General features: G+C 47.5%; 21 protein-coding genes and 1 non-coding gene across 22 annotated transcripts in view; 10 read left to right on the top strand and 12 right to left on the bottom strand.

Annotated features, from left to right (window-relative positions):
* The first annotated feature begins 1,514 nt into the window (after positions 1–1,514).
* Positions 1,515–3,245, top strand: F4812DRAFT_283167 (uncharacterized protein). The gene is made up of 2 exons (XM_047931055.1): positions 1,515–1,864; positions 1,942–3,245. Exons 1-2 carry the CDS (start codon positions 1,729–1,731, stop codon positions 3,198–3,200), a joined length of 1,395 nt encoding a protein of 464 aa, XP_047793259.1. The 5' UTR covers positions 1,515–1,728; the 3' UTR covers positions 3,201–3,245.
* A 1,909-nt stretch (positions 3,246–5,154) lies between these two features.
* Positions 5,155–7,020, top strand: F4812DRAFT_419520 (histone-fold-containing protein). The gene is made up of 4 exons (XM_047933355.1): positions 5,155–5,739; positions 5,801–5,934; positions 6,002–6,120; positions 6,185–7,020. Exons 1-4 carry the CDS (start codon positions 5,473–5,475, stop codon positions 6,628–6,630), a joined length of 966 nt encoding a protein of 321 aa, XP_047793258.1. The 5' UTR covers positions 5,155–5,472; the 3' UTR covers positions 6,631–7,020.
* A 1,799-nt stretch (positions 7,021–8,819) lies between these two features.
* F4812DRAFT_283111 (MAP kinase) lies at positions 8,820–13,422 on the bottom strand. The gene is made up of 2 exons (XM_047931054.1): positions 9,644–13,422; positions 8,820–9,587 (listed from the first exon to the last, which is right to left on the bottom strand). Exons 1-2 carry the CDS (start codon positions 13,191–13,193, stop codon positions 9,037–9,039), a joined length of 4,101 nt encoding a protein of 1,366 aa, XP_047793257.1. The 5' UTR covers positions 13,194–13,422; the 3' UTR covers positions 8,820–9,036.
* Positions 13,423–14,729: 1,307 nt separating this feature from the next.
* Positions 14,730–18,503, top strand: F4812DRAFT_419517 (DNA replication regulator SLD3-domain-containing protein). The gene is made up of 5 exons (XM_047933354.1): positions 14,730–15,161; positions 15,223–15,942; positions 15,996–16,735; positions 16,791–17,338; positions 17,401–18,503. The coding sequence occupies exons 1-5, from the start codon at positions 14,979–14,981 to the stop codon at positions 18,036–18,038; spliced, it is 2,829 nt and encodes a 942-aa protein (XP_047793256.1). The 5' UTR covers positions 14,730–14,978; the 3' UTR covers positions 18,039–18,503.
* A 440-nt stretch (positions 18,504–18,943) lies between these two features.
* On the bottom strand, positions 18,944–21,734 carry F4812DRAFT_419516 (alpha/beta-hydrolase). The gene is made up of 4 exons (XM_047933353.1): positions 21,664–21,734; positions 20,560–21,567; positions 20,334–20,489; positions 18,944–20,272 (listed from the first exon to the last, which is right to left on the bottom strand). Exons 2-4 carry the CDS (start codon positions 21,068–21,070, stop codon positions 19,191–19,193), a joined length of 1,749 nt encoding a protein of 582 aa, XP_047793255.1. The 5' UTR covers positions 21,071–21,567; positions 21,664–21,734; the 3' UTR covers positions 18,944–19,190.
* An 898-nt stretch (positions 21,735–22,632) lies between these two features.
* On the top strand, positions 22,633–23,804 carry F4812DRAFT_450101 (uncharacterized protein; the record flags this gene model as incomplete). Its single annotated transcript, XM_047936054.1, has 2 exons — positions 22,633–23,187; positions 23,250–23,804. The coding sequence occupies 2 exons, from the start codon at positions 22,633–22,635 to the stop codon at positions 23,802–23,804; spliced, it is 1,110 nt and encodes a 369-aa protein (XP_047793254.1).
* A 2,320-nt stretch (positions 23,805–26,124) lies between these two features.
* On the top strand, positions 26,125–28,814 carry F4812DRAFT_419511 (putative MFS sugar transporter). Its single transcript, XM_047933352.1, has 7 exons — positions 26,125–26,538; positions 26,593–26,644; positions 26,720–26,975; positions 27,028–27,276; positions 27,338–27,587; positions 27,788–28,134; positions 28,218–28,814. The coding sequence occupies exons 1-7, from the start codon at positions 26,470–26,472 to the stop codon at positions 28,597–28,599; spliced, it is 1,605 nt and encodes a 534-aa protein (XP_047793253.1). The 5' UTR covers positions 26,125–26,469; the 3' UTR covers positions 28,600–28,814.
* Positions 28,815–29,152: 338 nt separating this feature from the next.
* On the top strand, positions 29,153–30,930 carry F4812DRAFT_456947 (uncharacterized protein; the record flags this gene model as incomplete). Its single annotated transcript, XM_047937078.1, has 2 exons — positions 29,153–29,568; positions 30,819–30,930. 2 exons carry the CDS (start codon positions 29,153–29,155, stop codon positions 30,928–30,930), a joined length of 528 nt encoding a protein of 175 aa, XP_047793252.1.
* Positions 30,931–32,157: 1,227 nt separating this feature from the next.
* On the bottom strand, positions 32,158–33,232 carry F4812DRAFT_469398 (uncharacterized protein; the record flags this gene model as incomplete). The annotated part of the gene is made up of 1 exon (XM_047938876.1): positions 32,158–33,232. The coding sequence occupies one exon, from the start codon at positions 33,230–33,232 to the stop codon at positions 32,249–32,251; it is 984 nt and encodes a 327-aa protein (XP_047793251.1). The 3' UTR covers positions 32,158–32,248.
* A 1,310-nt stretch (positions 33,233–34,542) lies between these two features.
* F4812DRAFT_469396 (uncharacterized protein) lies at positions 34,543–35,931 on the bottom strand (the record flags this gene model as incomplete). The annotated part of the gene is made up of 1 exon (XM_047938875.1): positions 34,543–35,931. One exon carries the CDS (start codon positions 35,929–35,931, stop codon positions 34,543–34,545), a length of 1,389 nt encoding a protein of 462 aa, XP_047793250.1.
* Positions 35,932–36,436: 505 nt separating this feature from the next.
* Positions 36,437–40,216, top strand: F4812DRAFT_283032 (uncharacterized protein). Its single transcript, XM_047931053.1, has 4 exons — positions 36,437–37,718; positions 37,776–37,853; positions 37,904–39,702; positions 39,883–40,216. The coding sequence occupies exons 1-4, from the start codon at positions 37,115–37,117 to the stop codon at positions 39,958–39,960; spliced, it is 2,559 nt and encodes an 852-aa protein (XP_047793249.1). The 5' UTR covers positions 36,437–37,114; the 3' UTR covers positions 39,961–40,216.
* F4812DRAFT_283029 (uncharacterized protein) lies at positions 40,130–41,925 on the bottom strand. Its single transcript, XM_047931052.1, has one exon. The coding sequence runs from the start codon at positions 41,777–41,779 to the stop codon at positions 40,472–40,474; it is 1,308 nt and encodes a 435-aa protein (XP_047793248.1). The 5' UTR covers positions 41,780–41,925; the 3' UTR covers positions 40,130–40,471.
* Positions 41,926–43,549: 1,624 nt separating this feature from the next.
* Positions 43,550–47,735, top strand: F4812DRAFT_419504 (uncharacterized protein). The gene is made up of 2 exons (XM_047933351.1): positions 43,550–44,528; positions 44,603–47,735. The coding sequence occupies exons 1-2, from the start codon at positions 44,225–44,227 to the stop codon at positions 47,263–47,265; spliced, it is 2,967 nt and encodes a 988-aa protein (XP_047793247.1). The 5' UTR covers positions 43,550–44,224; the 3' UTR covers positions 47,266–47,735.
* A 270-nt stretch (positions 47,736–48,005) lies between these two features.
* On the bottom strand, positions 48,006–49,518 carry F4812DRAFT_450096 (subtilisin-like protein; the record flags this gene model as incomplete). Its single annotated transcript, XM_047936053.1, has 4 exons — positions 48,006–48,451; positions 48,557–48,662; positions 48,739–49,104; positions 49,177–49,518. 4 exons carry the CDS (start codon positions 49,516–49,518, stop codon positions 48,006–48,008), a joined length of 1,260 nt encoding a protein of 419 aa, XP_047793246.1.
* A 1,460-nt stretch (positions 49,519–50,978) lies between these two features.
* On the bottom strand, positions 50,979–51,810 carry F4812DRAFT_419494 (D-isomer specific 2-hydroxyacid dehydrogenase). The gene has a single exon (XM_047933350.1). It carries the CDS (start codon positions 51,785–51,787, stop codon positions 51,206–51,208), a length of 582 nt encoding a protein of 193 aa, XP_047793245.1. The 5' UTR covers positions 51,788–51,810; the 3' UTR covers positions 50,979–51,205.
* A 1,283-nt stretch (positions 51,811–53,093) lies between these two features.
* F4812DRAFT_282943 (glutathione S-transferase) lies at positions 53,094–54,343 on the bottom strand. Its single transcript, XM_047931051.1, has 2 exons — positions 53,819–54,343; positions 53,094–53,749 (listed from the first exon to the last, which is right to left on the bottom strand). The coding sequence occupies exons 1-2, from the start codon at positions 53,870–53,872 to the stop codon at positions 53,141–53,143; spliced, it is 663 nt and encodes a 220-aa protein (XP_047793244.1). The 5' UTR covers positions 53,873–54,343; the 3' UTR covers positions 53,094–53,140.
* A 962-nt stretch (positions 54,344–55,305) lies between these two features.
* F4812DRAFT_456938 (uncharacterized protein) lies at positions 55,306–56,139 on the bottom strand (the record flags this gene model as incomplete). Its single annotated transcript, XM_047937077.1, has 1 exon — positions 55,306–56,139. The coding sequence occupies one exon, from the start codon at positions 56,137–56,139 to the stop codon at positions 55,306–55,308; it is 834 nt and encodes a 277-aa protein (XP_047793243.1).
* Positions 56,140–57,043: 904 nt separating this feature from the next.
* On the top strand, positions 57,044–58,362 carry F4812DRAFT_450092 (uncharacterized protein; the record flags this gene model as incomplete). The annotated part of the gene is made up of 3 exons (XM_047936052.1): positions 57,044–57,251; positions 57,320–57,682; positions 57,752–58,362. The coding sequence occupies 3 exons, from the start codon at positions 57,044–57,046 to the stop codon at positions 58,360–58,362; spliced, it is 1,182 nt and encodes a 393-aa protein (XP_047793242.1).
* A 223-nt stretch (positions 58,363–58,585) lies between these two features.
* F4812DRAFT_419481 (PLAC8-domain-containing protein) lies at positions 58,586–60,315 on the bottom strand. Its single transcript, XM_047933349.1, has 3 exons — positions 59,421–60,315; positions 59,226–59,340; positions 58,586–59,156 (listed from the first exon to the last, which is right to left on the bottom strand). Exons 1-3 carry the CDS (start codon positions 59,662–59,664, stop codon positions 58,937–58,939), a joined length of 579 nt encoding a protein of 192 aa, XP_047793241.1. The 5' UTR covers positions 59,665–60,315; the 3' UTR covers positions 58,586–58,936.
* A 1,071-nt stretch (positions 60,316–61,386) lies between these two features.
* On the bottom strand, positions 61,387–62,928 carry F4812DRAFT_419478 (uncharacterized protein). Its single transcript, XM_047933348.1, has one exon. It carries the CDS (start codon positions 62,460–62,462, stop codon positions 61,947–61,949), a length of 516 nt encoding a protein of 171 aa, XP_047793240.1. The 5' UTR covers positions 62,463–62,928; the 3' UTR covers positions 61,387–61,946.
* A 423-nt stretch (positions 62,929–63,351) lies between these two features.
* Positions 63,352–63,434, top strand: F4812DRAFT_t47. The gene has a single exon. It is a non-coding gene; the product is annotated as a tRNA-Gly (tRNA).
* A 501-nt stretch (positions 63,435–63,935) lies between these two features.
* Positions 63,936–64,785, bottom strand: part of F4812DRAFT_419477 (uncharacterized protein) — a 2,998-nt gene continuing 2,148 nt past the window's right edge. Inside the window, exon 1 of the mRNA XM_047933347.1 lies at positions 63,936–64,785. This exon is cut by the window's right edge and continues 2,148 nt beyond it. Coding sequence (XP_047793239.1) covers positions 64,222–64,785 — 564 coding nt within the window. The 3' untranslated portion in view covers positions 63,936–64,221.

Below are 64,785 nucleotides of genomic sequence, written 5' to 3'. Positions count from 1 at the left end.
TAGATCTCTCATTCGCCAGGACCTACCATTTATGCTTCGCGTACCTGAATCTTTCTTAGTACCTAGAAGAAAAGGCTGCAACCAAGGTCATGTCCCGAAAAGAAACTGAAAAGAAGGGCCGCGAACACCTGGCGCCTCGTGGGCCATGTTCCTGAATAACTCGACATCGACTGCGTTCACTGGCTTTACCGAGCTTAACCACACTTTGAACAGTGTGCACCCTGTACGTAATCCGTAATCCGTAAATCGTACCTAAATCGTGGGATGTGATGGGGCCAAAGTTGGGGCCAGTTGGGGGGAGGGGGGATGAGCGCCATACAAGCGCAAGCCCTCAAATTCCGTACTAGGAAATTCCTCATACCTAGTCTGGGCAAAAAAAGAAGAAAGCTATGTTCCTTTGGTAGATACTGTACGGATCTCAGACCTAGCTTTTAGGTACGGTCGTGGGTCTGACCATGAAAATGCAACCCTTGCTAGGTTCTCTATTATCCGAGGGGCGCCAACTCTAAGACTAGGTACCTAGGTAAGCTCTACTGTACACCCCCCCTTGTCTTATCTGGGATCAATGTTAAGAGAGGTATCATGAGGTGCAGCAACAAGCAGCTCTGCCGTGCGGCGGCGATCGTCTGCAAGCCCAAACCCAAGGTTCCCAACCGTCTTTAATAATGGTAAGGGCGAAGTTGCTGGCTGCAGCGAAGATCGGTTTGCGAAGGAATCTTCTGAACAAAGTCTAAGTCCTTCGGGAACCCCCATATCGAAGCGGGCAAATGGGTCTTTTTCTTCTTCTTTTCTCCTTCTTTTCTTTTTCTTTTGGCCCTTTACTTAGCCTCATCTCATCTCCAACTTATCTTGTAAGCTCTCTTGTCGATCGTCGTGAGAAGGGTCCAGTATTAGTCTTGAAATACATATTATACCCACACGCATTGTTCTCGAAACAGCCCGCGCGAAAATAATAAGTTCCCCTTGTTAAAAGCAGGCTCCCACCTACACTACCTATACCACGCCGCCACTCCCCTCTAAATTACAAGCGCACACCCTCTTCGGCGGGCGTTGTCCACATTTCCCTACGGCATGGTGTGTTACTAACCCCCTGTAAAGCCGGTCCAGGTGAATGTCTCCTCTCCTCCACGCAAAGTGGGAATATCAAGATCTCCTTGTCCCCCCCCCTCTCTCCCGTCATTTCTCCCTTAGCGTGGGTCTTCCTTTGCGCACGGCTCCGTTTCGTCCAGCAGTAGCAGCAGCAGCAGCAGCAGCAACATAAACCACCCCCCCGGGCATAGAAGGCTTTGCGCTCCATACCTATACATATGTATGGGTGGAATACCGTAATTTCGTATTTCGCCCAGTCCTTCGTTTCATGTTTTTGGTCTCTAGCGGGAATTGCCTTCCCCTTTCTGCGTGAAGAAGAGATCAGCTCTACTATCATAGACTGAATATCAAGCTTATTCTTCCCTGTTTCGCCGCCCCTCAGACTTCCACTGACCGTCGAGTGAGAGACCACTCACTAAATGTTAGTTAATTTTTTTCTTTCCTGTTTTTCCCTTCCTGACCATCTAGCTACCGTTTTCTTTGTCTTACTTCTTAATTTCGCAAAATTCATGCTATGAATAATTCATAACAGCCAGGCGGGCCAATGGCTGGAATTGACTGCTTGATTATTTACGTGGTGATGATCATTGATGGCTACTCGTCCAGCTGCGCTGAGACTGATGATTGGAGACGCTCGCCATGAAATTCGTTACGGTCTTTTTTCTACTGAGCTTACCTGGCGTAGCTCGAACTTCACTATTATATGCTCGACAAGATGGTCCAAGTGGAAACTTCTCGGTAGCTCTGCCATTGCCAAGCCCGAGCAGCCAGACGGGTTCGTTCAATGCACACAGCGTTGATTTTTCGTGATATGCAATCTTTTGTGAGCCAGTGTACTAACTTCTTCTCTAGAGCCCTCGGCACCTTCATTGGTAGCCACTTCGTTAAGCACCACCAAGAAGGAGCGCGGCCTACGAGGTCCTGACGGTATCGGTCCTCAGGGTCCACCACCTGAGCCCGCTCCTGGAAGTCCGACTTCCCCAGTGGAATTACCACCACTGGCAGAGGATACCGCTCAGCCAGCAGCGACATCGACTATTGTTGATGTGGAAACTGTGCGCAGTACGACGACACTTATTCTTGATTTACCAACTACTCCAACTACAGTAGCTTTGCCCGACACTTCATCGGCCCAGTTTACGACTATCGTTACGACAAATTCTCAGTCGGCAGAATTATCCTCGCCGACCACTTTCCTTACGTCTAAAAGCGCACCCAGTGTTACTAGCCCAACGCTGAGCGAAGATTCTAAAATAACAGCTATTGCGCCAAATTCTAACACAGTTTCCTCAACTACTGGAGCAGTCACGATGAGCAGTTCTACTCCAGCTCCTAGCGATGCCAGCTCGAATGATAGCGGGAGCGGAACTTCAACATCAACCATTGTACTTAGTACGGTCCTGAGCATCGCAGGTGTAGTTCTGATTGCAGTGGCGGCCTATTTATGCACCGGGGATCGACGGAGAAGGTTACCAATGTTTAACAGAGGCATCACACCGATCGGAGACGATGAGATAGCAACATGGAAGTCAAACCGGTCGGCGGAGAAGGCCAACAGATATACGACTCGGCCGACTCACTCGCAGAACGGATCGACATCGACATCTACGAGAGGAGCGCCAAGCCTAATCCAATATCAAAACGGTGCACGGCCGTCGCTCGAAGTTGTATCTCCCAGATCGTTCCTTGGCGACAAGAACAGTTTTGACCTACCGCAAATTCCCGGAGCTGTGTTGGCACGGGCACCTAACGCACGGTCTGGTCTTACGGACGAGACGGTTCCTGGCGACGACCCATTCCTGCCAAGCCCGAGACGACATCCGTCGAGATTGCATAAGCTCCCGTCAAACTCTTCATCCCCGAATATTCGGAAAGGATCGCGGAGTGACAGTCTGAGAAGTTTTTCTGAGCCTTCATGGCGGGATAGTGCGGTAGAGACATCGTCTCTTAGGGGTTCGAGTGATGGCTATGCGCGAAGCCATCGCATCTACTCGAATTCGCCACTTCCACCGCCGCCAAGGCTATCGTTCGGTGAAAACGAACAATTTACGGGCTTATCGCCGCCTCCGTCGCGGCGGGGCGAAAACACAATCGGATTGGCTGTAGGTTGAGAATTGTGATCTACCATGCATTTCGATATTCAAATTCCCACCCCGGCCGGTTTCACATCCAAATCTTGGAGATTTACCGGGGGGTGTATCTAAACGTTCTTCGTATGTTTCAGCCCTCCAGCCCTCGAGCATGCATGCCTCAAAGGATTAAGAATGGCCGGCTCGACTATCCTTGCGCACGTTGAAGAAACAATACCCTTCATGCACGTGGATCTTCGAAGAAATGAAACTAAACAAGGAGAACCGTGCGCTTTCATCGTTCCGGTTGCGTCGGTGTCAGCCTCGCCTTAGAAACTACATCTTAGCCAACCAATGGCAAAGTCTCACACTTCATCTGTCAACTTGATGCCCCTTTTCGATGCATCTGCATGATGCCATTTCTTTTAATCACACCGACTTAGTATCTTCATGGCGTAACGCCGACAGCAACAATACATTTTTTTATTATCGCAATTTTTGATTCCTTTATTAGGAGTTTTTGGAAATGTCAAGACGCGAGAAACGCGTGACACGGAGGATATACCCCAGAGTTTTTTCTTTTGGATTACCCTGAGAGCTTGTCAACGAAGCATTATGGCTTTTCCCCTTGAGGAAATTAAGATGACATTTTTGCATTGGTTTTGGGATAAGCATGGGGAAACATCTTGATGGTTTATCATTTTATCATTATGTCATTGAAGATATGACGACGTCGCATTATGAGAAGCTCAAGCGGAAGCAGGAGAGACAACGGTTGAGAACTTCTGTTGTTGCTTGGGCTCCTCAAACTCGTCATGGGAATTGAGATCTCGGGGTCATGAGCAGAGGGGGCCATAGGGGAGATAAACCCACCGAATCCTCAATTCCCCAGCGACTTATTTAATTCGGATTGTAGATAGAACTACACTCGTAGTTAGCTTGAAGCCTGCTACTATTCAATTACGCAGTTTAATTGAAATAAACTAAAGCATCGACCTGACTTTGTTTTACCTTCTAGTCCAGTATGGATTCTCGACTGCGTGACACTACAGATGGTAGTGATATAAAATATCTTAGCTTCTGTCGACGATGCTCTGCGGAGAAGCCTTAGGTCTTGGTTTAGGTAGCTTCCAAGTTTTCGTTGTTGTGAAATTACAGTTCATGCCAGACTCGGCTCAAATTTCCTTCCACCCGGAATCTGCGAAATGAAACGCAGGCCGAATCAGAAGGGAAGAACGGGGATGGGGGGGATGGGGGGGCCGTTACGGAGCGGCCACAACTAGGGGGGCTATCCCGGAAATCTCGTGGATCAGCGATCACATCACGATCATGGTTTCTCGTGCCTGCCACGTTTTATTGCCATGCTCATTAGTATTCGTGATTCATGCGTGTGATATTCGTCGTTGTCGCAATTCTGTCTGTGAATACCGTTAGCCCTGCAAGTCGATCAAACATTCTTCCCCGAGCGACGGGCTGCTTAATTGGGTATGTTTTATGCGGCATATTCCGTTGCCGGTCCCCCATCTATTGCGAGTCAATGATTTTTGTTTTACTTTACCATATGCCGGTGGTTGACAAGTAACGTGTATTAATACATCATGTCTTACTACGGGATATTGTCTTGCTCATTTCCAAATGGCACATATATTATCGGAATGGGTGTAAGCGTATTATGGTAGTTATTGGTTAGGTCGTTTGATTTGAAAAATTCAACTGCATTGAGCTTGTAAGAACTTCCTGGTATTATTAGGGCGTTACATATATATATATATATATTCAAAATGATACTCTGTCAAGCCTTGAATGTCCTTGAATTTCGATGCTTCTCGTGACAGACTAACTAATTGGTGGATTTTAACAAGTTCAATTGAAATTGAGGATTGCTTCTAGACATTTTATATGCTGACGCCCTTGTATGAATGCAGTGTAATAAGATTGAGGTGAAGAAAACGTTTAAGAATTTAGGTACCAAACACTGGTGAAAACAAGACTGATAGTGTATAACAAATTGGGTTACTAAGAATAAAAGCTCTTTACGCGTCTGCGGCGCGTCAAAAAAACGTGGGGCAAACGTCCACTAGTTAGAAGCTAGAATAATCCTACGGCAGGTGCTACGATGCAGCATAACCCAATTGCACCTTCTCCATGCCTCACCTCGACCGGCAACTTCAACCAGTAAATTAATTGGTTGTTTGACTTAAAAAAATAGTTCAAATTACAACAACTTGTTAAGGCCCTTTTACTTTTCTCTTTTCTTGATACGGCTTTTGCCTCCTAACAGAACAGCACGGTCTTGGTTCACTAAGGTTGCACAATGCCACCCCGTAAAACCGAAAATGCTCGACAGAGCAACTTATCCATGGCTCAATTCGTATACGACGGTTCCGACGCAGATGTCGATACTTCTTCAACTTCGCTCCGTCCTGTTATCTCTGTCCCTGCACGATCCAAGCCCGCGATACCCACACAGCCCACGCCCTCGATAGAGATGGATACCCAACGACCTACCGAAGCCGCATCTCCTGCAGAGAAAGATAAGGAGAGAAAGGATAGTGCTTCTAAGGATAATGTTACCATTGAGGTACGCCGAGAAATAGTCTGAACCGCATAAGTCGTGACTAAAATCTGGGTTTTTATTATAGGATGTCACTCTTCCGAAGTCAATAATAATGCGACTTGCGAAGGGTGTCCTGCCTCCTAATACCCAAATCCAAGCAAATGCAATCCTGGCTATGAGCAAGAGCGCTACTGTATTCATTAATCACCTTGCCAATGCGTATGTTCTTACATAAAAATCGAGGCTACGAAATAAATACTTGTACAGGATGTCTAACATATCACAGGGCGAACGAGCACACGCAGAACTCCAACAAGAAGACTATTATGCCTGCCGATGTTTTTGCCGCCCTTGATGACATAGAATTTCCATTCTTCCGGGAAAGACTTGAGGCTGAGTTCAAGAGTGCGCATTACTTCCTTTGCGATATGTGAATAGGTTAAGCACCAATTACTTACGCGAACTGCAGAGTTCAATGAGACCCAAACGACGAAACGAAATACCTATCGTAGAAAGGTGGCCGCTGCGAAGAAGGCGGAGAAGGCTGGACCAGACCCTAATTCCTCCATCATGTCCACCGCCTCTACCGCAGCCCCGAGCCAACCAGATTCGGCAGCGCCGCGCGCCATCAAGAAGCAGAAGCCCAACGCGCCTGACGACTCCGCTATGGACGTAGACGACGGCGAGGAAACGCGCGAACATAGTGATGCCGAGACGGAGCCGGAACAAGAACAGGAGGAAGAGGAAGAAGAAGAAGAAGAGGAGGAGGAGGAGGAGAATGATGGCGCTGAAGAGGAAGTAGAAGAAGAGGAGGAAGAGGAAGAGGAAGAGGAAGGGAACGACCCTGACCGCCTAGAGGACCGTGAATCCCGTGACGATCACGATGACGCTCTTGATGACGGAGACAGCGATTGAGGTAACGGCGTAAATTAAGGCTGCTATAGCATGCTTAATCACGCCAAGCCACGTTTTTTTGCCAACAGGATATGTCTAAATCTATCGTTGGATAGGGGAGAGAGCGCCTAGGGTAATAAATGGCCTGGGGATATAATTATCACCGCGCAGATAGTTGGGATATATCGACTCCCTGCATCTAGCACATTCCTAGTGCCGTGGTAGGATGCGTGAACGGAATTCTTGCTCTCCAGCCTTGGCACGCCGAACTTCAACACATCCGTCAAGTCACATTGCGCATGCCCCTATTCTGGGCGGTAGTAGTATATAGTTCGATGTTGATTGCTAGTCGGATGAGATAATTGATACGCCGGGTTTTTAATTCTTATTATCTAATGCCATCGCACTTGATTCATGTAGGGAAAAGTTTTGTTTACCCGTGATTGTACCTGCGCTTGTGTTTACATTCAAGGAGTTCTGCTTCACTTATCACCGTTACAACGGCGTGACTGTTACATACCTACCTAGGTACCTGGTACGGGTAACATATCTGCTTACATCGACGTAGGCTCCTAAGTCGCCGTTGCAGAATTTCTGCCAAGTGTTTGCATTGACCTTTAGCGTTTGGTATTATTATTCGTATTGCTCCTCCGAGGTAAGGCAGATTATCTGTGGTAATAATGGCTGTGACGAAGCAGTATGTTAGGTACCTATGTATGGTCCATCAATCTTCTTCAATCCTGCTTGAGCGAACGAAGGGGCAAAGGGGGTGGGGGGGTCACGTTGCGTTAGCATCTCTCGATATGCACTTCCACGTCTTGGGATCCAGCAATTAGGTTCCTGCTACTCACTCTCATGAAGGGATGATAGATTATGCTATTCCAATATCGTCATTTGTGCATGTCCTTGCCTTGCCTTGTCTTGCCTGAGAAGACGACTATTCACCGCTCGCCATATTCGTTCTTTCACCCTAGACAAGGCAAAAAACACATGATGGGTCGTCTATCGGCGTGCTACCATATGACCTGCTGATAGATAGCATTACTTCACCTGCAACCACACACGCACACACACACACACACACCCATCTACCTACCTATATACACGCATACATAAGCCGAGAGCCGAGACCCCGTTTCCGTAATATAGGTACCTCTCTTCCGGTAAGCTAGCAAGCAAGAAAAAAAGAAGCATCATCTGCCATCGGAAAGCCCCCCTAAAACATGATTTACTCGTCTCCGCACCGCTCAGAACAAGCATCATCCGTCTCACCGCGGAACGACCCCATCGCCGAAGGGGGAGGGGAGGGGAGGGGGTGACAGACATTTACTCCGTACTCCGTCTACGTTTCGGGGAGGTATCGATAATAGTATTGCGGATTGCTCTCCGGACCGGGCCGTCGTATAGGAAGGAGCGCGAAAGAAGAAATTACTTATTGCCTGCTTACCTTAGGGAAGTAGGTAGGTACCTGGTAAAGTATCTTGTAAGGTTATGAGGGTGCTCGTACTTTGGTTAGGCAAGGAGGTAGGTAGGTTAGGTACTACTTCTATCTCGTAAGAGTGTAACATGGTAAAACATCGAATATCAATGCGATGTAACGTCTTCACGTGGACGCCCTTTATAAGACATTTACAGGGTATTATGGTTGTTTGTTGTATAGGTACCTTAGAGGTAGGTTAACAACATATTATATACGCAAGTTTCCCCGATGCTGTCTTGTCCTGTCCTGACTTGTCCAACTGCATCTCTATCTCCCCCCGAGCAACTGGTCCACCTAGGATTTTTATAGTGACATCTTGACTAGTATAGCAGCATTCTACCAAGTGAATAGGTTATAAGCCCCGAGGCGTTCTTAGTCCACCCCATTTGTATATAGGTAGTCCGTAACGCCCAAGAAATGCCCCGAGAAAAAAACGAAAACAAAACCACTCTCGACTCCATCGCTCATGCAGCCGGACGTATGAATCACAAGTCGTATAGTGGATCTCAAACATTGCTCTGCCCCTCGTAGTCTTATTGTATATAACCCCATACAACAAGCTGCTGTTTATCTCCTTCGTGTTGCCATATAGTCCCACATCATCATAATAAAGTTTTCTCTCAAGGTCCGCTGTTGGATGAGCTGGGTCCAAATTCTCTTTCCAGAGTATTAGATAGGAAAGTACTAGGCAAAGCCGATTCAGATTCTGCCCGTGCACGACTGACAGATTCCCGGATGTGAGCTCTTCTAGCGGACTCTTGTGCCGCTAGCATAGTGGTAAGGTGAAGCGCTCGGTTACTTGCGTTGAAGTCCCTGTCTACGTACGCTGGAAACGGGACGGCAGCGTTATCACCAGGTATAGTTAGTATCGTTTCGCTGAACGGCGAGGTTCCATCCTTCTTCGTTTCTAAAATTTGAAATGAGGGCGAACCTTCAGGCTCATATTCCTAATAGAAGCCGTCTCCACCCCCACTTCCCCTACTCCCACCTGAAAAACCATGTGGTGTACTCTGAGCAGAGTTGCTGCTAGTGTCACTTGGAGTCGGTGGCTCGACGACTTGGTTGCGGATACACATGATCCATTCGTGTTGAAGTAATTCGACAGCGCTTGCTCTTCTTTTTGGGTCTCTAACAAAACATTTGCTCAAGAAGTCGATGCCCTGGGCGCTCAACTGATCCGCACTCGGGAGTTGCGGTGGGTTGCCTTGGGCTATATTATACATAATCGCCCACTCGTTGTCGAGATTTGACCACGGTCGACGACCCGTAACCATTTCGAGGATTACACATCCGAGCGACCACACATCTACAGCCCCAGCGTGCCCTGGGTTCTCGCCCTTAATGACTTCGGGCGACATATACATGGGCGTGCCTGTCATCGACTTATTAGGTTTTGTAGCAGCTAAGCCGTGTACCATAGTGCGCCCTTGTCGTGCAATAACCTTAGCGGCGCCAAAGTCAACGTATTTAATGACTCCGTTGTGGTCGAGTAGGATATCTAGATGTTAGTTAGCATGCAAATTAGTTATGGGTGATGGTAGAGAAGAAACCTACTTTCTGGCTTGATATCACGGTGAGCAATGCCACTTTCATGCAGGTAAGCTAGACCCTCAAGAAGTTGTAGTGCATATACCATGACAACTTGCTCATCCTCGATACGACCATGTTCTAATAGAGCAGCCAATGAACCACCCGAGCAAAACTCCATGAATATATAGACTCTATCACGATGAACTTCGATACCGTGATAAGAGACCACGTTGGGATGGTTAAGGACTTCCAAAACACCCATCTCGTCTTTGATTTGCGTTGCGATTTGTGGTATCAATTTGGGGTCCTGTAGTCGAATCTCCTTAACGGCCATCAAATGACCCGTATCTAAGTTCATAGCAGCGTAGACGTTACCAAACGTACCACCACCTACGAAATGTCCTTGCTGCCATCTCATCGTGACGTTCGTGGCAGAAGATGATAAGTATGCCAACGACCGATCGACTTCGTTGGAAACCTCAAGAACTCGTCCAAGTCCTTGTCTCTCTTCAATATTTCGTCGCTGGACTTCATCGATTTGGGCGAGTTGGGCCAGACGTTGCTCTTGAATATACTTGATGGCTTCCTCATCATCAAGCATGCGGTTCTTATCGAACCTCTTAAATTGCCCAACAAGAGCTTCGATACGCTCGCGCTCTAGTTGTGCGGCCTGATTCGACTTCGCGCCTAGAATATCAAAGTGCGAAATGAGGAGAGACATGCACCCCGATACTTTGGCACGTAGTTTTGCGTATTCGTCATCGCCAAGTCCTAAAATCTGTCGACCTCTCGTCATGCCCATTGCAAATTCCAGAGCGGGTACAGCCCAACGGAAAGACTTGCGATCGGTGACCTTACAATCATCGCAGATGAAGCTAACCCAGTCCAAACTAAGCTTGGTGAGCTTCATATTATTCATCTGCCGCCGGTTGCTATCCATATATAGAAGAGATCTTTGGCCGAATTCCGTAGCAAAGACGAAACATGTCTGGATCAGATCCTGGCAATCGAACCCTTTTGTTTGCTTCCGGATGATTTCAACGCTGTCCATGAACGTGTTAGACAACTTGAAGCCGACCTTCCGAATTTCGAATAGTCGAGTATTAACTTTGTGGAGATTTGAGCGTGCTTCTACAATAAGATCGAGGTGCATATCGATTGTCTCCAGGAAGAGTTTCCTCGCGTTCGCTAATCGATCTTGAGATCCATCTGCGATTAGACGCATTTGGCCGAGCTTGAGATCAGTCGATTCAATATTGAGGGCCTGAGGAAACCGGTTTCCAAACCAATGCAATGGAGCCTCTGGGCGGAGTATTAAAACGTAAGGGTCCGTAGGGTCTTCTGAGATCCGCTCATGAAAACAAGTTCGTAGTATTGATTGAACTTCATCATCACGACCTATGAGAGCTGGAGATGCAATGATTTGAACGCCGTCCACCTCGTCGACGAGGAAGTGCCCAGTAACTGATAAGCGTTCATAGAGTGCTCTCAAACCTTCGGCGCCAAGGGCGATACTCATATCTGATGCGTTTTCGTAATGCTCACTTAACATCCGTGAGAACCGTTGTAACATTCTCTGTCTAACCCGCACCGAATCCAACATTTGTGTGTATCTCTTGCTCATGTCGTCTGGGCTTTCCTTAGGCTTCTTCTGCAGCTCACGCTCGAACGTCTGGCTCAAGCGGTTTAGAGCTTTGTAGGTGAGATTACTGAACTGCTCGGCGACTTCTATATCACCTCCAACAAGGTGCTGACCGACCTCATTCGCAAAATCCCATTCTTGGAACAGAACCTCAGCCTCCTTGAAGGTGTTCTTATTTCGGCTAAGCTTCCAATTCAACATCTTGAAGTAGTATTTCAAGGCATCGAGTACAACTTGATCGAACGATTCATCGATACATGGAGGCAAGTTCCATCCGGGCTGGGGTTGAGACACCATAAGATTCTCCTGTTTGATTCGAATCGCAAGCTTCAGTAATATCTCAAATTGTGAGATCATTTGGTCTTGAAGAATGGGTGTTTGCTGAGTATTCTCTTTCATTTTCCGCGCATAAGCAACTCTAACCTTGATAATTTCTTCGATCAATCGCGATGGAAAGCTGATAAGAGTAAGTAGCTCCTCGATATAAGGAGGAAGGTGACGTTTATGGAAGGCCGCAGAGTTCATGATAAGGGTCTCTTTAGCTTTAGCAATCGTGGTCAATATCGGCGTCAGCATACTTCTTCGGATAAGCGACTTGGTTTTTAGGGCATGCTCCTGCGTTGCGGTTTCATCGTCTTCGTGCAACGATCTTAAGCCGTCCTCTTTCAAAAGACGGTCTAGGAATGACGCTTCGTCACTTAAACCATTGGTGCTTGGCGACCTCTGCTTCGTCCTCTGGAAATCCAGATCATCATTGCCCACCCATTTCTTAAGGATTGACAATTCGGTGTTGATCATTTCGTTAGTATTATACCAAGACATGACGACATCGTAAACTTCCTGGAACGACTGTGACGTGACCTGCTGGTGGGCGATCCCCATTGCTTGCCAAGAAGGATATAGACTCTCACACTTCTCAATTTTCTTAACGATGTCCCTCACCTGTTCGATGGCAGGTTTACCAGCAGCGGTCTCGCCTTGCACTTCAAACCGTGTGATCTCGTCAATAGTCCGGTCAAGGTTTCCTCGCGCCTCTTCGATTATTCTTCGTTGGACAGCAAGTGACCGGCCCGTCATTTTCGCTCTGATTCCGAGCCACAATTCGGCCTTATAAGTAGATTTTCCACCTGATAACTCAGATGTACCAATAAGTCGCTTCTTCTCTTGCTTCACAACGTCGCCGGTCAAAACTGCTGCTAGCATCCCATGCCACTCCAGTCGCTCACGGTTCGCTGGGTCCTTTATATCATCTTCGGTAGGTTGCGTGTCGTCGATCAAATTCTGAAACATTATCGTCTCGTCGTGGGGGAAGCGGTCGTCGAAGACGCCTTCCGAGGAAGGAGTCTCGCCCTCGGACTCTTCGTCAGAGTAATCAACGCTGGGTGTGTAGGGATCAAAATATCCACTGGGAGTGCGGTCTTGACGTATCATGCGCAGGTAGGCAGGCTCCTGGTCGCGGAATTTGTCGGCAGGATCTCGTCGGCGTGATCCAGACCGTGTTGAAGTAGTAATGAAGCTGGGCTGTTGTGGAGGACCTCTTTGAGGAGCATAAGTGCTAGAAGGCGTGCGCGTCACATGGGGTCTTTGTTGTTGTTGTTGCTGCTGCTGTTGTCGACCACCGACCCCATTCGCGACGTTATGGGCGTTCGCTTCGGCCGTAGAACCTCGTTGTCTCCCAGCATTGTTGGCCACCGAATTCGGGGCTAGCGATGCCATGGAGCTCGTAACACTGCCATCTCCATTCGGGGGAAGTGACCGCAATTCGTCCTGGCGCTCGAGCTCGTGAGGGTCGGGTGTATAATCTTCAGACGAGCCCGAGCCGTCGGAATCGGTAGAAATAGTAACGGGCCTTTGGGGTTTGGACTTGTCTTGTACCAACTCGACTTCGCTTTGGGAAAATCGAACGGCGCGTGGGGATGTTTCGGCCGACATATCGAGAATTAGTGAATGTCACTCGCTGGAATTAAATCCAGAAGCACAAAGGCTTTATTCGGTTTATCATCCGGAGATATTGGCACTGACGCCAAGTTAAAGTTAGAGGTATAGAAGGTGGGAATGTATGTATTAAAAAGCGACCTCAGGATAAAATTGTAATTTTTGAGAGTTGGGCGCAGTCAAAAACAAGAGGCCAAGCAAATCAGCTGGCAGCTATTCACGATAAACCAGGCCGGGGTCATCCATGAGGGAAAAAGCCGAAAAACCCTTGTGAAATTGCAAAGTGGACGAAAGTGGACAAGACTTGTCGACTCGAGTGCTGCAGGTTCCCACTCAGTCGGGCAGACCTCGACGGATTTGTTCGATGTGTACCAAATTAATCGAATCGATTCGACGGCGGAAATCAACTTTCACGAGACGGGGGGAGGGAGGGGACCTTTTTGAGAGTAACTGACTTAGGTTAGGTTAGGTACCTGGAAAATTGAAAATAGAAGATCGAAGTAAAAGATCGAAGTGAAGATTAGGTAGAGATGAAATATTATTTCCGAGCCCTGGAAAGTAAATTGGGGTCTGGTCTGGGGGGGGGGGGGCTTTAGCTGCAAGATGGCGATAATAGCGACAATAGCATCTCTAACCATGTAATGTGGATGGGTTTAGGAGGTTTAGCAGGTTAGAAGTAGTTAGAAGAAGCAGGGAAATGCAGATTTAGGTAAGATACCTGATAAGGTAGTGTTCAATGTCAGAAGAATCAGGATAATTCGGTAATAACAAGCTATCATAACTTCTTTGCAATTCAGAAACCTGCATAAGCGACTTTTCCATATTCGAAACTAAGAGAGAAAAAAAAAGGATGTAAAAAAAGGATGTAGTACGGAAAGTTGGCGTTGATTGGTGATTGGTCGGTCGGCGAGGGGATAGGAAGGCAAACTATAGGTAACACACAGGCTTTGTCATTAGCTTTGGAGCTGGAGCTGGAGCTCCGCTATTGTGTTACAGGTCAACCTTGATTATCACATATTATTTTATTCTTGATAGAGCAATGCACGTGTCTAATGGCCTTTTGAAAGTGTGACTTAAAGTCGGACCATAACCCATTGAAGGATTCAACTTGCTAAGGCGCATCATCGTGATCTTTGTTCAAAATCGGGATGCCAAGCCTGTAATAATCCAAGCTCTGCGATAGTTTCAATGTTCTAGGTAGAAAACATATGCCATAGACTGATAGATAAGAATTCAATTTTAATAGGTTAGGTAGATCTATGGAACATTGAAGTTAGGTACAGGTACATACACATCATACATGCACCTGTAAATTGTGTTTGTGGCTTACGTGCATGTGGGACCAAGTCAACCTTTACCGGTTGGAGATACCCGCTCTGCCGCTGTACATGTAGGTTAGGTTAGGTTAGGTACCTACTTCGGTACCTACGTTCAATAGGTGGGTATTGTACAATACCTGGAACCTGGCAGCCTGGCATGCTTATTCAAATTTGTACCCCTCATCGCGGATAACGTGTAGGCCAAAACGCGTGAAATCATTAAAAGATTTGAGCAATTTGGTCCGTGCACCTGTTCTCCTTTCGGCACGTTAATTATACAATACTTATGTAGATTCTTAGGTACTCGGGAATTAGTACTCAAAGCTAGCTACCCATCATCTAAGATTGGTAACCAGGCATTGTACAACTTCATTCTGCCAGAATATAGGTTTTTATAGTGACTTCATTTATATCTTTTTTTTCCCTCTTCATACCGTATATACCGGTAAATGGAACAACCTATATGCCTTCAGGAGCTCTAGGTTCAGACGCGTCGCGTCTACCGTCCAGCGGCACTCACATGCCTTCGGTCGAGGCCCATCTTGACCTTAATCATGGAGATCCCGCGGATGGCTCCCCGAGCCCGAAGCGCAGAAAGGATGTTGAAGCTATGGAAGAACTCCTACGGCCTTCAATCGTAGTCAAGGTAGGCCAATTCTTCTTAACATGTCCGTGCTATCTCGTCGCATTGCTAAACCAATTTACAGCCATACCCTCCAAACATTTCGATCAAACCTCGCAGCCTTCAACCTCTAATGATTCTCCCTCGAGAACATCTGCAGCTCTCATTCCTCGACCTCTCTTCACCTTATGGAAGCTTCGAATTCTCCCGATATTTCGAGTCGAAGATTAAAGTTCTGGAGCTCGAGAGTCGCATAGGATCCCGTCCAGTTGTTCTCATTGCCCGACTAGAATCCGACAAGACTCTTTACGTATTAGAACGTCAGACGGATGGATTATATACACTTTGCCAATTCGGTTCATGGGTGGACCTCAGAGAACTCCGTCGGCTTGCTACGGTATCATGCAATCAGTTTATCGAAAAGCGGCCCAGTAGTTTCATAAACCCCAATACATCCGTGCCATTGACTACTCCTCACCTGCACCATGAAACTAAAAAGAGGAGACTTGCGATAGAAGCTATACAATCCCTAGTCAAGAAGCCTTCGAGATCTCGTTCTGTTTCAACAACGTCACAACTTGTTCCACCCGCACGGCCACTTACACCCGCCCAAGATAATGACCAGTCACAGTCCGAAACCGCTCAAATCTCTCTAGAAAGTCTCTTTACCGAGAGGTCGGAATCTCAAACCCAGAGCCAGGCAGCGAATACCCATGCAGTAGGCCAATTGGTGACGACGCCAACTGCCGAGGGCATATTTGAAAATATTCGTAATCAGTATTTTGAATCCCTTTATCATTCAATGGTAAGCTCCTCAAGTATATCTTCGCCTAGCTCGTTTTCTGACGCTTCCACAAGGGTTCCCTGGCATATTTTGCGAAAGGTCCTTTATCTCGCGCACGTGCCGCTTTCCATCTAGATTGCGATTCCAATCTAGACATGAATGATCTCGTAGACTTTTTGAGAAGTCTTGTGATGACAACTACTCAGATCGACAAGAAGTATCGAGAAACAATTCCGGACTTGATTTCAAAAATGAAACCTATTTTTCAAGACTCTGATGTCGAACAAGCTAACGTGAAGACCAAAAAGCGGAAGGCCAGGAAGATGAAGCTGGGTAAAAATGGGTTGTATCCAATGGAGCATGAACATATTCAAAAGTGGTGGGGCGCTCGCAAACCGGATTTCAAGGACGATGAGGCCATGACTACGGTAGAACCGCAGGAGACTAAACTTCAAGTAGCCTGGTTACGGTCGAGAGAAACGCAATTACAGATGATCATTATTCTCGAAATTATGGCATTGGAACCACTGGTTCCGCCCCAGAATAATCAGGATTCACAACTGCCAGGCCTACCGCTCGAAGAGACTCTTGCCGAGGCACTCAAGGACAGTTCTACTAAGAAACGCAACAAACATAACTTACCTTCCCTCGTTGATGTTCACGCGGATCGACTATGCATCTGGCAATCTACTGCGTTAGACGAGGTTAAGTTGCCAAATGATACCCAGGCGAGCACAGAGTTAGAAACGCAGAACTCATTAAGGGCTACATCAGACCCGTTAAAAGATTTCTGTGTCGATATTATTATGCCATTGTAAGAATGTTCTTTGATTTATGAGAAGAAATTAACTGCTAACATCTACCGAAAGCTTCTCCGCCAGGTTGCCGGAGAAGTGTGACTCGATCACCCGTAAGTTAGGCGGGCCAGTCATGATACCGCCATCCAAACCGAAGGCGAAGAATCCCGAAAAATCGGAGTTAGTTGTAAAATTAAAATCAAAATCTAGCTCTGCGACAAAACGCCCAGCATCCAGATTATCTCGAACACTTGAGAGTGTTCTTTCCAAGGAGTCCGAGAAGCATCGCCGAAGCATGTCGCGTGGCCCAAGCGGGGTGATAGCATTGATGAGATCCGCTTCTACTTCCATGTTGAAGCGAGAGGCCAGTGAACCATTATCTATGACGAACATCCCCAAGGCAGATTCCGTCACATCGAAAAATAGCACATCACGTGCGTCCGTATCAACACCCATTAAGCGGAGATCAGAAGGGGACAAGGCAAAGAAGGATGCTTTGGTCAAGGCAGAATTGCACGACGCGATATCTGCCCTTAGACGCCCTAACAGAGATGTCGTCAGTAAAGCCATGGCCGAAGCAGATGAGAGACGTGCTATCACCAGTCTCTCTCAACTGAAGAGTAAGTGAATACCGATTTTCCACTTTGTTTCTACCTCTGTATAATGTTAACATTTCCCGTAGAATCAAGAAAGCCGACTCAACACCGCCCCAATGATGTGGTTAAGGCAACTCCTATTAAAAGTCAATTTAGAGATGTACTAGGCACAAGCACGGGCTATCAGCCGAATCGTCTCCGAGCTCTGGGCCCTGCTGAACCAAGCAGCACACCCTCATCTTCCATGATTCCTTCTTCCGCCCCAAGAAAACGTACCCACGAAGCAGCATTTAGTCTAGATCGACTCCAAACCTCTCCCCGACCGAAGACCTCAACAGGTCAAATTCAGGCAACCCCTGCTAAGCTCTCAGGCCTACGAAAGACTTCAATGCCTTTCCCCGAGATTGACGAAACAGATATTCTTGCATCATCACCTATCGTGGCTCGAAAGGTATCGATGATGTCCTTCCGCGACAGTGGAATTGAAATGCCTAGTTCTCCGCCTGGCGCGCTCGCGGAAACTCCAGTCAAGCCCCGTACTGCACCCATCCCAATAAAGGGGCTTGTGGCAACCACGCCAAACAAACGAAGGATTCTCGACAAAGATGTTGCAAATATCGCTGATGCTAGGAATTCTAAAACCGAAATAACGAAGGAACCAGAGAGGAAAGTCTCCATTTTTGAACGGTTAGGTTGGGACGACGATTTTGACGAACTTGGTTAAGGAAAAGTTCTCGTACCAGATAATTCAACGCCACTTGTTGACGACAGAGCTGGAGGAAGTCGAATTTGAAGGATATATAAGCAAGCAGTGGCATGACTAATGACAAAAGACGAAAGAAATGATACGACCGCATTAGAGGCAATTTAGATAAAGCAGCATTTCGAAGCATTGTATACTACAAGCGGAAGCGGAAATGGGCAGGACTAAAGGTTAGGTACCTAGGCACCTGCCTAATGATATACTTAATAAGATCCTGAATTATTTTATACCCCTAAATCTGAGAACCAGGTGCCAGTAGAGCAGTTTTGTGAAGCAGTGTTACTACAATTGGTTCATAGGTACCTAGGTACCTAAGTAACGTATTAGGCGACTTTAATATTAAATTTCATCTCCATCGTTTTGTTTTTTGGTTTGTTCCGTATATTCCTGCCAGAACAATCCAGGCTTCGCATGTGATTATCGGAGAGGTTACAATCGGATTTCTCAATCAGATATGGTGGCCTAGGGTCTAGGGACGAGAAGAAAACTCACCTACCTTGCTTTGAGGCGATGATGATAACACATTTGGGCGATTGTTCCTGTGGAGGTGTTTCCCTTAGGTAGGTAGGTAGGTACTGTATGATATGAAAATAAACACCCTTTTTGAGCCTCTTTTTCCGCAGGGGGAAACACCCCGAGAGAGGAGGATAAGAACAGCAAGCTACCTATACTAAAGGTAGGTAGGTACTTAATTGAGTGGAAGGCACTGTTAAGGTTAATTGAAAGGATGAGTAACCTCCTTGTTCTCTGTTCTGACTATGCGGAGGTGGGAGGCTCGATATTACTGCAGGGCGGTGATATTGGGGATTGTCAAAATTGCTCAGGCATTTTGCGATTAGCCATATTGCTACGTTAGACGATGCTCACAGACGCCTGAATTCAACTCAGGAGTAGTAACCAACCGAGCACTCACACGCCATGACAGGTAAGGATGTTTTGTACTACAGTGTACCTGTCGAGTGAATTGTATCTCAAGTCAAAGCCTGTTTTATATGCCCAACAATTGACAACTACCGTATTACTATGGGATACATTTGTTTACACAATTAGGTAGGTATCTATCATAACATAAGCTTCGGCTAGGTCCAAAGTGATCCAATACCTATAGGTAGATCAAAAGCGAAGGTTCTTAATGATCTTGTCCGAGTTAATAAAAGCGCATCGCTCCTTCAGCTTCTGCGCAGCTATCTCAGGCTTGGAGTTAGGACCATCAGTAGCGGAGAGGCCTTCGCTTGGCCCTCCCGCAACAAATACCGAGAATGTTCCATCAGCATTGCCTTGGCTTCCTACAGAGAAAGAAGGTGTGAATCCTTGGAACGTGTCGTGACCCTCGAGGCCTGGGACTCCACGGCTCGTGAATGTCGACCACGACCGCGAGCCACGGCTCACGAGGCTATAATCCTCAGGCGTAGGATCGAACGGGAAGTCTCCATATTTGTAGTGCGAGATGTTTCCAAAGATGTAGGCAAATTCGGACGTATGTATCGGGCCGAGCCCCGGCACGCCTTCGAATTCTAAGATAGGATCTAAAATAGTCTGATTCCAGTCATATAGATAGACGCTATTGCCCTTGGCAGAAAGTGCAGCGCCGTAGTAGACCGGCTCGCACACCATCAGGACGTCCCGAAATATGCGCGCGGCGCGGTAGAACTCGCTCGATAGGTTGGCCGCCGGGTTAGGGGGAAAATCGGAGGATGGATACAGAGAAAGTAGCTCATTGATGTCAGAGTCGCTCACGAAAGACATGTACGACTTGACGAAGCTGCGAGTGTCCTGTGGCGTAGAAATATCGGTATCCGTAAAAACAGTCAAGTCATTATCGCACCAGCCCATCATGACCGTTACATTAGCGAATCTCCCTTCGGCTATAAGTTGAGATGGTGGAGCAGGAAGGAAGTCGCCGTCAACGACTGGCAACCAGACATCGCCGATATTGTGAGCGATATCGACTTGGTGCGTCGCCGCCGAAGCATTCAGGAGTGTGTCCATGTCTAGGCCCCGCAAGCACGCTACTGTCTCTTGCGAGTGTAAAGCGCTCGTGTTGCAGCCAACATGGTCTACGACGAGCTGCAGGGCATCAATGGTAAAATTCGCAATAATCCCTGGCTCCAGGGCTTGACTTTCGCATATCCCCTGTTGGAATGGAACAGGCTTGCTTCCACCATAAGCCATAATCTGTATGCCGACAGCGAGACCTGAATCATCCGATTAGAAACGGTGTATAATTCTCACGCGTAAGGCTAGGTAGGTACTTACCACCAGAGGATTGTCCATGGATAGTGATCTTTTCAGGATCCCCGCCGAAATACTCAATATTGTCGCGAACCCACTCAATTGCGAGCCGCTGGTCTCTCAATCCGGCGTTTTCAGAACCTTCCACCTCGAGAGCATTAGACTGTGCGAACCCAAAGACTGAGATATGATTGCATTAGTACATGTTGTAGATACTTCATTCTATTTACTGGAGATGCTTGGTGCTTACACCCGAGGCGATAATTCATGGTCACGTGAATAATTGGAAGCCCGTTTGCGACAGACTCGAGGATCATGCCATCGGGCGCATTAGTAATTTCCCGGTTCTGACCAGACCAAAAACCGCCGCCATAGATCCAGACCAGGACCGGAAGCCGGTCTTCAGGGCATAGACTTTTAGGTCTTATCACATTCAAGTTCAGACAGTCTTCCGATATTTCCGTCGTATCGGTAAACCCTAACGGGAACAACTCATTCCCTAGAGGTTGAGGGCATGCAGGGCCATAAGAGAGGGCGTCGATTATGCTACCTGACTCCGGCACGAAGGGTCGCGGCGGCTTGAATCGGTTCGGCCCGCTCGTGTCTTGTCCGTAAGGAATATTCAAGAACGCCTCGACACCATTACGATTGAATCCTCGGTACGTGACATTGTTCTTGGCGTCAACAACTTCCGGATTGCCCTCAGCTGCAACAGTGCCACGACATAGCACCAACGCACCGAAAAAGGAAAATGGTCGCATGACTCAACCTTGTGGTCTCACAAAACTGCGTAGGTGTTTTTCTTTTCTTTTCTTTTCTTTATTATATCTTTTTTTCAGAAGTGTAGAAGAGAAATCATTTTATTCATTGTTTATATTCTACTATCGGAGAGCAACCTCCGAAGATAAGGCATCCGAACGACGCGAAGGAGCCGCAAATTAATCGTGTCGCATGTTGTCAGCATCTTGTAAGGTGATAATGTGGGAATAAACTAGCCTATAGAGGATATTACGGCTTTCTTTCCCCTTGCCGAGTGGAACTGTGCCATAGATACGCGAATCAACGTATAATAAGTGCAAGGCAGATGGACGTTTGCCTAAGGTAATAAGAAATTGCTTCCTTACGTGGCATGGAAATGAAAGACATAATGTTGTCTCTGATGACGGTTTTCCCAATAGGGCCAAGGCCCCAGTAAACTCATTATAGCTCATTGCTTACCTTATGTTAGTAGATGCATAACTTCAAAGTGACAATGGCGCTTATTGGTCATTAGTTATAACAACCTTCCATATTTGAGGATTACATAAACTCATCGGTATTTCATATGTTGTATAAGTACCTAGGTACTACATACCTATATATACACCGTATTCTTCCCTCTTCTAGGTTGAATAACTCTGCGGTTACCAAAGCCATTAATCTTTGGATATGGGCTGCGAGAGGTTCTAGCATGATTATTGGATCCTAGGCATTCCCCATCCGTGTTCTTAGAATATGCAATACCAAATGCCGTTGAGAATTGAGAGTCTCCTGTCTCAGCGAGGTCTCTATTCACGTGTCCAAGTTCGCATTCTAGTAAGGTTCTAGGTCGAGTCCAAATAGAGCCAGCCAATAGCTTCGTCGGACGCGGAAAGTAGGAGGAGCAATTCGAAATCGAAAAGACATACCATACAAGCATGGAAGTACTTTGCTAGGATCACGGAAGTTGTGTGAATGGGAAATCAGAAGCCGAGACTCAGATGTCTCATATCGGGGGGTCATATCGGGGGGGTTGTTTGTGGGCTGCACAGGCCAATCCACAACAGCACGTTGCTGTATTCTCGCATCTGATTGGTTCTTCATTAACTTCAACCAATGCTAAAGCTCGAATTGATCGCGTGCCTCGAGTCGACACCTTTCAACGCTCTTCGTCGACTTCGACGAAACTTTTCGCCATGTCCAACTTACATTCTAGACTCTGGCCCCTCTCCAGGCTATTTTTTTATGATTAGAAACGAGGAGCTTGTCACGATTTTTTTTCTTTCTTTTTCATAAATCTTCAACTTCTTAAATTCCTACCTCTTACCTGTCATACTTCCTTGAGCAAGGGAGAGATTCACTTCATTGCAGTAGATATCCCTTGATATACCATTTCTCGTGGCGATACCCGACTTTCAATCGGGACTGGATCTTTCATCTGAATCAGAAAGCGGGCAAAAAGTTGTCCTACTCGGCGAGCTTCCCAACGCCGTGTCTCGGGTAATATCATATTGATATCTCTCTTGTCGTGTGACCCTTTAGGAAAACGATCAATAAGCCATCATTAAAAATGACACGCCTAAAGATGCTGCCGACGCCGGCATCTTCCACCGAGATTAAAGGTCAGGATCATTCTCATCAACTCTCCACTCTGCAAATGTCCTTTGAGCTGCCCCCGTCAGCTATAGGTCCAAATGCAAAGTCCCAGCAACAGAACTCCGGGGCTAAGACGTCGCCCGTGTCGCCATCTACCAAGACGACTTACCCGGTTCAGCCGAGCGAAACGGTCAAGTCGAGAAGACGCTCATCTACCGTACAGAAAGAGGCGTTTGCTTTACCCCCTCCGCCAACAAGATCCCGTAGGATTATTCAGATGAAACCACGTCCCCAAGAAGAGCCGGGTGAACAATCCACCGCAGATAAAGCAGCCTCTACCACCAACGGCAAAGGTGCTGCCGGTGCCGGGTCTAAAAAGAAGCTGCCATCAGCAACTAGCGCCGCAGGGAGAAAGATGGCTAGGAAGACAGCACATAGCTTGATTGAACGACGTCGGAGGTCTAAGATGAATGAAGAGTTTGCTGTGCTTAAAGGTTTGATACCTGCTTGTACCGGCGAGATGCACAAGCTGGCTATCCTTCAGGTACGCCTATTCAAAACTTAAGTTGTAACGCTATTCCTTCGTACTAATACTTACTCTTTTAGGCTTCTATTGAGTATGTGCGATATCTTGAAGACTGCATCACCAAGCTGAAGGAGCAACGCGACGACCAATCTGCGACGCCAGCTCCGGCCCAGTTTAAGCTCACTCCGTCAAACGACGTTGACGCATATGATATGGACGAGGAAAAGGATGATGAGTGCCAAGATGATGTTGAGATGACGGGATCGGAGGCGCCGTCACCTGTTTATGCGCAGACTCCTGCTCGCTCTAATCAATCGTCTATATCGCCGGCGCTAGTAGCACAAGATACGCCGAGCAGACATCATTCCTATTCGTCGATCTCCACCGAGTATCGCCACTACAGTTACAGTGGGCCGTCCAATACCTCTCCAGGGTTTGGGTCTCAAGGGTATCCACAACATATGGGGACCACATCTACGTCACAATCCACGCTTACTAGCCCGGCTTTGAGACCGCAGCAGGAGATTGATCAGGAGGCATCTGCAGCGCTCCTGATGCTCAACGTGGATCGAAGAGGAACTACTAGCAGCGGCCCGGGACGAGGTATGAGTGTCAGGGATCTGCTTATTTCATAAGCCACATTAAAACTGTGGCTGGATGTTACTATATATTACATTACAGGTCCTTCAAAACAGTCCGCTCTGGAGCATGCATTGAGTTTAGTGGGAGTAGGGTTAGTTCTGGTCGGCAGGGTTAGTGCGGCTGTCTGCGTTTGCATTTGCATGGGCAGGATCTTGGGGTCTAGGGACGGTGTTGGGAGTATAGCATGGCACCGAAACAAAAGATTATAGGTATAAGGTTGCAGCTTTGTTTATAAATTGGGTTGCTAGGTGCCTAGGTAGATTTAATATATCAGGCTTGTGGCGGAATATATATACCTATCTGTGCCATGCTTATCTTGTGACCCATGCAAAATATTGCATGCGATTTTTGAAAGCCGTTCGGTCCGATATTGGGCTGCTGTCCACGGGTACGATTCGGAGGGATAGTCGGGGAAGGCCGGTCCTGAAGATACCTACGGTTGGACGGTATATGTTGGGGTGAAGATCTTCGAGAAATCGCATACCTATTGAAGGGGCTGTCTTTTAGTGTGATAGGTATGTCAACCCGCCATTTTCTTCTCTTCAGACAAGGGGGTTAATCGCGACGCAGGAAAATAAAAGATTGTGCAATAGTATACGTATAATACGAGCATCTAGAATCACGGGAGAACATTGCTGTTTTTCTAGTGCAGTAGCACATTGATGAACAACCAAATCTGGGCTATACTAGACAGAGTCGTAGCCGTTACCGATTAACTGGATGTCACGTTGCAACCCAGCGATTTGGGACTAATGACAGGCGGTAAAAGTTCTTTATCTGCATCTTAGGCGATATTTACTGGCATCAGCAGTATGCTGTGAGACTTTATTATCATACTTCCTTACCTATCTACGGGCTATAATCTGTGACACCTTAGGTAGGCGCTTTTCGTACAGTAGCTACCTAGTAGTAGGCACAGCATATCTAAGTTATGGTCTTCCCGTTTTCCCGACAACTCTAAACATTACAGCTATGTTCCAAGGACTCTTCAACGGAAGATTAAAAAGCAACTGTGAAAACTCATTAATCCCTCAATGTGAGATTTAAGGGATCGTCCCGTGCCTAGACAAGTCGCTAGAAGATATATCGGGATGGCGATAGACATATGCATACATCAAGGGAGATAGATGGTAGGTAGTATTTCTTACTGGCCAGGAGAATATTCCGTGGATGCCAAGTCATGCACGATCTGAATGGTCGGATGGGATCAGAGTGTTACTTCGACAGAATCAGTACCTAAGCCATGGAAGGTCCTTAATGTCGTGAGAAATGCCAAGAATAAGATATCGAATACGAATAAGTTTATATGTTTTATCTATTAGATCTCGAGTTATCGATACCTACACCAAGGAGTGGCACATTACTGCAACATATCTGACCTGAGCCATGCCAATTTCAACGATTCGCGTTTGCCGCCGTACTTTTTTAGTCTGTAGTTAAACCTTGCCCCTGAATGATCCCTGATGAACCCCTGAACCGTTCCTGAAGCCTTTTAGAGCCTCTTCCGCCGAATCCCAACGTCTAGCTTACGTTCGTTCGCGCTAACAGCGGGACTTGATCTCAGTAATGGTTACTTGATTTCTGATTTGTGACGGTAATAATGGTTACTTGATTTGTGACAGAGGTACGTATGTTGTATGTGGGTCTTCTACGTGACCACGCGGGATTTATTACCAGGTACCTAGGACCCGCAGATGACGGTTTTTTGCTTAATTCGTGCCTCACTTTTTCCTTTCAGCCTCCCTGCTGTACCATAGCAGACCCTGGTGCCCCCCAATAACCCCGAGATGGGGCCCCACGAACAGTACGGCTGCGACTCTATGCGCTATGACGTATGTGCTGAACCGTGCTAACGCCCGCCGTGTCCGCGTGTCCATTGTGAGCTTAAGTTAAGGTACCTAGGCACCTAAATGATTAGGTTAGGTTAGGTAGAAATGCGAAAGATATACATAAGGTACCTAGGTAGGTAGTAAACAGGTACATCTTTTATGCAGCAATATTTCCCAATGCGCTTACTACGAGTTTGTGGAGAGATCTTGGGATGTTGGAATGCAGACGATTACCGAACTTTTCCATCTTTTCCGTGTCCATGGGAAGCGGGAAGATTCAAGGGAGGGGCCTATGGAGGTCCAGATTGAATAAATTGACGCCTCATTCGTTCCCCAAAAAATGCTTGTAATAAAGGTGGAGTTTTTTTGCGGGTATCATTCTTGGCAGTAAGGTCGTTAATTGGAAGCCGTTAAATGGCCCTAAGTTCGTTAGGCAGGTACCCAAGATGAAATACGGCAAGGTCGAATCACCTAATTCCCTAGGCTCGGGCTTTTTCAAAGGAATTTCCTTGCGCGGGATGACGCCGAAGTCTAATTCTTCTCCAGATTTCCCCAGTCGGCCCAATTGCGACCCCCACTGCTGGAACGTGAAACTTGTCTCATTGGACAATTCAACTTATATAGTCAAGACAGTTGTTACAAAACCTGATGAAGCACGAAGATCATCATCGTCCATTTCAATCCGTATTGTTCTATTTAAAAGACCTTCCTCCCGCTCGTAGTTTATTGCTATAAATCTCCAGTATACCAAGAAGAGTACCAAGAAGAGTACGAATAAGAATACGAATAAAGGAGCAGACACAAGCCTATAGTTATCGTAATAACAAATATGGCGGTATCGCAAGCAAGACAGCCCTATTTTGGGCTGAAGGGTAAATGGCTGACCTTCTGGATCACTGTAAGCTACCAACACATTATAGGTAGCCAAGTGTCGTGAAGCTAACAATCATAGCTCGCTTGCGCTACAGACATGACCCTTTTTGGATATGACCAAGGTGTATTCAGTAAGTCCTCGCCCAAGTCATCACACAAGTTACCTAGGTATATATAGCACACTGGTATTAACGCCTTGGCTTTAGGCGGTGTTATTATTTCGAAAGACTATCTGGACGTCCATAACCTAAACGGCCCGGAAAATACAAGCCTTCTATCCATCATTATCTCGATTTATACCATCGGTTGCTTCCTCGGCGCTCTGATTTCATTTTACATGGGAGAGGCGATTGGCCGTAAGAAAACTGTGCTCGTTGGTACTACAATCATGACTGTCGGTGCTGTTCTCCAGACTACTTCCTTCAGCGTTCCACACATGATAGTTGCCCGTGTCGTCGCAGGGTATGTACTCGCAAGGGTTTACAGGCGGTGATTAAACTAACCTACGAAATAGTATCGGCAATGGTATCAACACAGCTACTGCCCCTGTTTGGCAAACGGAGACCTCTAAAGTCCACAACAGAGGATTTCTTGTAGTGCTTGAAATGAGCATGAACATCTTTGGTTTCTCCATGAGTAACTGGGTCAACTACGGAATGTCCTTCGTTGGAGGATCCGTCGGATGGCGGTTTCCCCTGGCTCTCCAGCTAGTCTTCTGCATCATTCTCTTCTCCACTGTCCCGTGGCTACCCGAGTCACCCAGGTAAGAGTTCTGTTGACATAACCGTTGTGTGATATGTGCGAATTTTCTAACCCAATCATAGATGGCTGCTTGCACACGGCCAAGAGGTTGAAGCAGCACAGATCTTAGCGGACTTGGAGGACAAGCCGGTTGACGATCCTTACATCGTTGCTGAGCGCGAAGAAATTGTTTACGGTATCGAGTATGAACGCCAAAACTCCATCAACTGGAGTGACCTGCTCCGAGGCCGTACCAAGGCTGGAACCAAAACCATTCGACGACTGATCCTCGGCTGCGGCACTCAAGCTATGGAGCAATTTGGTGGCATTAATGGTACGTATAAGAATACAAATTAGTCCCCATATGCAACTCGTTTTATACAAATGCTAACTAGGAGGTAGTGAGTAACTCGATTATAATTCCCTTACGCTTTTGAGAAAGAGTGCAAGCTCTTTAACCCATTACCCCTAACTCCTTTTCACCGGAAATCCCGACTAGATGGTCGAATAGAGGATGCTAACGAAAAAAACAGGTCATGTCTTACTACCTTCCTACTGTGCTGATCGAGTCAGTCAAGCTTGATGAGAGTATGGCCCGTCTTATTTCAGCCTGTGCGTCGGTTGCATATCTCTTCTCATCTTTGGTGGCAGCGCCTCTTGTAGACAAGCTTGGTCGCCGCCTTATGATGATGATTTCGACTGCGATTCAGTTGGTCTGCTTCTTGCTCGTCACCGTCCTACTCCACTTCGCGGAGAAACCCGGTTACCTTCACCAGGTTGAAGTGTCCAAGGCTTCCGTTGTTTGGTTTTTCATCTACTACATGGGTTTTGGTTTAGGGATGCTGGGTGTTCCATGGCTATACCCCACCGAAATTAACGCGTAAGTCTAAGACTCCCCCTCAGAAGCGTTAATTGCTTGTGAGATATTCCCAAAAAATAAGCGTAATTACTGATTTGTGATAGTCTTCCCATGCGAACAAAGGGAGCTGCTGCCGCTACCATGACAAACTGGATAACAAACTTTATTGTCGTCGAAGTGACACCCATCGGTATCCAGAAGCTGGGCTGGAAATTCTACATCATCTGGACAGTGACCAACGCACTTTTCTTGCCCATAATATGGCTATTCTACCCCGAGACGGCCAACCGCACTTTGGAGGACATAGACGCTTACTACCGCGACAACCCACCCCTGGTCCTCCACAAGGACCGCGACTCTACCTGCATCCGTCGACCGGCGAGGTTTGCCGAGGCACAAGGTCGGGACATCGAAGAGGCCGCGAAGCACTTGGAGAAACGTGCCACTGTCGCCCATATCGAAGGGGGGTCGGAGTCGAGCGAATGAACAGTTTCCTTGTTTTACGAATTCCCGTCTATGGGATACCCAGCGAGGTGCATTGACCACATTGCTTGTACGGATTGGAATATATCAGGGCGTTTTTTACGACATTTATAACGAGCATATGATCTAGTAGGGGCACATGCGCATATCTGGGGTTTCTGGGTTAGACTTGATACCACTTAGTTCATAACAATTTACAACAGAGTTCATGAATTAACGGAGTTCTTACTTCTCCTTATCCCTGTGCCGAATTTGAACTTGAAACTTTAGGTCTTGTTCTATAACTTTTGTGAAGCTTAAGAGATCACGGCTTGGATGATATGCTTCAAATCGCGAAAGCCTCAAAATTATACTTTATCAAATGATTCGAACTCCGGCCTTTCTTTTCGTTGCCACGCGGACTTGGAAAACATATAAATATGTGAGAATCGATTTTTTTTAATCCCATATCATCATCTCATCCTCAATAAAACTGATCATCAACCAACGAGACTACCATCACGCCTAGTTTGTATTCATTGCCCTTCTACATCAGAATATTTTCACAATATACACAATGGCTTCAGATCCGCCGACATCTCTTGATACAAATGTACTGGAGAAGATTTTTACCAAGCCTGTGCTACTTCAAAATGATAAGTCTTACTATCTTCGTCGTTACTTTCCCCTCCCGAAAGACCAATCTTGGAATATATATCAAACTACGATGGAGGGCACTGTGACGCAGGGCACTATACCGATTTCTGTCTTCGTTACTGCGCCGGGAGCTTACATCTGCACTTACATCGAGACGAAAAATGCTTCAATACCATTTAAAGCTCGTCATTTGCTGAAATATTATTACCAGCAACTATACGGCAACCTGGCCGGGCTGAATTATATTGGTTATTGCGACATCACCTACGCTACCGCCCGCACCGCTATGTTGAACGCGGCTACCACTATCCATGGGCTCAATGGATGGAAGCCCTGGTCGGTAATCCGTTCATAATAGGAACACAAAAGTTGGCGAGCGAGAATACCGACGAGATGCGAAACGCACGCGTCAGCGAAGTTTGGTTTGTCCTCGAGTCGTCGTCACCAGACTCAGATCCCTGGGATAATAATTTCTCGCTTCATATGAAAATCTTCTTTTCCCGTTAGTTTGCAGGTGGTTTTGGTTAGAGGCATAGTGGTTTAAACTCAGTACCTGGACGATCGACTGGTCTTGTGGTTATGTATCGTCGATCCCCGATTCCCATCCCGTCCGCCTGGGTAATTTGAGTCAGTCAACATTGCATACCTGTATTTAGTATCTAATATTAAGTCATTCATTACTATCATAACTTATCTCTGTTTTTCTTTTTCTATATTAATGTCCTTGTAGCGAAATACACATGTATTTTGTTGTAAACTTTTAACCCTCAAAGAATTTCAAGAACGTATGGGAATTTTACGTTAAAAGTATCAAGTTTCACAACTCCCCCACGAAAAGATCTGCACACTTTACTTTTGCGTAAACATGTATATTGAAAGGCATTTAATTTACGAGTGAAGACGAAAAAATTCTTCCACCAATATCCGAAGAGCTATGGGCTATTCATTCAACTACACCTATTAGCCCAGTAGTTTTCAAATGCCCTAAAAATAATATACCACGTTGATATGTCACGTCTTCCCTTCTAGTAATTGGAGGTTGTATATTTTTATTTATCTTGTTGAATTAAATACACGTATATCAAGTTGTTGATTTTGTAATCGGAAAGGGGGTGGTTCCAGTTAAGGGGGCCCCAGTGATGTGGTCCCAACTTACAAATACCCGCAGAGATGTAAACCTTAAATATGCGTTTTGTATACGCCAGTCGACCCAGCCACGGCCTTGCCCGAGGATCATCCCAATATAAGCTCTGCCAGGTACCTAAGGAAGTACCTAGGTAGCTAGTGGGTTTGGAATACATATAAAATACCACCCCAATAAGCGTTTGTCGGTATCGAATTACCTAAGTATCTAATATCATCAACAGCTGTAAAATAAGAGAGTAAGCCCATCTTTAAGATACCAAAAATGAGTGAAATTCTATCAACTTTGACTAGTCCTAGGCTGAGTGTGCCATTCATGAGCCACGTGACTCTCATGCTCTTTCTTGAGTGTTGAGTGATCGTTTATAAAAAAAAAAAAAGAAAAAAGAAACATCTTTTACCCTTGATGCTGAAGTACATTGGTCTATTGCTAATTCTCATAGTGCGGTCTTCCATTTCGGCTTCCACCAAGTCCACGTCATGCGCAGTATTTTAGATAGCAAAGTCTACACTCCACACCCGGCGATCCGCTCTACACCAGGCGGTGGCAAGTAGCACCACGACATCATGGCGTACTTGCCACATCGCAGAGAATCAGGGCGAGGAACTCTAACTATGATAGCTTTTGAAGCCAAAACTTTATACAAGTCATTTGTCCCCAAGCGAGACGCCTGGTGGTACCTAGGCGGGATGAACATGTCAGTGGTCCTCCTCTCGGTTCTTCGACTGTACGCGTCGGTGCTCCTTCGCGATACCTCTCTTCGAAGACGAGCGCGGGTGATATCCCACTCGACATCACGGCCCGGCGAACTTCTCTCCAGGAGATTCTGAATTTCACACTGAGCCGGGGAAAAACGGCAGGTTAATTACGGGGAAGGGGTTTGATCGTATAACGGGTCTCTATGCGCTGTTTACGGTATTGGATTGGGGTTTTCCAGTGGCTAGGATACTCACTAATAATTAAATAGGGTAACCTTGGGGTCTGTGAGAGTTTCACCCGCTAGAATGGCGAGTCACATGGTAACCTTTTATGCTAAACAGAAATGTTGAAAGTTCATGTGAACGCCCAATACGACTCACGATTCCAGGGCGAGAAAGAAGTACACCCGATTCCGAACCAATGCTCCCAACCCCCTAACATACCTACTCCGTAGACCAACGCGACAGTTAAAGTCACCCTAGAGAACTTTTAGGAATCCATCTGCCTTAGGTACATAATGAAATATCAGCAGACTCGTTTAGATAGGTAAGTAAGCTTGTGTCAGCGTTGATAGATTATTATAGTCAAGTGAAAATATTGCGTGATGTGGTTTGAAATCGGTAGATTTATTGGCTCGTATTATTCAACCAAGTTACCATAGCATAATGATCATCGACCAGAGGCCATTGGTTTGCGAAATCCAACGCTAAGCGTAACATGTCCAACGATTAATACTCATATGTTTTATTTAATAAACTTTTTTTTGTACCCAAGTTTAAAGTTCATTCGATTCTTAGTTCAGACCTGCCTTATATCAAACATGAAAAAAAAAAAAAAAATATCTGATCATTACGCCTAAACCAACGCTTAAAGCCTATTTTAATGGTAAAAATTCCCTGTATTCTGCCGCTATGGCACTTCATAGTTAACGAAATAACCTGAGACTAGGTTAGGTAGTCATTCCCTAAGCCGTGGCCTTATGAACCTATTTCTATAGCAAATATTATCGCCCCCTTTTCCTTCCAGCTTTGGGCAGAGTATACCTGAATACTCCGTAGAAAGGCTAATCAAATTCCATGTACCTGCAGCACACCCCCGTGAAACGCATCCTCAAATACCCAAAAATTTACACAAATCGAAAAATCAATATTACTCGTCTGCGTACCTAGGTAGCTACATAAAATAAGGCCTTTGTGAAGCTGGAAATTTCTTGTCGATAGCAGACACTTTTAAGGTCGTGGTCGGAGTATGGATGGGCGAGAGAGGAACTGTCGTGACCAAAGTGGGAGTGTGGGTAGGTGACAGAGACACCGTCGCGACCGAGGTGGGTGTGCTTTGGGAGGAGTGGCCCGGAACGGTGGTGGTCTGCATTGTCGTAGCCTCACCATAGCCTGTTCCGACGCTGCTGGTGCTGGTTACCTGCGACGAGGTACTCGTGGTAATAGACGTCTGGCTGCTGCTGGGTGGAGTTGGTAAGGCGCTGCTCTGACTTGTAGAACTCGAGGGTTCGCTCGAGCTTGTTTTCGGCGGAATGCTAGGCGACAGGATTGTACTGCTGGTCGGAGTATTGGGGGCGGATGAGGCTTTTACCGAGCTTGAGGTAATCTGCGGTACGATGAAGGACGATGATGGCGCCTCTGGGGGGTTAGCGATTCCCGGTTTTGGCCAGAGAGTAATTGCGGGAGACGCGCTTTTATTCCCCGCTGTGGACGCTGAAGTCTCTAAGGTCGCTACGGAACTTGCTGAGGGGATATAGGGAGGTAGGGTCGATAAGTTAGAGTTACTCGCCATGGAACCTGTTGAAGGGATGTAATGAGGCAGAGTTGATAAGTTAGGGGTAATCGTTATACATCGCCCTTTAGTTCTGCTCTTGGGGCTCTTGGAAGCCTTCGTGGTTGTTGTGTTTGCTGTTGCAATCACCGCGCCCCCGGCTCCTTCGGTAGTATCAAATACGGATGCCATAGCAGTCTCTGCTGCGCGCAGGGCCTCGACGGAGGTATTTATCCACAAGATTGGATGGGTAGTGACTGTTCTCGTGGACGTCAGCGTCGTCGTACGGACGGTGGTCGAGATAGGCTCGGGCGACTGGCTTGCATCGAGACCGAATGCGCGCGCAATCAGAGCAAGCAGAAAACCACCTATTGTGTATGTGTTCATTGTTGCGACAGGAGGCTTTGATAGCTTCACGGCAATACGAGATGTTCAACTGATCGGGGTCAGGGCTGCGTAGGCCTTGAGAGAGGACAAACGGAACCGAAATATTGATACGATGCGGAGCGATGCCTTTAAGAAGGGGTTTTAGGAAGTTGTATTTTACTATATAGATACTCAGTGGAGGCGAAGGAAGTGACAGCTTCGAAGAATCATTCTTCTTGTCAGTTGTGTCGTGGACACTGGTCTGTATTTGAGTCAGAATCGAGCCGAGCATCGTTGCTTGTCTATTCCCAAAGTGACGTTGTATCCTCAGTAGATAGGTGTGATTTAACGTAGTCACTCGGTACCTACCTGGTAGTAACAATTATTTCACACTATTACCCCTTTGCCGTCACCCATACTCAGATCGACGAGAGAAAATGATATCGGAAGTGACTAGCCAATATGTTACAAATCACAGCCTAGCTCTTTAAAAGAAGAGTGTACGAGACTCGTGGTAGGTATGTCAATAGCCTAACTCATCGGATTCACCAAACTAATTATAAGCAATTCATTCACTGCTGGCTCTTTGTCATAGGTAATAACATGCCCAAAAACTATTTCAACGACACTTCTGGCGGGAAAGGGAGGTTATGAGGCGTAAACAGACACCTTATTATGTCCGAGTTCGGGAGGGGAGTAGGGGGGCTCTTTGTGAAGTCGCTGCGTCCGCGGTTCATGACAATGTAGGTATTTCCTCGGAACTTTCCCCTTATGTGGTCTAAAAGGAAAGTAGCATTGTTACAGCAAGAACTATATGGTACCATGACTTCGAATCGGCCTCCAGAGACCTATGCTTCCTAGGTCGGTGCCATGGAAAGTAGAAAGGCACCACAGGGTCATATAAAAGATATCGTTTTCGCATCGAAATACAATTGATACAGCTAACCTCCATTTAATTCACAATTTTCGTGGTGACCCAAATAAGGATCCTAAGCAGTACCTTACTACTTAGATATTTTTTTTGATGAGATCTAGGCTGTGAAGCATTCTTTTCAAGTTAATTAGACAATAGATCTTGCAAATTAATATTAACATTCACCTGCAAGGGACCGTTATAAGGCACCTAGAATGCATTAAGTGCTCGTAATTCAAAGTTCGCTGAATTGAAATATGTATCCTTGTCGCTGCAGTATTCGTTATTTCTCTCCCATGATATGAATGCCCCGTTTACCTACTACCTCTTGCGCCTCCTCCACGAACCATGGATTGAAGCTAACGTACCGTCTATAGCTACCTAAAAGGTACCTATAACGCGACGAGGGGACGCCGATTCATACATCTATAGGCAACAGTAACCTTATTTCGTCTATCCGTTCCGGCGTTAAGGGACAAGGTCCATCGTGAACGAACCACTCGTTTATATCAGACAAAAATTGAGTCTGATGGTGCTCCTCATAATTGGCCCCAAAGTCCCAACACTCTCGTTGGTCAGTGAGTACTGCAGTGGGATCGGACAAGTTTCCCACTGCTTCGGAGTCGCCGAACAATAGCTTAGAAAGACGGATGCGGTCAAGTTTCATAGCCTTCTTCATTTCCCTTAACAGTCTTGCCCACGAACTAGTAGAAAGGCTGCAGTGGCTAAGAGCAATATACTTCAATGTCAGTTGATGTAATTGAAAGAAGTCAAGCAAGTCATTTATATCAGCCTTAACTTGGTGTAGGTAAACCATGCCCAGGTTTTCCCATTTGAATCTAGGCGTGACAATGTTGTTGAATTCAGCGTAGCCCGCGTGTCGATAGGCAGGCTGAGTAAAAAAAAGTCCTAGATTCTTGAGTGTAGGAAGGGCCTCGAGAAGCTTTGATATTGTCCTTTGTTGTGTACCCGGGAAATGCATTCCTTGGGCTTCTGGGTAGAAAATTGGTAGTATGTCTCCTTTGCTCTCAAACCAGAAATGCATAGTTTCTAAGCCCTCATACACGGTTCTAATTCTGTTGATAAAGTTCTTCCGAAACGACCTCGCATCTGCCCTGGCGCACGTTAAAGAGCGAATCTGTGTCCCTGATTCTTTTAATCCATTCATGATTACTTCCATTGGACGGTGGCACTGTGGCCAAAGCGAGTCGCGTATATGAACGAAGAACTGTTTGAATGGCGACCAACACGTGAGAAAATCGGTACAGACGAAGATGCTCTTCAAGTTGGTAAACTTCGGTATAACCTCTTTGAAAAGTCTGTAATCTTCTTTTGTTGACAATATGTATTGCTGATATTTCACAGCACATTTATAACGACGGTAGTTCTCTTCGACGTCTTGCTTAGACATGGGATCCCTCTCAGCTGCGTCATCCGGAAGCCAATTTGTCTTACAGGCCAATACCCTTTCGCGCAATTCGTTATTCGTAGTATTCGATACATATTCTTTCAGCGATATATATGGGTCATTGCTTCTTTTTGGCCTTGGAAGCTTGTGGCAGACGTAGACGAGCTCCTGGACGCTTTTGCTAATGGCCGGGTGGCGTGCAAAATGACACAACATGGAGAAATCAGGCTCGTAGATATGAATGATAAGCATTCTAAAGCCATGCCAGGCACCGATATCTGCAAATTCGCTGCAAACTAGTCGTAAGGATCGGGCTTCGGAGGCCGACATGAAGGAAAACACGACGTACAAGAGCTCTGGGGGTAGGGGTAGCGGTAATATCTGATGTTGGCGATCCATGTTAGTTTAGGTAAGTTAAATTACCATAAAATCGACGGGATAGATGTTTTTGTCCTGTTTCTATATGATATTATGAGGCGGGTTATTTTGAATGAGGCGAGGATGAGTATGCCGAATTACCCAAGTTGAGTTTCTCTTGGAGACCAGTACCTTAGAAACACCTTGCCCATACGCCATTCCCTTGGTTGCATAGGGGCCAAGGTTACCTACCTTAGGTACCCAAAGTACAGGCAAGTCCTATTCCTTCTTCGAGAGCTTGGATAATTTACAAGAGGCAGGTACATTAGAAGGCCTCCCATTAATCTGGCATCGTGGCTGTTATGTTGATAGGTACTGTAGATAGGGGGGTTATAATACTAATACTACACTTGGCTCAAGACATCTTTTCAATGCCCCATTATGTTATTTTTTTTTTATGATGGCCTTTATTTTCGCTTGATATATTATGAAATAGTAGTATTTGTTTATTTTCTCTATCTTCTAGTTTGCATAAATCATGAACTTTGTTTTAAGAGATCGCTAGGAATAAAACCTCCTTGTGAGGAAGTGATCCTACTAGGGTTCTGCCACTTTCAGACTTTGGATTGATCGGATCTTGGAGCCGTTGTCGTCATACTTAGACTACACCCCTGTTGGCTTGTTCCTTGGGAACCAATCATTTCTCCTGAATTCTCCCGTTCCTGGCTTAAAGTGGCAATGAGCAGCTCTATTCTACCGTCTTCTATCAGACGAGCTGCCGAGCTGCCAAGTTTTTCCAACTTCGACTTGCCGCATCCAGCGCATTTTACTGGTAACCACCCTTACGGCAGAACACTACTGGCTGATGCAATCATGGCATCCGATTGCCATGTCCATGATGTACTTAGTGAGCTAATGCCCATGTCACCCCGTTACATTCTGACATTCACAAACCTCAACGTTACCAGGGCCTATTATACCCAAGGCCGATACTGTTGTATCTGCAAGTATTATGATAATTCTGCCCGTTATTGGTCCCGGAAATTCATCCTTTGCGGTTTTGCTGTCCCCTATAAACCTCAGACGGTCGCAGTGACCTCATATCCATATATGAAGATGCCACCCCGCCTTTCTGTAGTCATCGCTGTGCATAGAGTGGCGATACCCTTCTATGCGGTGAATTTGAGAAGAGATAACCCACGCGATAGCCGGATGCCCTTTCACCATGACATTTACCAAAGTCTTCAGTAGAAACTCTGACATCGGAAGTCGACGAAACGAGACCCCGCGTCCAAGATTTAATTCGCTGGTTACCTCAGATCGCCTGAGAGAAGGCTCACGGCCCCCGAGATTTTCGATGGGTAGTAATATTAGGAAAGGAAGACGATCGATATTTAAAGAAGTAGGGTTGACCGAGGAGGAGGAAGAAACCCAACGAAATATAATCCCTAAGCCGCACGAAGAGAGTGACGCCGGTGAAAGAATTGAGCTATCTTCGGAGATAACGTCGCCGGTGGAAACAAGACCCTCGGAGGGACAGGAACCGGCAAAGGGAAAGTCGAAGTGGTTGTCTAAATTAGCACTGTCGAGGCGCCCGAGGATGAAAACTACTAGTAGTGCGCCACCTCCTAACATTGCTGGGCTTCATAGGCTCTCCATGATCGCTCTGCTCATCGCAATTGTTCTTCCTACCATTAGTTATAATAACGGTCGTAAAAAGGTTGAGATCAGCGGCGCAGACGCGGGCGTAATTAGGCCAACTCCGACCGTGCTTCTCAAAGGCAGAGAGGACAGCCCTACCGATGTTTGTACGAGATGGGCTGGCCAAAGTAAGAGTCCACTAAGCACATTTGGCTTCTTCGCATTGCGATTACTAACCCCTTAAGGCGCTTTAATCAACGGGACCGTGTACTTCTACGGTGGTCGTTCGAAGACTAACGGAGACCAGCAAGCGAATACATGGAGTAAGTGAAGCATTGATAAGTGGAGCAAGACTCTACTAACTAGACCCTAGACAACGACTTTATAACCCTCGATCTTACCAAGTCGTGGGATATCAGCTCACCGGCTCTGTCGAGGCTCCCTAGACCATCGGGTCCGCCCGCGGTATCCCTTGGCTATCTCTGGAACGACTTAGACCGCGTATACCTCTACGGCGGCGAGTTCTCTGATAATCCAATCGCGAAACCCGCGCCGGTCTCTACGTGGATGTACGATGTGGCTTCCTCGACATGGACGGAGTTTCAAGACCCTAAGACATCAGCTGGGAACTTTTCAGATCCCGAAGGCACTCCAGTGCAACGGGCGGCAGAAGGCGCTGGAATATCCGTGCCCGAGTTAGGTGTTAGTTGGTATTTCGGCGGACATCTAGACTGGGCTACTACGCCAGGATGGACGAACCAGATTGACCGTGTTTATTTGAAAAGCCTACTCGAGTTTACGCACCCGGGATATGCAAACTCTGGGGTTGACTCGCTCTATTCTTCCGGTGCCCCAGCAGGTGGTGCCTATAGAAATATCACATGGGGCGGCATTCAAAACCAGGAGGGCTTCACCGAACGAGCTGACGGCGTTCTTGTTTACGTTCCTGGCTGGGGTCCAAACGGGATTCTGCTAGGTCTAGGTGGAGGAGTTGTCGGAGAACACGAAACCACCGATGCATTCGCCTCCATGAGCACTATTGATGTTTACGACATCAAAACTAGCACCTGGTATCACCAAAAGACGTCTGGTGAAGCACCTCAGGTACGAGTCAATCCATGCGCGGTTATCTTCTCGGCCCCTGATGCGAGCTCGTTTAATATCTACATGTACGGCGGACAGAACCTGCTCCCGTATGGAAACCAAACCCAGTACACAGACATATGGATTTTGACTGTGCCGTCGTTTACTTGGATTAAAGTCGATGCTTCAACAAGCAAGGAGCCACCGGCCCGAGCTGGCCACCAATGCGCTGCTCGAGACGGCCAGATGGTTGTGATTGGGGGTTATGTTGGCACCAATATTGCTTGTGACAAACCTGGGATCTACAATTTCGACGCCTCAAATTTAAACTGGAAAGATTCCTTTGACGCAGCAGACCACCCGGCAGACGATCACCCGGAGAACAGTATCCTCGCCGGCAGTTACGGCTACAAGGTGCCTGATATAGTCCAATATGTCGTGGGCGGCTCGTCCGACGGCGGCGCAACAGCAACCCAACCAGCATCTGGCCCTGCTACAGACGGGCCTTTCAAGACGGGTACGCCACCAGTATTCACCATCACGGCACCCGGTAGTACCGCGACCGTGTCAAATGGTGGCTCCGGACCCGGTGGCCCATCTCCATCCCCCTCCGGCACGAACGGGGCCCTGATTGCCGCAGGCGTAATAGCAGGATTTGCAGGTCTGGCGGCAGTATACCTCGGCTTCTGCACGTGGCTATACCGTCGCCAGGTGACCGCCTACAGGAAGCACATGGCCGCCGCAAACCGGTACTCGGGCTCCGTGGAGGGCCCCGCCGGCTTCGAGGCGGCGTTCGCGGGCATGCGCGACAAGCTGCGCAGGGGCGGTCACCGGCGCGATTCCCCCGGCGGCTCCAGCGAGCATTTCGGCTGGGTGGGGCGTCAGAGCGAGCCGAAGTGGGCAGCGGGTGACGATCCGAGTTCTGGCACGTCCGGATCGGGCTCGGGCTCGGGCTGGCCGCGGCCTAGCGATGACAGCCCCTGGGCGTATGATAACTACCTCAGCGGGGTGGCGGCGGGGGTTGGGCGCTCGAAGAGCGGCGCGAGTCGTAGCACGGCTGGGTCGGCGGACGCGCTGCTGGATGGACGGGTACGTAGTGTTGAAATATTTCGTTTCTTTTCTTTCTATCCCTTCTCCCCTTCTCCCCTTACCCTTCCGGAGTTTCTTTCTTAATAAGTAAGGGGTGGGGGTTAGGGATAATGGTTCAAGAATGGAAGCTTCCTTACATGATGCACAATTGAATTGACGGCTGACTTGGATAAAAAACAGCAACCGAATTTCATTAGCGTTGTGTTGGCGCCTAGACGTGCGTTACGCGTTGTGAATGGGATAGAAGATCAGCAGTAATATCTTCTTGCTTGGTCCCCTCCCCCCCTTTTTTTTCACCCATCTTGAATTGTACATTGGTAAAACATGATATCTTGGCAAAAAGGCACCCGGGTGAAGGGTCTCTGGATGAATTGAATGAACGATATATGAGGAATGATCTGCGAGAGTCAACAATTGTTTTGGTTTCGCTTTCGTTTTGTTGAATGATTGTACGATACCCAGACTTCGACGAAGTTTAGAAATATGGTAACAGGTACCCAACCTAATGTAGGAATATATAGCAGCCGATTGGTATACGTCTAACGAAAGGAATTCAGATCTACAAGAGTAAATTTGTTGATATATTGATATGTTATCCCAAACCTGCTTTGTGAACTTCGATTTCCATTCTATTGGATGAAGTTCGGTATAGAGAAACATGCCGTCCCATGCCCTCGAAACGCCGGTCCAACCTGGATTTCCTTTCCCGTAAAATATAGCCGAAAGATGCTATGGCCGTTCTTATATTTACATATCGACTCCATGTCTCTTATATCATTTGATATATAGGGACCGTAGACGCGATCAAGTCCTTTTCGGGCGCGTTGAAAATGTCAAAGTTCAATTCGTTCATCATCTTTAGCAAGAAATGCTCGACCCAGGAGAGCTCGTCGGCATCTCCGATTTCTTTCAGCCGATCAGCCGTATCTAGGGCCAAGCAAAGAACCCGTCTCCTCTGAGACGGCGAAAGTTCTTTGGGGCTCGAAGTGCCGTGTAAGAATTGGACAGCGGCGGAATGGTCGGGATCAACGGGATGGTGGAGCCCTAAATGTGCCAGATCCAGGTGCACCTTCAACGGGCGTCCTATGTCGACGTACGATTCGAAGAGGGGCGCCGAGGGCTTCGGCCATTCCGAGGCGAACACCGTAGAACTCCAAGACATGCGAATCCACGCGTATCGAAGACATCTGAATGCTACGCTGTCGTCTTTAGGCAATATATCGTTGCTACGTATGATAGTCTCATACGGCTTGTCGAGGCTGACCTTCACCCCGGAATACGTAGTGCCGACCTGCTTCAGGATAGCAACCAGCAGGCTAGATAGAGCAAACATACGATGATTTTCTACGTCGTCCGCCTCTTCACCTGCAGCCATACGCGTCACCCACGCCCAAGCTACCTCCTCCAGACCTTCGGCATACATGAACGGTATTAGAGTTGTGAACAAGGACGGGTTGGAAAGGAACTGCTGGCTCGTTTCTAGGCCGGAGGCCCGGAGCCACTGCACCACCCGCAGCCCAGCTTGAGACTCGGCCATAGCCCGCCGGATGTCGTCATCCGATTTGCTCTTGATCTGAGAGCGCACCTTGATGAGGAAGCCTGCGGCACGTCGCGGGGTCATAAGGCCCCGCGACACGGCGGAATCGAAGACATGGAAGGGGTCTCTGGGTGCGGAGGGTGGTTTCTGTTCGTCCTGTTGGGCCTGGTGGGAGAAGAGGGGGTTGGAAAGGATGGCGCGTAAGTGTCGATCCGTCGGACGTTGATGACCCAGGGTATTATTATTATTATCTAGGGAAGAAGAAGAAGAAGAAGAAGAAGAAGAAGAAGAAGAAGAAGAAGAAGAAGAAGGCGAAGAGGAAACGGATTTCGCAGAGGCAAGTTTGTTTATTTTAGTTTTTTCCCACGGTGTTATATCATCGGGATATCCCCAGGGGTGTTCCTTATCGAGGTTCTTCCGGAAGGACTTTGTGATGGAATTGAGTAAGGACTGGGATTCGCGAGGGGTCAACGGTAAGGGATGATGTATCGAGGGGAGGATATTTTTGAGCGAGTTGAGCGAAGGTGTTCGGACCACCATCTTGAGGTTTTATTTCCCGATGGAAGTTGGGTTTAATCCCATATATGTTCGACTTCGGCGTTTTTATGCTAAGTATGTGTACGAAGTAAACCGTAGTGAAGTCGATATCGTCACTTTGAAAGTGAGAAGGTTTGCGATAAGCGCAATTGGGCGGTTCGATAATAAGCTAGGTACCTAGGTACCTAGAGGTAGCTAATGATTGGTTCCGGTTTCCCTACTTCCCCGCCTATCGCTTTAGGTACATAATGTGATTCAGGTACAGTTTAATGTAGTTAGGTATTTTATGCACCAAACCAACCTTAGGTACCTACATGTATCTTATGGGTGTTGGAGGTCAAAGTCGGGTTTTGGATCTATTGAATCTTCTTGGAGGAATTCCGCGACATATCTTACTCCAATTATGGATCTGTCGATTTATATGTACCTAGATACCTACATATCAGGTCATACTTATAACTACAAGATATTGACCTTAGTAGGCATTTGTATGATTTATTTCCTTTTCAAGATTACCTAGGTAGGGACAAGATGTCTTGAATACCTCTTATATTATTTATAAATTATCCCTCGATGAAACGCTCTGCACTTAACTCCCACAAACCCATTGTATTATCGTGGTGCCATAAGGCATGTTTTCTGCCTTAGGTAGTCTCGTCATGCCATGCGAGATAACGCAAGCGGCGATAGGATCCGAAGAAGTCAAATGATGAACCAAATATGCGACTGAGTCAAGTAATGGTCACACCGCACCGAACCGCGCGGCATAAACGACGCCGTGGCTTGAAATATGTAATATGTACATAGTAGTAATGCCTACTCCGGATAATATCTTCAATTTGTTGGTGAATTGAATAAGTTTAAAAATGCCACGACGATACGGTGCCTTCAGCCCTATAATATTTAATATTTTAAGTACCCACTGGATTTACGCACTGCTCTTCATGAAGCTTAACCAAGGTAATAACTAAATAGCAAAATCATACTATATATCCTAATCCATCTACAATGTACCTACCGAAGTGTAGTTTGATATTTGCGTCGACTAGTAAAGGTATGTCGGTATAAACATATCCGGATTCGGAAAGATTGGTACGTGGGTTCAACCATTGCAAATTCCAACATTAACCTCCTAATATGTTCATCTTAAGTGAAATCTCGACAAAAGCACATTTCTATCCCTTCTCTGCTCTGAATAGAATTCTGTTTACGGCCAGATCCTAGGTAAAACACTTGTAAGTCCTTGCATCCTTTCCGCACGGAAGCTTAAAACGCACTTAAGAAAAAAAAATAATGAAGTCCGTGTACCATAAAACATGCTAAGTTGTATATGAGTTGTATATACCCGTGCGCAACAACTCATTCCATAAGTGTGATCTTACTGTATATCATTGTCTGTGAGTGTTGCAAGTTGTAGCGACTATCCTCAGCCCAGCTGTCAAATGGAAGTCGAGCTTCCCCGTATTGTACGTATTTTTGTCGACAAGGATACTGAAGTACCCCGATATGTAGGTACTGACTCGCACGTGCCACTTCAAGGTCCCACCTGCACGGTTAACCAATCATAATATGTGTCAGGTTTTGTATTATGGGGCTTAGTCCCTACCCAAGTCAGGTCAGGCGGAATAAGGAAGGCTACCTGCACCAATCCGGCCTGAGGTCATGGTTTTAAGATACCAAGGTACCTATGGTAAAGTGGAGACCTTGCGTAGCTGGGCACGTAAGTACCTGAGCACCTAGGTATTTACTATGTCACCCACAGTGTACCCGCAATGTATCCACAAAGTATTTAAAAAAATCTTAATACGCCAGTTACGCCTAGAATATCTGCCTAAGCAAACCATGGTGGTACAAGTGGTGACTTCCCCCCCAAGATAGGCCAGGACTATTAGATAATCCAACAGCCGAAAAAGCCTTCAGATCCAGTCCACTTCCCTTTTTCGCTGCAAAGCTCCGGATTGCCTTCTCACACACGCACGTAACTTACAACACACAAAGCAAATATCTAAACACATCCCTTTCTCATACTGAAGTTTCTCTTACTTCAAACCCCCCTTCCAATTGCCATTGTCTCAAGACAATTGGCCAATTCGCCTACCGTCGCGTTATTGACACGTCGCACATTCTGTCAGCCTCACCTGCGTCGAATCGCATAGGAGACAGTACCAAGTGCCACGCGCCCACCTCCCCCCCCAAATTCTTACCTCCAGGCTCTTCCAAGTTTGAACCCACCCTAAATTCAATTCTTGTTATTCAACCTACACCACTACCAACTAAACAAACTACAAACTATTTCTCCACCATCTTTACAACGCACAACTCACAACTCAACCAACCGCCCACCATACTGGTGTTATCGCCGATTTGACTGCTATCGTTGCAAACCCCTTCTAAGAAGGGAAATTCATCTATTTCACATACCATATTGCCTAACCTAAGTCTTAAGAGATGGCTGAGGTTCAGGCTCGATCACAGGCACCGTCCTCTCGTGGTAGAGGTGGTGGCCGCGGTGGCAGAGGAGGCTTCGCCAACCGTGCTTCCGCAAATAGACGGTCTAACGGTGATAAGTTGACGAGTGCAGATGCAAATGCATTCGAAGACGACGGTGATATTAGCCAACTTAGGAAGCAATACGGCGAAAAGCTCGACACTATCAAAGAGCTATTCCCGACCTGGTCGGATGCCGATATTCTCTATGCCCTCAAGGAGACAGATGGCGACGTTGAAGTCGCTGCTACTCGAATTGCTGAAGGTATGCTCTTTTTTTTTTCTTCAATCATTTGCCACCCTCTGTCCTTCGCTTTGCTAATATCATGTTACTTATAGGTACTATCTCCCAGTGGGGCGAGGTATCGAAGCAAAAGAAGACTACTACCCGTCCTAAACCGAAGGATGCTTCTACCGCAGCTGGTCTCGTCGAATCGACCGGTAACAGCAGACCAGTTCGTGGCGGTCGCTCAGATGGTGTACGAGGTGGTCGTGGTCGTGGCAACGAGCGAGGTCGAGGAAGTAGCAGAGGTCGGGCAACTTCTCACGCTACTACGAATGGTCATCGATCCAAAGAGAATCAGCAACTCTCTATTCCGACTGAAGAATCCTCCGGGTGGGGAAATACCAATACTACTACTACTGAAGATACTACTGCCAACGATCACGGCGCCTCAGTCTGGGGCACAACTGATTCTACTACCGAAGCTACCACTACTCCCGCTCCCGCCCCCACCGCCGCTGCTGTTGAACCAACCCCTGCTAAACCCAGTGTCATTCCGCAAGGTACGCAGAAGACTTGGGCTAGCATGTTACGCCAATCGACCGCCCCTAAGCCAGCACCGAAGCCGAAAGAAGTCCCTGCGCCAAAGCCCGCCGAGGTGTTGGAACCTCTTCCTCCCGTCGAGCCTACCCCTACCGCCCCCGAGCCCGAATCGCAGCCTGCACCCGAAGAAGCTCCGAAAGAAGCAGTCGAACAACCTGCCCCTGTAGAGACACCTAAGGTCGTTGAACCCGAAGTTGTACTACCTCCCCCCGAAGACGATTTGACCCGAGTCAATCTCGAGCAGTTACCCGATGAATCGCAGCCCCCAGCAACTGCCACAGCTGCTAGCACTGCTGCAGATTCCTGGGATCCCAGACAACCGCAACAAAGTGCTACCGCTACTCCGCTCTCAGCGTCCCAGGCCCAACATCAGGCTACCCGTCCTGCTGCTAGTGGATTTGCCACAACGGCCATCAAGGCGACCGAACGTCCCGCACCTCGCATGCCTAGTTATCAAAAGCGTATTCTTGAACAGGAAGAAGCGGTACGGATGCCTGGCAACCGTGAAGTTGACCGTGCTGCCGTACAGTTCGGTGCTTTCAGCTTGAACGGAATTGAAGATGACATCGATGGTGACCGTGAAGATCCCGAGACTAGGACACAGCCGCCACCCGAGTCTCCAGTTGCCGTTCCCCGTGCCTCGCTGCCTCCTGTATCTCAACCTGCTGCAGTATCTGATGCATTTGCAGCTGCTCAGAAGCCGGCCACGTCTTTGCCCTCGGCACCAAGCGCAACTGGTAGAGCACCCTTTCACCGTTCCCAGAAGAAGAAGTACACTAACCGTCGTCTAGCGACGCCCGTAGCTCCCCCAACCGGCCCCGCCGCCATAACAGCTCAGCGTATGTCAGAATATCCCCAAGTCAGTCACCCTACTAATCCCCCCATAGCGCCCCAAGCGCCCTCGAGCAATCAGCAATTCGGACGCTATGGTCAAGCCAACGTGCAAGAACCGGCTGGCTTCCCACAGAAGCCATTTGATACCTTCGGCCAGCAGACCGCTACAACGTCAGCCGGTCTAGATACATACCCAACGCCTACTACCCAAACGTCGGGACCGCAAACTAGTGGGGCATTCAGCTCTACCCCGAGCGATTACCCACCTTATTCGAACGACCCGCAACTTCGGAGCACCTATAATAATTATTACGGTCAGCAGCAATATGGACAGCACGCCGGCCAAAGCCATCACGAGACTTCCAATGCTCCAAACCGCGGATTTGGTAGTTACAACGCTGGCCAGACTGATAATCTCAGCCAATATCCCCAAAGCGGCGCTCAGCAGACTAGATACGGAGCTGCTGCCTCGACCGAATCTCATAACAGCGGCCATAACACGCCCAACCCGATCGGCCAGGGCGGTCAACAGGCTTCAAGTCAAGCAACCCAGCCCCAGTCTAACCTTCACCAGCAGCCGCATACTACCCAGTATCCTTATTCGCACCCGTACTACTCGAGTCCGTACTACGCCCAATACATGAGCCAGTATGGTAACGCCTATGGACAGGGAGCATACGGCAGCCCATACGGTAAAGGGGGACTTTATGGACAACCTCACCAGTACGGGATGTCCCCGCAGGGTCCTTATGACCATACCTCTTCTCCTGCAACAAGCTTTGGTCAGTCCTCTCTAGGTGGCCGTGATAGCGCGATAGCTTCTGGTATCGAAAACTATGGTCGAGCAGGTTCTACCCAATCGGGAGCGCCTGGTGGTCTCGGCGGTAGCGGATTTGGAGGGATGCATGACACGTTTGCACGTGGTTCCGGCTACCCTTCTCAAGCCGGGCAGTCATTCAACGCCCCGAACGCACCTGGTTCAACTACCGGCCCCGTGAACGACGATTTGAAGCCGTATGGCGACTCGAAGACAGCTGGCGGACCTAGTCCTTCCCTTAGCGCTGCAGCAAGACCGGGCTCTGCTACAAACACCACTGCTGGATCAGGGCTCCCACCTCCCCAGTCAGCTCAGCAAGGGATGGGCGGATATGGGGGCTATCCTAGCCATCTAAGCCACGGCCTGCACGGCAACCAATCTGCAGGGAGCGCTTACGGTCTCGGAGGTACCGCTGGCCAAGGGCACGGCAACGGTCCGTATGGCGGCTACGGTGGTAACCAAGCCTTCGGAAACTACTATGGAGCGCGACAACAGCAAGGTGGCTGGGGCGGCAATTACCACTAGGCATCACGTAAGCCGTCGAATCGCAGACCTTGAACCTATATAAGGGGCTTCAGGTTAAGATCCAACAGTAACAGTACTACCTAGATCCAAAGTACTACTAGCACAGGTGACAACAATGATCGTTGCCACCTTTTCTCCCTTTATTTTCCCGCAAAGTTGATCATGAGACTTTCTCTACTCTAATGAGCTCTTGGGGGTATCGCTTACTCCCTCCTTTCTATTGGCGGGGGCATGGAACGGACCAGAAAAGTTCTTGTCGAGGTACGGGGGTCTGAGATTTGCATGTACGATTGTTTTTCCTTACACAGGGTTACATCTCCGGCATCGAGGCTACGGTGCCTACACTAGGATTAGGATGATACCGATTACCAAAACTTTTCATACTCGGTTGAGTAGCCCACATATTGTACGTCTTTATTGATACTTGTGACCAACAGTTTAATCATAATAAAGAACGTGACACGCGTGAATTGGAGGTTCCTATTGCGTAAGGGGTTAGCTATCCCCCATGTATAATTATAAGACGCTTCCTAGTTAAGCTGAAGGTAGGAGGTAGGTAACCCATCACGAAGTTTATCCACTATATCCATTACAGATCGGGTTGAAATCGTCAAGAATCAATATAGATCCCTACTAATAAATAATACAAGGTATATGTAGATACGTAATCTTTCTACGTGTCTAGTCCATTTTATATACTAGACACGTTTTACCGTAGTCCATCATCATCCCCATAAAACTCATACAATGCCGTTATAAGCCAGCAAGTTCGGGCTGCCGCTCCCCGCATCAACCACTACGTCCGCAGTAGCCAACTCCTTGACGCGGGCAACCGTCTTGGCAGGCCAGTCTAGACCCTCTTCAAGTCCCTTAAGGTACAACACGAGCCCCGCGACGTGCGGGGACGCCATAGACGTACCGGAGCTCAGGATCTCGGCGCCCTCCACGTTCCACAGGGAAGGGATGTCGACTCCCGGCGCGAACACGTCGACATGCCGCCCGAAGTTGCTCCACGACGCGCGCGTCCGGTCCCAGCTCACGGCGCCGACCGTTAGGGCCGACTTGGCAGAGGCGGGCGAGATTGCCGAGGCGTCGGCGCCATCGTTGCCTGCTGCTACGACGGAGAGGATCCCGAGAAAAGAGGCAGCGTTGACGGCCCTGTTGAGGGCTCGCGAGGAACTAAATTCTGTGGCGTTGTTAGATGGGGGATGGGGGAGAGGGGGGAGGGATAAATAAATAGGGAAAGGGGAAGAAGTGGTGAGATTCGTGAGGAAAGGTAATATCTATTTACCTAAGCTCATGTTGATAACAGACTTGCTTGCTCGTCCCGGTGTCGAGGTGATGTTGTGTACCGCCCAGTTTATTCCGTCGAGAACGTGGGAAACGGTTGAATAACCCTACGATTCCAATCAGCATGGCTGGCCATAAAATACGCACGACAAGAAAAAAAAATTTGCTAAATATCCATCTTACCTCACCCCTAACGACCTTAACGTCGACAACGGTCGCCTTCTTCGCGACGCCGTACGTCTTCGAGGCGATCGTACCCGCGACATGAGTCCCGTGGCCGAAGTGGTCGTCGAAGGATTCTGTGCCGGTCCAGCTGTTGTAGCCCTTGATAGCGCGGCCTTCGAACTCGCTGTTGTTGGTCAACACCCCTGAGTCGAGCACGTACGCGTACGTCCCGGCCCCCGCGCTCTCGTCGTAGCAGTACCTGTGGTACGGCGTGTAGCTGTTCGTGAGCTTCGATCGCGACGACAGGCTCGCGACGCCCCATGGCGCGTCGCGCTGCGTAGTGGACGTCAGGCGCGCCACCCTGTCGGGTTCCACGGCTAAGACCTGTGGGGGTTAGCATCGTTCAACTAACTAACTACCTACCCTAAGGTGACTTAGCGGAATTGGGCGTTTTACATTGTCATTAGCGGTAATCAGAGCGATGACCTCCTCGTCGAATTCCCCCGCGTACCCGTTGAAGCCCTCGAACCCGAACAGCTTCTCCAGACCAGCAGTGAAGGTACCGCGACGGGAGAGGCTCCCCTTGTGCACGTTCTGCACCCAGTTCAGGTGGACCCCGATGTCGATGTCGGACTTGAGGCTCACGATGTATTTGCCGGGCAGCACGTCGCTGTCACTACTGCCATCGCCATTGCCAGCTTTCAGATTCAAGATATTTTTACTGGTATCGAGTATCCCGGCGAGGGCTGGGACAACGAATCCGAAAATGCCTAGGGCTAAAGTTGCTACACGCGGCATGGTGTCTCGTCTTGTCATGTCACGTCGATTTACACGGAAACTTAGGGGAGAGAGGGAAGTGAACAAAATCTAGGGCCATGATCTAAGCTTTTTTTTAATAGTTTTTTACTCTTTCTTATTTTTTTCGGGACTTCACCCCTTATCCACCAAAACCCAGGGGAAACCCTCGTATCCAAGGTAAGTACTTTACCTACCTAACCTTGGGTAGATAGCCTACCTAACAGCCGGCTATTGTATTGTACTGACTTGCGCGGATTATCGCCGGGAAACGTGGTGAACGGACCCGCGACCCTGACCTGGGAGGGCTGTGGAAATTGCCGGTCCCATTCATTGCCAAGCCAGGGTTAGGCTAAGTGTGTCCCGGAGCACAGCTCGTCGGGTCCTAAAATCCCCCCTGACCCTGCTCGTTGAGATGACGCAAGTCTATCAGTTTGGCATGTTACGGATAACTTCGCCAGTGCCTGTTCAAAGCATTAGTATCTACCGACCTGGTAGGTAGTGGTGAGTTGAGGAGAGGAAGCGTAGGATAAAGAAAGAAGAACAAAAGAAAGAGAGTAAGAGATGCCTACCTGTTAATTCCAATACAAGCCAGGTAGGTAGTTGCTTTTCTCGCAAATTTACATGGTCCAAGTCGCCGTAACCTCGAGATCACGATTTGCATACCTGCCATCCAAAGCATAAGGGAAAGAATTGGTATAAATAATCCCTGATAGTCGTTGATACGAACCTAGAACTCACACGATTGCCCCTTAGTTACATAGTAAGCTATTTAGCATTGCTGTGAGACATCATTAGACATCTCGTACTAGTATGGTTGGATATAACGTGACCTGATAATCAATATTACGAATATTTAGGGGTTCCTTCAGAGACAATCTTAAAACGGACAATGGCCGTTCTTATCAGGGATTCAAGACAGACTTCATGAAAACCCATACGTAGGTCTTATTCGAATAGATTAGTGTATATAAACTCTTCAGAGTCTATTTCCAGCTATACATGCTCCAAAGACCTAGCCAGGTATTAAATTATGCTAACATAGTGTAAGTCATTCTCCTCTAAGGCTTCTGCTAATGAACTCGAGGTTAAGTAAATACCGCTACGTAAATACCAGAGTCGATGGTCGTTGAAGTATCGCCACAATATAAATAAAGTCAAGCTACTTTTTATTCTTGGGGGACGGACGGTAAATAGGCGGTGGTCTGGATATGGTTGCCTTGGTTGCCTTGGTTGCTTGTCTATCCATCCGAAAAGGGGTGGCAGGCCAGTGGAAAATAAAAAGAAACAAAAAAAAAATTGACTTGAACCATGGACCTTGAACAACTAGCAAAAAAGCTGGGGAGGCGTGACTTCTTAACTCTCCTTACGAAGGGCCCCTTTGGGTTTTTCTAACCATCAAGTCATGGGGTGGCACCAGTTTCTCAGGCCGCGGCCTCCACTGGGACGTTCCATTCTGGGTGATGGATTGCTGTTTCATTATGACTTATAAGTTTACTTTGGTTAGGCAAGTACTCGTTTGCTCTGCATCACCACCCTCGTCCTCGCGCATAGCTTGGCACCTGACCAACCATTTACACTAAGGTAGGTACCTAAGATAATAAAAGTATTTCTTGTACACCATCCATCTATCTATATGCTATATCTATAATGCAGCATGCTGATCTACATATCTAATAGCCCATGACGTTTATACGACCGGATACTTTGGCTGGCCCGTAGTCAGCCACCCAGCGATATTTTCTTTCAACGCTCTGTTGTAGTTCGCAATAGTGTCACTCGCGCACCAAGCAACGTGCGGCGTAGTAACTATGTTCAGACCAGCGACATCCGGCCCTACTAGAAGGCTATTATCAGTATTCGCCGGCTCCAGCTCATACACATCCGTCCCGTAACCCGCGATCCTTCTCGACCTTAGCGCCTCTACAAGCGCCTTCTCGTCCACGATGCCTCCCCGCGACACGTTCACTATCACGGCATAGGGCTTCATCGTGTCGAGCTCCGCATCGGAAATAAGGTTCCTCGTATCCGGCGTCCGCGGCAGGCACAGCATGATCACCGAGCTCGCGCGAATCAGCTCGTCGAACGGGGTCCGGCCCTCGGGCACCTCCGCGGCGCCTTTCCGCCCTGCTACCAAGACCCTCATGCCGAGGCTCTTCGCCGTCGCCTCGAGCGCCCTCCCCACGGCGCCGTACCCCACAATCCCCAGCGTCTCCTCGCGACACGTCCTCGGCGCCCGGCCGTCCGGCCCGTCCAGCGTCTTATGCAGCATGCCCCTGCCCGCCCTCTCCCACTCCCCGCCCTGGACCAGGCCGTGCGCCCGCACCACGCACCGCCGCGCCGCGAAGTACAGCGCGACGGCGTGCTCGGCGACGGACACCGTGTTGCAGCGCGGCGTGTTGGCGACGCGGACGCCGCGCGCCGCGCACGCCGCCAGGTCCACGCCGTCGGTGCCCGAGGCGACGACCGCGACCATCTTCAGGCGCGGGGAGGCGTTGGGGTGTAGGACGTCGGCGCGCAGCGGCACGACGGTCACGATGGCCACGTCCGCGTCCCGGATGCGCTCCGCGACTTCCTCCGGGCGCGTGAGCCCGTACGAGCGCAGGGTGTACGTGTACGGCGCCGGCAGGTCGAGCGCCGGGACGGGCACGATGGAGGTTTCGAGCGCGACGACCGTGAGGTGGTGGGTGCTATCTGCGTCTTGCGGCGTATCGCCTTGTCCGACCATTTTTGCCGACCCCTGCTGGGTAGGTAGGTGCAGTTGATAGGTATTGCTGTTTTTTTTTTCCTAGTTTGAAGTGCTCCAACTACCAGGTAAGTAAGTTAGGGGACTACCTAGGTAAGTTAAGGGGAAACTTTCTAGATTTGTCGTGGGTCCGGGCCGTAATATAGTTTGCGGGACCGGAGTCCGGGCGGCGGCTTGTAGTCGGGAGGGCGCACGTAGGGTTTAGCTGATAATCCCGTTTGCGTCTGATTATTTTCGTATCCCCCTGCTGTCGTGACTCGTCATCCTCCCTAGTGGGTCTACGGCTTTTACTGATTCGCTTATATCTGGCTAGAATGGGAGATAGTGTATGCAAGGGCGTGAATTAGTGAAACCAGATGATAAAGCACAACGATAATAATCTTCTATCTTGACCTGGTACCGCTTATATATACACCACATGAACGATCGGCATCCTGTAGCTGTATTTTTTCTGGTTACAATACTGTTGTAAACTTGGGCATGGGTGCGCCGTTCTTGGACAATCGATATATTAGCTTAGGGTCGTAACAATATCACCTCCCTGAGTCCCATATGGGGAGGTTTGGAGGTTTATTAGATCACGCAAAGCTTAACAAGAACTGAGATGAACCAATATAATAACAATGGGCCGAAATAATTTTTATTCGTATTGTGAGTCGAAACTTATCGTCTTTATTACCGATACCTTCTCACCTCCGAATCCCAGTCCGAACAATATAGACATAAATACCTATGCCACGCTGCGGTACTGCAAGACTTCCCGACTTAAGCCGAATCTGTCTTGATTATTATTATGGCGCTTCCTGGAGCTTTTGGTGATGCCCATGTCTTTCCTTCACAGTGAGGGAATCTTCTTCCCCCGGTACCATGTTAATAACTTCACGACTTAATGCGAGTCTCCAACAGCTTGAATTCGCCCAAGGCCTTGAACTCGGGAAGGGCGGCTAGTCGCTGCGCCCAGGCCACGACATTGGGAAGCTCCTTGCGCATCTCGGCGTCGAGGAGGAAGTTGGCGGCGAAGAACACACCGCCCCCTACCAGGATGTCGGCTAGGGTGACGTTGTCGCCGACGAGGAACTTCTGGCCGTCCTTGAGAGCGACCTCGACGCGCTTCAGAGCGCGCTCAGCGCTCGCGGCAGATTGTTCGTAGCGTGTGCTATCCACAGGGATGATTTTGTAATACACCATAGCCGCGGGCGGGAGGATGTTCGCGACGAGCTCGGTTTCGGCGAAGAAAGCCCACTGGTCGATGAGAGATTGGGTCTTGGTATCGGCGCCGAGCAGCTGGTCCTTCTTAGGTCCCGAGCGCGCGAGGTGGTAGCAGATGGCGGCGCTCTCGGCGATGCAGAAGCCGTCGGCGCACTCGAGAGCCGGGACCTTTCCAAGGGGGAACTTGGCCAGGAACTCGGGGGTCTGGTTGTCCACCCTAACCTTGAAGTTCTCGGCCAGGGGGACTTCGAGACCGTTGAAAGCAGCCACAACTTGGGCCTGCGAAAAAGAAAGTTAGACTCTTAAATGAAACTTCGATTGGGGGAATCATATCAAGGAAGAACCTACCCGATCAACACGGAAGTTTCCGGGGTAAGAGTAAATCTTGCCGAAAGGAGCCATGGTTAGTGGTTGTTATTATAACTGTGAGTGAAGGCGGAAAAAGACTATTGGTACTGTTGTGATTGATGAGCTAAAATGTTGCAATCCAAGCCTAAGTAGATGGAAGACAACCCCCCTCTTATTGACATTTTAGACTCAGAAAGGTACCCGGTATTTATATACATTTTAGACGTATATATAGAAGCTTCAAGAACCGTTATGGAATTATTCTCGGGGTGGATCTTGTATTAGTCAGTATCAGTATGTATTATTTACGAGCATTTACACGGGGGATGAAACGTGTTACTTCGTTCTGGACAGGTCCGAAACCTTGCGGGACTGCGGCAGTAGAGCGGTGACGGACGGCTGTTATTTCCTATTCCATCAGATTTGTAACATACCGTTCTTTTACTACCTCACTAATGATAACAATTGGCTAAGAGTATGTGAGCCTAACTGGATTCTTTAATAGATCTCAAGCCCCACTGCATTTAGATTCTGTAGCTTCTGTATATTCTGTAGTAGTGTATTGTTAACTACCTAGTTAAGGTATCCTGTCTAATCGTTAGCGACTAGCTAGCTTATACTTAGCTTCATACAAGTTTCGTTTCTAGATACACCGGATACATTGCCGTTCCAATGTAATCCCATCAAGATACAGGTACCACTAATATGGAAGTGTCTAATAAACATCGGAAGGGGATAAACCGGTTTTGCCAAGTGTAAGTGCTCGTTAATTCGGCAAGAAAACGATCTAGATATTATTAATTAGATGCTTATATATCTTAGGTATGATTTGATTATGAATCAACTGTGCGAACATAGGAGTGAGGTATTAGTCCTATGATGATGATCTCTTTTATTGGATGGGCTGTTTTCTTGTGTAATGGAAATCTTACTATGTAGGTAGAGGTAGGTATATACCTTAGGTACCTGGTACATTGTTTATTATGTTTATTAGTTTAGTAGGAATAAACTGATAAACTGGCTTATGGCCGCGTAGGACTATCCTTCTCGGGGTTTACGACTTAAAATGTTTTGTTGAGGGTCCCATTGACTGGGGAAGGACTCGAGTTGAACCTTTACCGAATCCCTAAGACATCAAGATATGACGCAATCAGCTTTACAACCAAGTTCATAATGTGCATTTCATCCCTTCATGTCTGTTTCGTGTGGCGTACTACGCAAACGTTGGGTACTCAAAGTGTGGATGCTCTCGACGAGATGGGTAAATCTCTCTCTCTCTCTTTTTTTTTTTTTCTTTTTTTTTTAAAAAAAAAAAAAAAATAAAAAAAAAAAAATAAAACAATCCACGTAATAAGTAATCGAACACACCGCTGTTGTCTTCCTCAACTGTTTGGATCCGCTGAACCGTACCCGATTCGAAAGGTCATAAGGTACACACGTACAACTCGAAATCGTGAATCGCCAATAGTCCCCAACCCGTAAGCCGTCTAGTCGTAATACCCGGTAAAAATAAAATTCTGAATGGGCCCCTGCCACGGGAGTAGCCGCCGATTCGTCTTGCTGTTAAGGACCCAACTATCCTCCACGGTGTCGGAAGTATATTTACGGCTCACTGGGCCGCCCTGCACATATAATATTGCGGCCTGACATGCCTCTTTACCGACGTCGACCATATCTCTATCATCCGAGATGAAACATTCATATTCGAATAAGACATCGAAACTACGTAGTCGACGGCCGACAATCAATTCCCAACTGCCCGTCTCGTGGCCGTAAGTGGCCTTCTCGGATAGCAGAACATCGTAGAAGAGACCCATCGTCATCCCGGATGGCGGCAGATCGACTTGATAGTAGTCGACCACATCACCCCCTTGAGCGAAATAACTCTTGACTACGTCTAGGTGAGTGATGGGTGCTCGGCCAAAAGTAAGACTAATTTCGCGCCAGGTCGCTCCCGGGCGGAGGTACGCGTCACGTTCACTTTCCGTTTGTGCCCACGGAAGCCTACGGAAAGGCAGTGTGTAGTCGCCGTCGAGGGTTAGATATGCCATTCTAGTTCTCTCTGCGTCCGTGAAACAAACTGACGTATTGAAGAGGCCTTTGAATTTGGTTCTCCAGAGAGGATTGATTTCTATCCCCTCAGCATCATCACCGCCATTCCTGTTCGAAATCTTCCGAGTGTCAAATAAGATATCTTTTATGAGTGCGTGAAGGCGGCGGTTCATAAGCTGTAACAGGATAGCCGATTGAAGGTCGACGATAGAAAGAATGTCAAGGATTGAGATAAGAATCTCATTAGGTAGGTCCATCAGGGCAGCCATTCTCGGAGAAAAGTGAGAGTGAGTAATATCTAATGTATTTCGTAGCATCGACTTTCTTTTCACTTAGCGGAGAAGGAAAATGAGGATAGCAGACAGGGAAAGCAAGAAGAAGAAATGAATATAATTATTCAATTGTTGTTGTAGAGTTGTTGATTTATTTTACGGCGAAGAAGTGAAATTCAAGAAGACTCAAGTGTGTATTGCTGGCTGGTGCCTGAGAAGACCCGCTAATTCGATCTCATCGCTCATCATGAGATCATTCGATTACAAGGAAGACCCCTTATGCTTTCACAATGCGTTACCTCCTCTTCGGGAGCTTGGGGTTACATCCATGCGACTTTGAACTTTTATGGCGGGGCATTTTTAAACTGGATGCTTGCCATCTCAGCTGAATTATCGAATACGTATTATATTATCTTATTTCTTATTTCTTATATCTTCTAGATAGCCTCAACAAATCTTTTTTTTTTTTGTTTGAATCTCAGTCCCTATTCTTAGGGCCCTCATGTTACTCGTTAACAAGGTCTCCCTCTCTAGCATCCATTCTTGTATTATAATTCTGATCGATTTGCAATGACGGCCCTCTCAGATCTACCTGTCGAATTACTCCAGCTTATCGCCGGAACATGTACAGCCCTGGATATTCTAGCCCTCAGCCGGACGTGCCGACTTCTCCATGGAGCGTGCGATTCTGCCGCGGTCTTCCGAATGTCGTTTCAAGTTCATGTATTTATTATTTCAATGAATAATAACCCAACAATCTTCGGATCCAGAACTGATTTCATACTACTAGCTCCCCGAACTTACCTCGGCCACCTTCGGAGACAAGCCTGCACTGGTGCATTTTTTGGATGCTTATGTCGATGGTCCGAATAAGCCTTGTCAGCGCAATGAAGGACCGAAGATGATGTGGTTTTGCCTTGCTATAGCAGTTGCCCGGCTTCCAGATGCGCTAGCGGACTTGGAAAGATTAGCAAAGCCAATAGCATCAAACGTCAAGGTCTGCGGGAACCTTGCGCTGACTATGAAAAGGGCATCACAACTAAAGGAAGATACGAAAGCATCTCTCCAAGGAGTTGTCGCTTTCCTCTCTACGCTACCTGTATGGGGATGTGAGTGTGGTATCTTTCTTATAGTCCCTGGTCCCTCTTTGGAACCGCATCACTAACTGCTTGCATAGATACAGCGGCGTGCAATTCTGGTGTCACTTCCATACTTGAGAAGTTGTGCCCCAGTATCTTTTCTCTATCGCGAGACCTAGATGCTATCAGGATCGACAAGTGCGTTGGCGGCGAGAATCCCTTACAGTTCGCTTTCTGCTTGGTTCTAAGTAAGCTCGAAACGTGGTGCAAGCCTAGAGCACGCCGTTCGCCTAGGCAGTTCCCAGTTACGAATACTTATGCCTCTATCATTGAGAAAATTTACGACGGTAACACGCTAGATCAAGGATACGACAGGTTTCAGAATTCGTGGATAGGCAGACAGACGCATGCGCTTCTCCTGATAGAACTTACTGCGAGGAACGTTTACTATTCATCAACAGGTGAGTGATCCAGTATCTTATCTCTCCCAGAAGCTCAATCGTTAATTAAGAATGCCCATGTTCCGATAGGACTTCCAAACCCAAGGAACATCGAATTTATCGGTTCCTGGTACTTTAATAAAGATCATGAAGATCTCGAGCACGGTACGTGGATGGGAAATACATCTTTACGGGCACGATTTCCACTTCCTACACCCAGCCTTATATCCGTACCAGGGCAAAGAGGTCGCTATTTCTATCCCTTCGCGGGTGACGGATGGTGGTCATGGTACACGACACGAGTGCGCGACTTGGCAAAGAATATAGACGATGGAGAATGGTGCGGGCTGTTCGTATACAGCCTGTTACCTGGAGCCCGAGTTGGCCCACCCTTTCGGATATGTTTTCGAAAGACCAGCACGGACGGCGACACGTACACGTTTGATGCAGCCGACGGGGTAGACAACATCGGAAAATTTAAACTACGCGGCGAGATAAACGCCGCTCCTGCGGCATGCGACGTTTGTCTGCGGTGGCAATACTCAACAAGTACGATTGAATGGCGAGGCATAGTCACGCCGCTGGGTCTTTGCGGCGGCTGCTATATACCTGGGCCTCAGACGTCGGCATCGCGCGCTATCGGGTATTTCTGGATGTGGAAAAAGAACTGGCTGGGCGAAGCAGGCGCCTTGAGTAATTGAGGGATGTGTGTTGTTTCCTTACTTTTGTTATAAGTGGATAGGTGATACTGGTATGTTGATTGTGGCCTCTGTTGATATACGATGCTTTACTTTATTGACAAATGACCGACGGTAAAGCGTGAGTTGTGACCTACCATAGTAGAAAGCAGAAAGCCTGTCGTCCACATAATAGATCACATTTGACCCAAACAAGACATATGTCAAGGTTTCAGGAGAATCAAAGTTCGCATCCATACAATATTCTTATATTTAACCAGAATTCCGCCTATGAACTCGTTCTAGACTGATATCTCCGATTCCTTTCTCCTAATAATTCATCCTGGGTATATCTCCGTCAAATGCACTCCACCTGTGTCTTTCACTAATAGCACATGTTGTCATAAAAATGAACATGCATCCATCCTCGTTCACAACCTAGAAATTCATACCTACGTCCAACAGAGGTCGAAGCAGGTTACAACCACCCTTAGCTAAAAAAGGGTTTCTTATAAGCCACCCCCCAGAAATCATTTATACATTTTCAACAGAGCCGCCGGCTCCAAATCAATATACGAAAGTCCCCGGCGCCGAGAAATTAGTGCTGCGGCGTGTAAGCAGGGGCAGGCATGTGCATGCCTTGAGGAGACTGGTAGGCTTGAGCGATGGGTTGCGCCTTGCTCTGGCGGAGCTTGACTTCGTTGTCCTGCTGGATGAGAGCGCAGCACGGGCACCAGAAGGACACGCAGCAATCGCCGCATCCGCTTCCCTCGATGTTGTAGCGCTCACGGATTTCGGTTCGCTTGAGCATGGCGTAGCTATAAGAAAGAAGGACGAGAACGTTAGCGATGAATTTGATTTGACGGAATGAGAAGGAGGAAACGTACATCCATCCGCAGCCGGTGAAGCAGCTGATGGCACCGTGGATCATGCAATCGCTGTTCATCATGTCGGCCGTTTGCATCGAAGGGTCCCGAATCCGCTCGGATGTTTGTCCGAGTACTACGGAAAATATCCTCCGTTAGCCATCTGGAATACCGACACAATACTCTCCTATGGTAGATCGCGTCCAGGGCACTTACGAAGACATGGTAAGCACCAGGCTAATAAACAGCTAGAGCACGGCGAGCAGTCGCATAGACTCGCTTGCCATTCACCACCTTGCTGGCCGTAAGCTTCTCGGGGAATCGCTTGCGACTGCTGGGGTGCTTGATGGTGCATACCCGCGGGGGGATAAGGTTGCGGCTGGGCCTGCATTTGGTATTGAGGATCGCTGCCTTGGGGATATTGAGGTCCGTCGTGAATGTATTTCTCTTGGTGGTCCATTGCCGTGGTATTCGCAAACGGGGTGGTTTGCGGGAAAGTTTTAAGTTTTAATAGAAACAACGTAAAACCAATTCGTCCGTCTTTGTCTGATTTCGTCTTACACCAATTACAAAAATAGGCGATCGAGTATTACGAGAGACTGACTGACCGACCAGGAGAGAGATGGAGGGCTTATTAAAGAAAATGGGAAAAAGACCAAAACCTTCGGAAATCCTCACCGATATGGCTACTCGGGACTAATAAATAGGCAACGCGCCACAAAACCCTGGAACATGATATCTTAGGTTAGGTTGGTTAGGGAACTGGCAAAGGATTCATCTCCTGACGAAACACCCATCACATTACACCAGATCCACAACCAAAGGTCCTGTAAGCTGCGGCTGACTTGAGTCGTGCTCCAACACAAACGCCATAAGCCTACGAGTTACCTGGATTCTATTCAGCTTTGGTATTAGAGTGTCCATCGTTTCCCCCAAGCCGTTGGCTGAGAATGAAAATCCTCTCTTGATGAGGACTTAGAAGGGACTTGGAAAACCCGAACATGACGATATGGTTGCGATCTAGCGAATAAACGTATCGCGTACAAAAAAAAACCAATGTTGCCTTGAACAGGCTTGGTCTGCAGCCTGCCTGCTGCGCCCTTTGGTCCGCTGCAAATTCAGCCCCCTCCCCAACATGGCCAGGGCCGGCCAGGGTTAAATTAACAGCCATAAGGCAGAACTTGGACATGGGGGGTGTGGGTTAATCCCTGGAAAGACCCCAATTCTCGTAGAGAAAATTCAACTGTAGATCTGCCGATCTTAGCGTAGACTTCACAAATGTCGGTAACTTAAGTAATTCGAAGTTCAATACCGTAGGCGACGCTTCTTTATGTGAATGCAAATAAAAGAACACAATTCCAATCCTTATACCTTATAAGAGCCCAAAGAATATATTATAATGTTTAAGATAACATCGCATAATAGCTTTTTTATAATCCGGCCCAACAGTTACCATTGAACTATACTTGAGCTAAGATTTAAAAGAACCTCGATGCCTCTAATGCAATAGGTACACCTTACATGGTATTATTAGGACGTACAGGGCCAAGTCTGCAATACCACCCTTTTTGGACGTAGCCGAGCTAAATATAGCCCGCTGCCAGGAACACATTCCCGCATGTAGTAGTTTATGCCATGTGAAACAAAAACCGAACGCCTCTTTACCTTTACGTAATACAAAGTACTTAGTAGTCGTTCTTCAAAAGCCCATCAACAATAGCTGAAAACCATATTCTAGTGAATTGAATAGGGGAACCTTTACACAGCACCAATGGACACAAAAAAACTTTACTGTCTTACTGACTACAAGAGTTACGCAAGTATCTTCTCCACTGTCATACGGTGGAACCGAACAGCATGGAAACCACGCCGTTGTTCAACAAAAGACTCTGAGCTAGCCATAAGAGAAGTCTTAACTATTAACTCTGAACGTGTTCTTTGCTATAATTTGATGAGGCATCTAGAATTTTGATATCAGGTAACTATTTTATTATATCGTAACAGGTCCCATAAATAAGGCAATTATGAGACGGTGGCCCTATCACGTAGAGGCAAGATAATAAGTCTTTCCTTGAACTCAATCATAAATGACGCAGACAGCACAATCAGAGTCAAGTTAAAATCAAAGGCAAATCTGCATTCATGCTACTGACATCAGCGTAGCAGATATTCGCGAGAACCACGATAGTCATTCGAGTCCGTCTTTAACCACTCTTCTGACGTTTTCTCTTTTTGTTTACATAAGTTTTCGTAAATCAACGCACTCTTCTTCTGCACAGGCCGTTCTCTTTTTTTTCTTCTTTTTTTTTTCTGTCCCGATTTAACGCCTTTGGGTATCACTGAGACTCCGTATAAAGACCACCGCAAAGAAACTCCCCCTGCCAGGGGAAAAGAAAGAGATATTGGCATTTAGTCAGTCTTCTTCTTCTTCACCATCATCTTCTTCCCGATATTTCATGTAGGGCTCCACAACTCGTTCGTATAGGATGAATTCGCCTTTGTGAATAGGACTTTCAAGAGGCTTGCCTCCGTGGCTGTATCCCATACCCAGAACATCGTAGGCAGTCAAGCCATCATGAATCCGGGGCTCTTCCGGGTAAACGGTCTCGACTTCGGGGACGATATAGCCGCAAGCCTGCAACAGGTAGATAGCTTGGACGCTGGGAAAGAGTGACAGTTAGCAAAGATCGAAAGCTACCTACCTACCTAGGTAGTGACGCTGTACAAAGCAGAAAGTTGAACTTACACAAAGTCTCGACATCCGCAGAAGTTGCCCTTAGGGTTGAAGTTGAAGCGGAAATACTCTAGGCTTTCACTAGTCATGGTCTCCACAATCTGCAGCATGGTCACGGAACCTAGTAGGGGGAAGCCAAAGCTGCGAATGGATGACCTGCTCGTTCCGAAAAATGGAAGGAGCTTAGTGATCAGTATACCATCTCTCGGATGTAGCCCTGCTAGCTCGAGATCCATGGTTGCTTTGAAGCCCATGTACTTGCCGACGGGTGCAGCGAAGTCGACCTTGAGGCAGGCATGGGTGGTAACCTCGTCGTCCGTGTCAAATGATTCAAGCTCTTTCTCATTCAGTTTCGTCAGGAACTCGATGTAGAGCTTCGAACACCGAGCCTCGAGGAAGTGCTGAGGGATCACTGTAGGGTCGTTCGCGGTGAGATCGAACTGGGCCTCGTCGGGATGGAGGAGTCCAGGGTTGTTGAGGAGTTCTTGGAAGAACGACTGGTCGGCCTGCGGGTCTTCGTCCATGGCTTCAAAAGCTGGGCTACAAGCTCTCGGCTTCGTAACTTTGGCTTTATGGGTGAAAGGAAAGAGAACAAGGGATAGAAGATGCGAGTTGAATAAAAGCTATGATAGAGATATCACGGTTCGCTCACGGCTGTGGGGTGGTTGATCGACTTTTAGGCAAGACTGAGATGAAAGAAGATGAAGGAAAGATGAAGGAAAGATGTTTCAGGAAGTGAAGCTCAGAAAAAAAAAAGTGAATGTACCAAATTTAAATTGCCCTAGGGACGTCGTCCTTGACGATGTTGCCCTTGGGGGTTTGAAGTCGAGGAGTTCCTAATCAACCTTGATTTTATTGGCTCTCTAAAGCTCGAGTAACGAAGAAAATACTTAGTGCGAAACTTGTGTACTCTTTATGTCTAATGCAGGTGGTGACAGCTATTTCAAGAACTGTCTCTGGCAGTGGAAGAGCGTTACAAGTTCTTGTTCCCCTTTTCGCCATCCCTATGACAAATTTACACCTAAGGTACCTAAATGCTAGCAACTCTGCTGTGCTATTGACGTATTCTATCACTTCTAATATATCTATTATGTAGAGCACAACAGTTACTTTGTTCTTCCAATATTTGTGTGTCTATATTTCATCCATATAGTCCCCCGGCGATCACATCTACGTAACTGCTTTATTGCAAATATTCCAGCAATCCCATGATGGTCTCCTAGTATATGCCTACTAAGAATCATCGCTAAGGGAATGAAATATTTATTTTTAGAAAAAAAAAATAATATCATTGTAGCTAAATCATCAAAGTCGATGTTGAAGTTGGGCTCTCCTATTATACTCATGAGAAGCCTGGCTTATTTGGGGGCTAGCGATATAATGTTAATTATTTGGTGGTAAGCATAAGCAACAGCATGAATGGTGTAGCGGTAACATTCAACCCTTCCATTGTCCAGTGCAAGGTTGAGCTCGGGGTTCGACTCCCCGTTCATGCAATTACTTTTGCATTTTTCTTCGATTTTTACTGCGCCAAGTGGAGTCAGAATTGTGTACTAGTTTAATTTTTTTCTCGTTGTGGATCCCATTATCCTATCCTGTCCCTTCAAGCTAGCATTGGTTTAGTCGCGTAGGGAATTTTAATTTTACCAGCTTCGATTTAATTGGAGATTGTGTCGTTAGCATCTCATAGACTAATAGACTATTCTCAGGGGTATATCACAGGCAGGGAAACAGATAGTTTGGCCCTAAGCGATTCAACATATGGAATATTCCTATTAGACGGGTATCTATGAGTGACAATCTGGTAGATATAGACGGATTAGATTGTTTATGAAATATGAACTTGATTCAAAGTGTATATTACATTATATAATAGTATAACACCGGCTCAATGGTACTTTTATATTGTTTAACGGGGTTCGATTTATAGGACGCATCATCGGTGAGAAGATTATGAAGAAGCGCTACGAAAATGCTATACCATTAAGGGATATATACAAGAGACAATTATATGTAATCTTTCAATATCTCATAGTTGTATTTCTTTCATCTTGCTGCTATAGCTAACCAAACCTTACGCCTAATTACATTGCTATCTCATCCATTATTTCCCATTCCTTGCAGTGTCTGTTTTCTTGCACAATTCATCCCGCAAATAATCGTAATACATCATACCGGACCTCCCTTCCCCTCTAACCCCCCATCGCTCGTACTATCATTCTCCGTTTCCCATTTCCCTTTACAGACAGTAACCCCTCTCACGTGCGGAAGTACCCCGTGATATCATTCTCCTCGCCACACTTCCTGCACCGGTGCTGCTGCAGCAGCAGGAGTAGTAGCGGGATGTGCTGTTGATGTTCTTGCTGTGGACCCCTTGGCCTTGCTAGGACTAGGAACGCTATCTAAGAAGTTCTTGCGCCCGACGTCGTCCCGCTCGCCGATGTTGATCCCGGACGGCGTGCCGGAGGACAGGACGTTGTACTGCCCCCCGTGGCTGGAATCCGTCGATGCGCGGCTGCCGGAACTGCTGGCGGTTGCGGCAGCGGCGGGAGACCGGTAGTCGCGAGACGCGCGGGATGGAGTAGATATATGATCGTTGGAGGTACGGTGGGAGTGGTGGTGGTGCTGCTTTGCGGCGGCTCCAGCTCCGAGGACACCGGCGGCTCCAGCTGCGGCTTTAGTACCGCTATGCTTGTTGTTGTTATCCACGGAACCGTGCGCGACGGGGGATGATGTAGCGACGTTCCGCTGGCCGTGTTGCTGACTGTGGTCGACGTTTATACCGGAGGGTGTGCCAGTTGGTAGGGTCCTATACGTGTTACTGCTTGTAGAGTCCGTAGCCGCAGG

This window comes from Daldinia caldariorum (genome assembly GCF_022478825.1).
Source record: "Daldinia caldariorum strain CBS 122874 unplaced genomic scaffold F4812scaffold_3, whole genome shotgun sequence".
NCBI lineage: Eukaryota > Fungi > Ascomycota > Sordariomycetes > Xylariales > Hypoxylaceae > Daldinia > Daldinia caldariorum.
This window is presented reverse-complemented; position numbering and strand designations above follow the sequence as displayed.

Coding starts and splice junctions, on each gene's coding strand:
- F4812DRAFT_283167 (XM_047931055.1), top strand. CDS start 1,729: ATGAAATTCGTTACGGTCTTTTTTCTACTGAGCTTACCTGGCGTAGCT. Junction 1,865..1,941: donor AAGCCCGAGCAGCCAGACGG/GTTCGTTCAATG, acceptor CTTCTTCTCTAG/AGCCCTCGGCACCTTCATTG.
- F4812DRAFT_419520 (XM_047933355.1), top strand. CDS start 5,473: ATGCCACCCCGTAAAACCGAAAATGCTCGACAGAGCAACTTATCCATG. Junction 5,740..5,800: donor AGGATAATGTTACCATTGAG/GTACGCCGAGAA, acceptor TTTTTATTATAG/GATGTCACTCTTCCGAAGTC. Junction 6,121..6,184: donor ACTTGAGGCTGAGTTCAAGA/GTGCGCATTACT, acceptor CGCGAACTGCAG/AGTTCAATGAGACCCAAACG.
- F4812DRAFT_283111 (XM_047931054.1), bottom strand. CDS start 13,193: ATGTCGGCCGAAACATCCCCACGCGCCGTTCGATTTTCCCAAAGCGAA. Junction 9,588..9,643: donor CCGTGATATCAAGCCAGAAA/GTAGGTTTCTTC, acceptor ACTAACATCTAG/ATATCCTACTCGACCACAAC.
- F4812DRAFT_419517 (XM_047933354.1), top strand. CDS start 14,979: ATGCCTTCAGGAGCTCTAGGTTCAGACGCGTCGCGTCTACCGTCCAGC. Junction 15,943..15,995: donor AATCCCTTTATCATTCAATG/GTAAGCTCCTCA, acceptor CGCTTCCACAAG/GGTTCCCTGGCATATTTTGC. Junction 17,339..17,400: donor CAGTCTCTCTCAACTGAAGA/GTAAGTGAATAC, acceptor CATTTCCCGTAG/AATCAAGAAAGCCGACTCAA.
- F4812DRAFT_419516 (XM_047933353.1), bottom strand. CDS start 21,070: ATGCGACCATTTTCCTTTTTCGGTGCGTTGGTGCTATGTCGTGGCACT. Junction 20,490..20,559: donor CATGAATTATCGCCTCGGGT/GTAAGCACCAAG, acceptor ATCATATCTCAG/TCTTTGGGTTCGCACAGTCT. Junction 20,273..20,333: donor CCATGGACAATCCTCTGGTG/GTAAGTACCTAC, acceptor CGGATGATTCAG/GTCTCGCTGTCGGCATACAG.
- F4812DRAFT_419511 (XM_047933352.1), top strand. CDS start 26,470: ATGGCGGTATCGCAAGCAAGACAGCCCTATTTTGGGCTGAAGGGTAAA. Junction 26,539..26,592: donor GGCTGACCTTCTGGATCACT/GTAAGCTACCAA, acceptor TAACAATCATAG/CTCGCTTGCGCTACAGACAT. Junction 27,588..27,787: donor AGCAATTTGGTGGCATTAAT/GGTACGTATAAG, acceptor CGAAAAAAACAG/GTCATGTCTTACTACCTTCC.
- F4812DRAFT_283032 (XM_047931053.1), top strand. CDS start 37,115: ATGACATTTACCAAAGTCTTCAGTAGAAACTCTGACATCGGAAGTCGA. Junction 37,854..37,903: donor CCAGCAAGCGAATACATGGA/GTAAGTGAAGCA, acceptor ACTAGACCCTAG/ACAACGACTTTATAACCCTC. Junction 39,703..39,882: donor ACGCGCTGCTGGATGGACGG/GTACGTAGTGTT, acceptor GATAAAAAACAG/CAACCGAATTTCATTAGCGT.
- F4812DRAFT_283029 (XM_047931052.1), bottom strand. CDS start 41,779: ATGGTGGTCCGAACACCTTCGCTCAACTCGCTCAAAAATATCCTCCCC.
- F4812DRAFT_419504 (XM_047933351.1), top strand. CDS start 44,225: ATGGCTGAGGTTCAGGCTCGATCACAGGCACCGTCCTCTCGTGGTAGA. Junction 44,529..44,602: donor TGCTACTCGAATTGCTGAAG/GTATGCTCTTTT, acceptor TGTTACTTATAG/GTACTATCTCCCAGTGGGGC.
- F4812DRAFT_419494 (XM_047933350.1), bottom strand. CDS start 51,787: ATGCTGCATAAGACGCTGGACGGGCCGGACGGCCGGGCGCCGAGGACG.
- F4812DRAFT_282943 (XM_047931051.1), bottom strand. CDS start 53,872: ATGGCTCCTTTCGGCAAGATTTACTCTTACCCCGGAAACTTCCGTGTT. Junction 53,750..53,818: donor GAAACTTCCGTGTTGATCGG/GTAGGTTCTTCC, acceptor TCTTTTTCGCAG/GCCCAAGTTGTGGCTGCTTT.
- F4812DRAFT_419481 (XM_047933349.1), bottom strand. CDS start 59,664: ATGGACCACCAAGAGAAATACATTCACGACGGACCTCAATATCCCCAA. Junction 59,341..59,420: donor CTGGTGCTTACCATGTCTTC/GTAAGTGCCCTG, acceptor TATTTTCCGTAG/TACTCGGACAAACATCCGAG. Junction 59,157..59,225: donor TTCACCGGCTGCGGATGGAT/GTACGTTTCCTC, acceptor TCTTTCTTATAG/CTACGCCATGCTCAAGCGAA.
- F4812DRAFT_419478 (XM_047933348.1), bottom strand. CDS start 62,462: ATGGACGAAGACCCGCAGGCCGACCAGTCGTTCTTCCAAGAACTCCTC.